Raw genomic sequence first — 70,311 nt, forward strand, 5'->3', positions numbered from 1 at the left:
CAGTTCAGAAGGATATAGAAGGCCAGATTCCAGCTTGCAGCCAGTTCCTTAGATGTGATCTACATCATCTCCTCGTGTTTTTAGTTCTTTTATCTATGAAATTTCGGTAAGAGAACAAAATTCACAACATAAGCAGCACAAAGGAAAACAAATAACTAGTTGTAAGAACATGTAACTCCATAATTGTGGAACAACAGCACAGAACAGGTAAAACCCACACCCGTTATATTAAAATCCTAAATCACTCACAGGTTTTAATTAATTTCCCGAATGTAAAGCTAACTAAATCTAGCTTTGAGATCGTTATATTGGGAGGCAAACTAGAAAAATTTTACTAAATTCAACCTGACTCTAGTAACTCAGCTTTATTGCAATCTCTACTGATTTCCTGACAGATTATCATGTGGTCTCCAGACATTTCTGCTTTATAAATCAAATGGGCATAAAAAGTTCTAATTCACGCATCAATAGTTTTGGAAAAGTGTAATTTAGCAATCTGCTTTTTTATTGGTATAAAGTAAACACACACATTTTGCATCTTGTTAGGTTATTTTAAAAATAATCTGAAATTCATGTAGTATAACTGTTGACATAACATCAGTGCCAAGAGAGATAAGTCAAACTTCACAGCATAGTGTGTGCCTGAGTAGTGTTTTTAGAAAAGCAATTAGGCTGTATGCTATATCAGCAGTTATAAAACATTGAAAAACGTATAATACGTTTTGTTTGACCAAACTGCTCTGTACATACTGTACGAATCCACGACAGAAGATATATATTAAAATCTGAAAAAAAAAAATGTACTTGCTGCTATGTTATAAATAGAATATTAACAATTGCTTAAACAGTACATGAAATGCAACTCAAAGTTGCAACTCTGTCATAAACACAGAAGAAAAAAAAAAGGAAAAAATAATGAATTCACTAAACTTGACCAAGGAAAAGAAATAATATCAGACAGGAATGTAAATTAACATCCAAATGTTAAAATCAGCTGAGTAAACCTTTTTAAATACAATTCTAAAGATGTGATTTCCACTGTCACAATAACTTCTCAGTTTATAACAGGAAGATAGAGAGATGTTTTACCTAAGAATCAAGGAAATCCTCAGCCTGCCAGCTTTCCATTTATCCTATTTGCAGATTTGTAGTTTTTATAAGTTCTACTCTCTCCCTAGTTCTGAGAAACTGCTGGAGGTGGTTTGAGTCCCACCCAGTTGCTAAGCAACAAATGATCTCTATTGTGTGAACCTTATGTCTCCTCCTGCTAAGACTGAACACGAAATTTGGGCAGAAGTTCTTTACAGGGGTAAAATGTGACTAAAACCAAGGCAACTCACTAAAGCTTTTATATAAAGATTCATTCTCTGGGAAACTCTTAAAATTTCTTGCATGCTAACTTTTAGTAAAACACAATCTTTTAGTTTTAAGTTATCCACAAGTGAGTAGAAGGACTAAAGAGAGAGAGATTCTGCTTTCTGTTCTCAGTTACCGACATGCCTGGATTCTGCGGGGCAACTCCCCCGCAAGTCAGTCACCGCCGAGCTGCTGTTCCCCGGACCGCTCCGTGCGCCGTGCAGCTCCCGGGGATGCCCGCAGAAGTCTGGCTGGCTCTGCAGAAGTAGCTGTCGGCGTTGCCTCTGTCGCTGAGGTGCCTCTGCCGCCGAGGTGCCCCTGCCGCCTTTTGCCGTGGCTGCCAGCGCCGCCTCCCCCACGGCCGAGCCGGCGCAGCGGCAGCCCCAGCGCGCAGCCCCCAGCCCTGGAGCGCGGCCCCAGCACCCGCACGCCGGACTCTGGTTTGAGTAATCCTAAAGAGAATTTTTATGCTTTTATGTGTACCCGAGACACTCTAACGGGAGGAAATTCTCCCGGACTCTCACCTCTGGCTTTTAACAGTTACTAACAAACGTATGGCCGCTTCTCCACACACACACAAGCACGGTACCGTTAACAATACAGTGAGCTCACAACAACGTTGGACACACAACACAATTAACACGAGAGTTAACAAAAATACGGAAAGGCAGTTCTCTAGCCTGCCTCTCCTGTCAACGAGAAGTGGCACTTTTTCGGTGTTGCTCGTTGTGCTAATATAGCATCTTCTAATGCAAGGCACAATAGCTGCTACTTTCTTTCATATGTACCGTACCTGGTTCTGCTTTTTATTTTTTTTTTTTTCCGAAAACAGCGTCTGTTGCCATGGCAGCGATCCACAGTGGCTTTCTTCCGGGTTGCATGGTGGCTTCAGGCGCCAGCGATGCAGCGCCATCTAGGGACGCGGAGGCTCCCAGCAGTGTCGGTCCAGTTGACACATGCGCAGTAGCAGGCACAGTGAGGAGCGACAGTGCCGACTGCGCAGCCGCAAGAGAGAGCGGTGCCGCGGGCTCGGCTCCAGCTTCATTCTCTGCCGCTAGTGATGTTCCTGCAGCCCCTACACATCCTGCTGCTGCATGCACGGCGCTAAACGGAGGTGATCCCGCTGCTCCTAAGGGTCCTAGCATTCGCAACTTCCACGTGGGGAGCCAGATGCTAAGCAGTCCCGAAAGCCCTCGTTTTCTAGACAGGAGCTCAACTCCAACAGATCACAGCACAGACCTAAAGCGCCTTTGACCCCGAGCGGACAGAACCCTGTTCTTCTTGTCCGCACTTGTCTTCCCATGGAATGGAGAGCCGAAAAAAACCTCTCCAGGGCAGGGCCAGAACTGACAGGTTTACGGCAGAGGCGCAGAAATTGCCCTGTCATTGCCTCCGGGATGATATGCTTGCTCCAGGATCCTTCCATCAGGGAGCTTTTGTCGGATTGTTTGGTCAATTTTAGGTCAATTTCTATGGCTTTCAGCAATGTCAGCTTCCAGTGGTGAGAAGTCATGAGAGTAGTCCCCAGAATCAGGTGATGCCCCTTGGTAACAAGACTTTGTGTTTAAGTGGCAAATGTTTTTATTCACCTCCTGGCTTCTGCAGAAGTCTCCTGTTTTTCAAGACTCCTAGACTCCTAGAGCAGTTGGTGTTGGAAGGAAGGGACCTGAAAGCTCATCTGCTTCCAACCACCCCTCTGCCACGGGCAGGGACACCTTCCGCTAGACCAGCTTGCTCCAAGCCGCGTCCAACCTGGCCCTGAACACTTGCAGGGATGGGGCAGCCACAGCTTCTCTGGACAACCTGTGCCAGGGCCCCACCACTCTCCCCGGGAAGGCTTTCTTTCCCATATGCCATCTAAGCCTGCCCTCTGCCAGCGCCAAGCCATTGCCCCTTGGTCTGTCGCTCCAGTCCCTTGTAAACAGTCTCTCTTAGCCAAAGCCTTCTTGGTCCTCCCTGTTGTGTTGCAAAATTTGCAAGCTGATGTTGTGCCAGGTGGCACCAGCCAAGCCCTGAGCCAGGTGCAGGACCTTGCACTTGAGGTCTGAGGTCACTGGGGCTGTTGAGCCTGGAGAAGAGGAGACTGAGGTCAGATCTCCTGGGGGGCTGCAGCTTCCTGCCAAGGGGCAGCGGCCATTTCTGCTCTGTGGGACCAGGGACAGGACCCGAGGGAACGGCCGGAGCTGTGTCAGCGGAGGCTTAGGTTGGACATTAGGAAAAGGTGCTTTCCCCGGAGGGTGGTCGGGCACTGGAACGGGCTGCCCAGGGCAGTGGTCACGGCCCCAAGGCTGCCAGAGCTCAAGGAGCGTTTGGACAACGCTCTCAGGCATACTGAATCCGAAAAATCGGTCCAAGAAACTGCTCAGAGAATTTTTATCTTTAAGCAGCAAGGTATTTGTTTATTCAACGTTGGGAGCAAGCCAGCTCGCGCTGGACAAACTTGCTCAAAGGCTTCACACAAAATCAGCATTTTTATACAATCTTCAGATGTGATTAAATGCATATTCAAGTGATTACAACATCTATCAATACATATTAAAAATAGGTGGAGTATAGGCGGAGCTTGGGGCGGTGCTTCTCTTGGCTCCCCATTTCGGAGGGTAGTTCCCATCTTCCTCCATGGGGCAGGGGGCTTCAGCTCATCTTCCTCTGCTTGACCCTTCTTCTTTTCCATTGTTCTTGACCCGCTCACTGAAGCTTGGACAAAACCCTGGCTCCAGGCCTATTTCTCCTATTTAAATGTCTACCTGATCCTGTTGTATTTCTAATTTATCACCTCTAGGCCTATTACCTGTTCCTGTACTGTTCTCTTAAGCTTTGGCCCAGTAAGTAGAACAGAACGAGCACAGATCGTCTTGGATGTTGGTAGCTTGTTAGCAGGCCCAAATCTCTTAGTTAACTCTTTTGGGCCTAGCTTCCTATATCATTCCCCCCCTTTTGTTTAGAATTTACGAATTCCTTCGTCAAGTTCTAATGGATTTTGATAGGTATTCATCACAGCCCACATTATCTGCATCCTTCTAACCATGATGCTTGATTTGCACCATAGCCAAACAATTAGGACCAGTAGTAGAATAATGCCAGCTCCTAATACCAATATTGGATGTATCAAATAGTGAAACACTTGTGATGCTGTAGGGGAGTATCCTGTAAAGATATCCCAGCAATGATGTTCTCCCGCTTTTTCCACTTTGGTTAGAACAGTTTTTATGCTCTCAGTGTCATGTTCTACTTGCCAGAGCATTCGTCTAGTCGTTCTGTTTACTTCCTGGACCAGTTTTTCTAAATCAGGATGTTTAAGCATTGCTTTAAAAAGATTAATGTTCATTCCTCTCTGCAATTTTGGCACATCATGATACATTGTATAATCAGCTTCAATCAGTTGTCTAGTAGTCACTAGAATGATATAATCAAAGTCACAGCCTATTATTTTAGCAAAACAAAAAAATTAATACCACTCACTACTTCATGACAAATACCTATGGTAAAATTAACACAAAAGATTCTAACACATGCACAACCATTTCCTACATAATAGACTTGTGATTGGGTTTTAGTATGGGGAAGCATTTCAAAGGTACACACACTATTGTCAGCATCTAAGCATAAATCTTCATTTTCTACTCCAGCATTTTCACAGATATATCCTAATTGTCCTTTAGGAATACATGCCTCAGTACTGACTGGCTGCCACTTTTTCTTGGTGTGATCCTAACTTGCCCAAACATTATGGTCTATGGGTCTGACAATTACATTTTGGTGTATGGCTCTTAATGTCAGGCTAGGAAAGATGGTCTTTTCTTTAGCTGCACTGATAGTGAGCACATAAGCTTCAATTTGTTCATGTTGAGGATTGTAAGTGAAGTTTCCTAACTGCCACCACGCTTGGTAATTTTTCTCAAAGTGTGTAGTAGAACTGTTTCTAGCTATTATTTCTCTTACTTCCTGTGGTAATATTCCTGAAGTTCCTTCTCTTAATATTCCTGCAGCTACAGACTGCACCCACTGTTGAGTTTGGAGACATTGTATTGCAAGTGCAAATCTTTTATGGATGACACCAGCATAGTCAATAATCTTGGTGAAATCTTTTGCAGTGGTTAGCTACTAATGTTAACAATTTAACTGCCAATGATTGTGTTTCTGCCAAAGTGAGCAAAGATGATCTTAAAGGGACTTTTGAATTTTCCTAGATCAGATGTGACAGCACTTAGTTTATTCACTAATACTTCTTGATCTATGGTGTTTAATACACTTAATCCTGTGCCAAACCATCCCGTTACATCTCTTTGAATTCTGGTACAAGGGGATCTGGCCATCATCTATACATGCCAGTCTTTAAGGCTTTGTTGAATACAGGGCTGACAATCTTTTTGTATGTTTGATATGTTTACTTAAAGGTGTATTGGAACCCTTTTCAGTGAATATATGGGATCTAACAACAGCTTCTGCTCATTTGAGTGCTTAATTACATATGGTCCAGCATAAGTTAAATTGTGGACACTCTCACAGGCTAAAGAAGGAGTTGTAGAACTGGTGGTGGTCTTAGTCAATGGGGTGGTAGGAGATTTGCTGGTTGGTAATCTCATTGTTATATTTCCTTCCCTGAATGTCCACTGACACATCACAGAAACTGATTTATCTAGAGTGAAGGTGTGCCAACATTGATCAGCCACTAATTACATTTCACAGTAACGTCAGTTCTGGGTGACCATCTAATCCGTGCCTATTAAAACACTTGCATTGTATGGGGTACCAGGATTTTACCAATTATTCAGTACCCTTGTTCCTTGGAGGACTATAACAGATGGATTGTATTGGTTCAGTTCAGATGAATTCAGAATATCTGTATTTATAGCAAATCATAGACTAGAATTCCCATTATAGGCCTGAGACCATAATAATTTTGGGGCAAGAGTTTGATTTAACACTAATGTACTTATCAGTCCAAGGATCAGCATTGAGGAGGCTTGATAGTAGATGATTCCTCTCCCGAGGTCCATGCTTCCTCTGGAACTCTCTTGGCTCGAGAGTAGTGGATCCACGTGGGTTTCTCTTTCACCCGGATCGTGTGGAGGTGGTCATCAGCACCTGCTGGGGTCCATCCCACTTCTCCCGTAGTGGATCTCCTGAAAGATTCTTAACATATACCTGATCACCAGGGTTGGATGGATGTAGCTTACAATCAGGCTGCTTGGGTTGGTGTTCTAACACCACTGTAGCATTTTTCTGCAATTGTTTTCCTACAACCATAACATGATCGTACACATATTGATTACTGGTTTGATCTACAGCTTCACTATTCACAGTTTGCATCATGTAGGGTCTGCCCAAGAGAATTTCAAATGGACTCAGTTTCCCTTTGGATCTTGGCTTGACCCTTAGCTTGATTAAAGCAATAGGTAAAGCTTGATACCAATGAAAATTTGTTTCTTGACATATTTTAGATTCATCTTTTCTACTTGCCCATTTGCTTGGAGTCTGTAGGGCATATGCAGTTGCCAGTTGATTTTTAGTGCTTTACTTATTGCTTGTACAATTCATGCACAAAAGTGTGAACCTCTATCTGAAGAGATGCTCTTAGGCATTCCAAACCATGGTATAATCTCATTCAACAAGACTTTAACCACTCCTTTTGATTCATTTTTTTTCTACATGGGAAAGCTTCAGGCCATCCAGAAAATGTCAGTCAAAACTAAGAGATAACAGGACCCCCCCTTTTCTTGGGAGCTCAGAGAAATTAATTTGCCAGATTTCACCTGGGAAATGCCCTTTACTTATTGCCCTTTACTTATTGCCCTTTGGTGTATTTTTGTTCCAGTATTTCAGACGAAGTTCCCATTGGGTTGTGACTTGCTCTATTGTGGTAAATAAATTTGGTCCTGCTACTCTAGTCCTTAAATGCTAATAGAGTGAGTCTAAGCCCCAATAGTTTTATCATGTTTTACTTTTACAAATTGCCACACTAATTTTTCTAACAGTATTAACTGACCTGTTTTTAGTTAACCTCATCTATTGTCTAACACCTTACCTTCATTTTCATGTATCCACTTATAATCTGTTTCTTGATATTCTACCTGTTGATCTGTGTCTAGTTCTTCTAGCACTAAAGCTGCTACTGATAGTTCTTTACTTCTTGCAGCAGCTAATTCAGCTTCTGCAGCAGCTTTTCTGTTTCTTATTTCCAGGACAGTGTTACCTTTCAGGTGTCCTTGGCAGTGCATAATTGCCACCTGAGAGGGGAGTTGTACAGCTTCTAATAATCATAGAGTTTCTTCAGCATACTTCACAACTTTTCCTTGAAGAGTTAAAAGTCTTCTTTCTTTCCAAATTGCTCCATGAGCGTGAACTATGCCAAAGGCATATTTGGAGTCAGTCCAGGTGTTAATTTGTTTTCCTTCTGCCAATCCTAAAGCTCGAATGAGAGCTATCAGTTCTGCTTTCTGGACTGAGGTTCCTGCAGGCAAAGGATTTGATTTGATTACCTCAGTAGTGGTGGTCGCAGCATACCCAGCCATCTTCACACCTTGTCTTAGGAAACTGCTGCCATCGGTAAACCAGTCTTCTGCATCCAGGGGTGGTTCTTCTTTAAGGTCCAGGCAGCTGGAGTGCACTGCTTCAATGGTTTCCAGGCAGTCCTGCATGACAGGTGCAGCCGAGATTCTTCCTTCTAGGAATGAAGCTGGGTTAACAATGTTAGTCACCCGAACGGTTATGTCATCAGCCAGGATTACCCGATATTTCAGAAATTGGGAGGGTGACAGCCAATGATTTCCTTTCTGTTCCAGTACTGTAGATGCTGTGTGGGACACTAACACAGTCATTTTCTGTCCCATTGTACATTTCCTGGCTTCTTCTATATTTATGATCATTGTTGCTACTGCCCTTAGGCAGGTGGGCCATCATTTGCTTACTTCAGCCAATTGCTTGGAGAAGTAGGCCACTGTTCTTTTGTATGGCCCTTGTTGCTGAGCCAGGACCCCCAGAGCCATTCCTTGTCGTTCATGCGAGAACAAACAAAAGGGCTTCGTTACGTCAGGCAAACCCAGCGCCGGAGTCCTTATGAGTTCTCATCTCAGTTGTTTGAAGGCTCCACTTGCTTTGGGTGTTGCCCGTAATCCAAAAGAAACACAAACCAACAGAGTGCCGGTTTATGCGGTGCTTTATTCGGGGCCCCGGGAACCTGCGGGCTAACGCCCCAAGTCAGGATTCCGAAGACCCTCCCTCTTCATCCAGCTTTTATACACAAACAAGTTTATGTGCAGTTTCCACGGCAAAACGGTTACAGTTTCCACAGCAAACCAGGTGCAGCACAGCAAACCAGGTGCAGCACAGCAAACCAGGTGCAGTTACAAACAAGCTCATACTTCATACTGATAACAATTAATAATCCCTAGAAACTGTTTATCAGACCTTAACCACATCCTAGGTAACAAATCGTTATTTACAGGCTTGACTAGATCCTTTGATTATGGTTTCTATTTCACACACAAACAGGGTTGCTACTTTGGAGTGTTGCTTTCTAGGCCTACTCTTCTACTAAGCCTTAGCCATTCTACTACTAATTTAAACTGCTTTGCAACAGTCCCCCCTTTTGAGCATTCTTCAGGCTTTGCTTGCAAGGATGCTCAAATACAGCAATCTTCAGGCTGCAGTTTCTTGATAGGTGGGAGGTGATCCATTTTGCGGTGAGATTACTTCTTTTCTTGTTATAGCTTTCATGATGCGTCTCGTATGTTGACCTTCTTTTACAATTATTCCTAAAAGACACTTGTAAACAGTTATGGCTATGACGATAATTATTACAATCAATATTCCATACTGGATAACAGAAGATATCCATCCTGACACATGAAGACCTAGGGAGCTGAATAATTGTCTTATCTAATTGTGTTCTGCTTCTTTTTGCAGTTCATGAACATTCTCGTCAATTTGTTCTAATTGACTAATATCTTTCTCTACTTCCTGAGTGACATTTGGGATGTGTACACAACAATGCTCGTCCTTTGCATGCAGGTAGCCGCAAACTCCATGTTCTTTAAGTAATATTAGGTCTAATGCCATGCGGTTTTGTATGGTCATTCTAGAGGTGGCTTGTAATTGTAAATTTAGATCTTTAAATCCCTTCTTAGTGACTGCTGCTAACCTTTCAGTTTGTCCCATCAATTTAAACAACATTTCTCTGTTCCGATATGTTGAGATTGGTGCAAACAGAGACTCTAATGCCCATCCAAATTTAACTCTTGCTGATGGTTCATGCCAATCTCCCAACCCCAGGTCATCAATATCTCTACTAATTTCTCTTTTCCTTCATGGTTGTATTTCTACTGATGTTAACTTATCCTGCTTCTAGAATGGACAGAGAGTAGGTATGCCTAGTGCGACAGATACAACCGGACCATCTATGGGCATGTGGGTGGTCTACTGACCATGTCCCATTACTTACACCAAATTTCCTGGACTCCTAACTGTGGTGGTACGGCAATCAATGTTTTTCACAGATCTTTTAATCGTATGATTATATCCCCGACATTCACATCCTAACTGCAAGAGTGTTTTGACTGGCATTAAGCCTATTTCATCGTCTGGGGTATCACATGTATATACTCGAGTACAATTCCAATTCTCTTTTGCACGTGTTTCTGTCCTCCAATTATAATTTCCTCTATTTCCTGTAGAATAAGTTTGATTCTTTTTCCCCTTCCAGTGAATGCACCACTGTACTTTTCCAATATAACTATAAGTCTCTAGTAGGCTGGGTCCCCAAATTGTTTGCCACTCTTCCATGGTTGTAGAGCTAGTAATATTTTGACATACTTGTTCTTGCTTTTCCCGTTTTATTTGAGCCGGAACTTTAGAGCATGGGTAGAGTGCTGAATCTGAAACTAAACAATCTCCTTCTATTTTGTCAATGTTTTCTTTTGTTACCCATGTTCCAACTACTACCCATCGGAAATATCTAGACATCTGTTCACATTCTTTTTTTGGTCATTTTGTCTCTTAATAAACATACATCTATCATTTCATTCCATGTTTTAGTTACAAATCTGCAGTTCCATGTAGTATTCTTAAACACTTTAGGAATTTCTGGCACTGGAATTATTCCCCATGGGATTGGGTCTCCTGCAGCATGAGGCATAGGGAGACATGCAGTAATTTTTGTGACATTTTGTACTTTCCCAAAATCACGAATTAGGCCTACAACTAGGTTTTCTTGTTCTACTTCTCTATCTGGAATTTGTAGATTACTTACTTGTCGGGTTATTCTTTCAGTCCTCACGTGGACGGCAGTAATTCTAGTATCCCACCAGTCATCTCTACTTATCCAGCAAGTATATTGGCCTTCATCTTCTTCTCTCTGTATTTCCTTGATTTTCAGAACTATTGTATCTGCTCTCTTTTCAATCTGATGTCTCTTTCCAACTTTCAAGTTTTGTCCCTTAAACCACCACCCATATTCAAAATACTGTCCTTCTGGAATTTTGCAGCTTAGAATCAGATCTCTTTCTTCCTGGGCCGGATAAACACTATGTTCTGGCTTAACTCTTACTCCTTGATGTGGTATAGCTGCTACTGTCCTTATCCCGTGATCTTTTTCTTCCCCACATGAGACTACACAAAGAAATATACCTTCTGTCTTTCCTATTCTGGGATTAGAAATATTCAGCCACCTTTTACCTCCTTTACTATTTGACCACCAGTTAACTCCTTGACTTTGTGATTCCCAAGATTGATTTGCCATATTCAATTTCCACCACTTTACTTTAACTGATTTTTGACAATCATCAAATTGGAAGGTACAATTGATTTTTAAGGGAGGACCATCTCACATGTCTGATTGTTTCCTAGGGGGTAAAACTCGCACTTTAGTCACCGTCTTCCGAGTCGTGTTTATTGTCTGTATTTCTATATGTCCATAATCAAAACTTTCCCAAATCCAAACTACACACATATATGTCCTTTCCATAGCTTTGGACACTTCGGGTACCTGCAGAACGGTGTAACCCTTTTGTTGTGTAGCATCTCAAACTGTTGTCACTCCTTCTGTTATGGTTTGATCTTGATCTCTCCGTCTCCACTTGACGTGGACATCTCTTAATTCAGCTCCCTGGTCATCAGAAAACAAACAGGTTAAATTCACATCAGTATGCTCTGGTACAAATAAATAAGGATCCGGGGTCTCAATTCTCACGGTGGTCCTTGCTAAACTTATCAACCCCAGGAACACCACGATTCTCAATTGCTGGCTCGAAATACCATCCTTGTGGGTGAGAGAGGTTCTACCGACCACGAGACTGGAACCTTCTTAACCCGAGTATAATGGATCCAGCTGTCGATTCCTTTGACTTTTACTGCCGTGTAGGTCGTCATTATCACCTGGCGAGGACCGTCCCATGTTTCCTTCAGTGGCTCTACCGACCAGTTTCTCACGTAGACATGATCTCCCGGAGAAATGTCATGCACTGGATTCTCCAGGGGCAAAGGTCGATTCCACTGCAACGCTCCTCTGAGGGCTGTGAGAGTCTTATTTAAAGATAACACATAATTAAACACTGCTTGATCACCCACTATATGAGGATCCCCTTGGTAGGTAGCTGCATGATAGGGTTTGCCATACAATATCTCGTATGGACTTACTCCTATTCTCTCCCTTGGTTTAGAGCAGGGCACATATAGTATGAGTAAGGGTTTCTACATGGCTCTACAACAACTAAATCACACAAATATATGTAAAAGGTGGGGTTTCTCGTCCCTGTAAAAGTAACAAGCACTTTTTGATTTTCTTCTCTAATTAAACTCTATTTGAATGGTTCATGCGGGTTTCTTGCATGTATTGGTGCTGCCAATAGTACAATAGGGATAGCAATCATGTAAACAGTGCCTAGAGAAAAACCTGTTTTGTTTGTTGGGTTTTTTTTGTTTTGTTTTTGTTTTGTTTTTTTTTGTTGTTTTGTTTCGTTGTTTTTTTTTTTTTTTTTTTTTTTTTTTAAATAATTCTGATTCTTTTATTAATTTGGATATTACCAGTCCTTTTATCTTCACCAGTCCTGGGGGAGTTCAGCCATCGCGGCTTTCGTGTCCCACAACTTAGGCTCTTCCATTTTTTGGCATTTCCTCCTCTGCCTCGCCTGTCGGCTCGGTTGCTTCGAGTCACAGGGTGTTTCATCTTCTCGGCAGCAGGACTCCCAAGTAGGAATATGCCTCTTTTTAGTGAGACGTGTTGTATATGCGGGCCACGAGGCAGCTTTTACCATAGGTCCGTTACACGACACGGCACTAACATCCCGTCGGCACTGGACTTTTACTATTTCTACTACGAAAGGATCTCCTACATAATATAAATAACAGAAATTTTGAGGGTTTACTCCATAAGTGTCACAATTCCAATATTCGGGGGAATCCCACGGAACTCCCTTCCTTTTTAACTGTTTTAATGCCCAATCAGTGAATTCTGGTTCTGATTGATAGCACTGATCACAGACTCCTCTAGGAGGATATCCGTCTCTACAGTGCGTCCACCATTTCTCTTGGCACCTTTTACATTTAAAACAAACAAATGGATAACATTTACAACCTGGTGTATTACACCACACTCTTATATCTCGTGTATCAATTTCTTCTGGGTCTGCATGTTCTCGATATGTTATGTTAAAACCTATCTCAACGTATTTTAACAGATTTTTGTGCCCCAATTGGTAATATTTTAACACATTTTCATGCCCCAAATATTCCATAATACACAAACAAAGATAGAATGAATGCCACAATAAATGCTATTAGACACTTAATTCTTAAAAGTAAAGTAGTAAAAAAAATTGTTTAATGTCTTTATTATAACTTTTCTTCTTAAGACTACCTTGGTGTCTTCCAAGAGTGTCGACTACTTGCCAGCGTGAGGGATTCACTAGTCTTTTTCAATGCAACTGACATGTGTCCATCCACGTTTTTGCAGCTCGAATTGGTGTTTCTACATTTTCACAGCCCTGTTAAAAACATGCACTCACAGTGTATTTATTTAATGAGCAACATACCAACATTTTGGGTATAAGAGTCATCTTTGTCAGTATACTATATAACAGCATTAAATGTAGCAGCATTAAATATAGCAGCAGTAAAATCCCCATTCACTCTTCTTGCTTCTGACTCTCTTCCTCTCTCCTTCTATACACTGTCTGGGCTTCTCTCAGCAACTCATCCAGTCCCTTATCTTGCCAATTTGTTAATTTCTGAATTTTCTTTCTAATGTCTTCCCATGATTTTGCCACAAATTGTGTCTTAAGGAATTCTTGTCCTACTGGTTCATCAAGGTTGACATCTAAATACAGCTGGAGAGCTTTCTTTAATCTTTCTAGCCATTTAGTAGGACTCTCATCTTTCTTTTGCATCTTATTAAATACCTTGTATCTCTGGTTCTTTTCTTCACTTAATGGATATGCTGGAGGAAACCTCCATGACTCCGAATCTTTAACAGAGTTCATTTGGCTCTTTCTTTCTCTTAAAGAAAACAAGTAAATATCTTCACTGGCTTCTAACCATATAGCGGCATAAAAAAAAAACTCTCCTCTGGGCAAAAGGGTTTTTTTTTTTTTATCGCTGACATACCAATTTAAAAGTTCACAGTCCCAATTCTTAAAAGTACCATATATGGGTCAGTAGGTATTATTTCCTATTTTTCTACCTCCCCACACTTCAATACAATACTTAATCATTTTCTCCTTTGATCTTCTATAAGTGCCGGAATAACAACCCCAGTTTTCTAAGAGGTTCCCCAAGGGACTCTCAAGGGGAATCTTCAGCGTCCTGGCTTCAAAATCACCTTTTACTAATCTTCTTCTCAGAGGGCTATTTGTAATCTCTCTCTGAGGTTCCTTTTTTTTTTTTTTTTTTTTTTTGAGATTTAACTTTTATTTTTCTGTTGATAAAACCAAAGATCCCTCACAGCAGCAACAGATGCAGAAGTTACTTCCAGAAATGATATCTCTTCTTAATCTGTTTGCACACCCAAGTATGCCAAGTGTGTAGGGACTGCATTTAACAGCTCTAGCTGCACTAGAGTAAGTATTTCATTAGAGTAACAAAACACACCTCTTTGTTCAGTAACACAAGGGATACAGGTTGTAAAATGCACATTTCTATCTTGTATCCATACCTTTCTATATTATATATATATTTATATATGGCTCTAAAACAAACCTCTACTAATTTACAATTAAATTAAAACATATCCACAATTGATCTAACTAATGATTTTGGTCTCAATACTTTAAACATCAGTTGTTCCATAAAAATATACAATTCAACATCATGGTTGTATCAGTAACATGAGGCCTTTTGAAAGAGGCCTATGACACATAACAAACCATGCAATTCAGTGCTCAATGTCATCTAGCTGATAAATATTTATACTGAATTTTCAAATTACCAGTATCTTCAAAATTTCTTTTTGCAGGCTTACCATGCTTTACAAACATGCAGGAGGCAATCACATTTCTCACTTGCCCGTAGCAATCACATTTTTTTTTTTTTTTATTTTCGAATAGTTCACCTGACAAAGCACAAGCTTCATGCTGCCATTTTCAGATCACTAGCTGTTTCCTTTTTCCTTTCACATACTGCCCCATGTGAAATCAGACTAGGGATTAGCCACACAGCAAGAACTGCACTTTTCAGTTTAAGCCTCTAAAAACCAAATTACTAAGAGGAAGGACTCAGAGCTGCCATACAAGTGAACAGACACCCAGTAGACAATGAAGTTAATCCTAGATATATACCAAAAGGTGAAGCTCAAAAAAAAACCCAAACCAAAACAAATCCAAACCCCAAACCTAAACTACACAAGTACAGCATCAAACCTGGCAGATTCCAAAAAGTGAATCTCTGTCTAGAAATCTTCTCCAAGAGGGCACACAAAACCCATGCCATCACCAAGCATGCACGAGATAAGACATCAATTGCTTACAGATGGAGATGTCCTTACTTAGCAGTGGTGATGTAGTACTTCTGTAGCACAAACAAGAATCCTCCAAGTCAGAAGCAGTCAGTAATAAAACCCCAGACAAGTTCACATGTCACAGTAACCTGGCATTTAAGACTCAGAACATTTTACTCTTATAAATATAACAATCAGTAATTTAGGTACTAACTATTGCAGGACCAACACATTCAGCGTGTAGATAAGACTACAATAGAAGATATGAAAAAGATAAGAGAGGTATGACAGTAAAGATGAATAATTCTTTTAAACAGCAGAAAGTCAGGGAAACATCTGGAATTCTTTTGCACTGCGTTAATATACCTTCTGTTTCTCAATATAAAATGCATCTAGAGAGTCAATCCAGAATTGTATCTAACAATACCTGTAAACCATTCCGGTCCGGATTTTGAGTTTTTCTAACCATTTTTTATAATACAAGTCACCTGCTCTGGATTTTCTCTATAAGACCCAGCTGACCGTTTCCAAATTAACATCTCATTAGGTAAAAAAAAAACTTTCATCATGACTTTTCCTCCGTCTGCTCCAACTGCTTCCCTCGAAGGGGCCATTAATCTCGGGGGTGAAAGCGAAACTTCCCTCAACTCTCCCCCCCCCCGCCGTCTTTCTCTACTCCTTCCTCGTTCTCTTCGCGCTCTCCGCGTTCGTTCAGCTAAAGGAGTTCTATCAAAATCACATTCTCCCCTTCTCTTTTCCTCCTCATCCGAGGACGATTCTAACGGGGACATGGAGGGTGACCGTGCCCTCTCACGTGAAGGGAGACTATCTCCCGGGGGCGCACTTGGAGTTATGCTGGGGGAGACTAACAAAGACACATCCTCCTCTGGTTCTGAAAACCGTATTTTCCGCTCATGTTTATCATCCAATCCTTTCAATATCATTATACTCCGCTCTTGACATTTTTACATTTATCATCCTCCAGTTTCAGTTCTTTCAACACTAAGATACCACATTCCTTTTGCCACTCAGTGTTATGTTCTAAATAATAAAACAAATCCAGATATGGTATTTCATCCCACTTTTCATTCTCTCGTAAAAATCGCATCAAAGGGGTTATAATTTCCAAAGTCAATGAACCATTTCTAGGCCACTGCATTCCTCCAGTCTCATATTGAGGCCATACATTATTACAATAATCAATCAATTGTTTCTTGCTTAACTCTTGTCCGAAATTTCCTTCCTTCTAATGTTTTAACAAGCAACCAAGCGGAGAATCGCTAGGGATATCATTTTCTGCACAAAATAGTGCCTTAAAGGTTTTAAATGGCATCATACTGACTCACACACACACACACCACAATCCGGATTCAAAATCAAATTCACAATAACACAACAATATAAACCAATTACTTATACCAAAACCAAAACCAACTCGCCAATTCTCCCTCTGAGTGGCGAGTGCTGGTACAGCGCGGCTTTCGCTACGTCTTACGACCAGCGCCTAGGCTTCCCAACCGAGGTACCTTTAGCCCAACCCAGCGGGACACTCACTATCCTGTCTTATAGGCAGGCTCCCAACCAACAAACCTAAAAGAATAAAGCACCTCCGGGCTTACCTAGAGGGTGGTCCGGCGGGTGCAGGGTCGGGCACGGGTCGATGTCTCCCCAGAAATCACCTGGTTGCCGGCATGGAGTGGATCAGCTCGTGAGCCGCCCAGCTACCCCCGGAGTCCCAATCTGGTGTCGCCAGAAAACTGTTGCCCGTAATCCAAAAGAAACACAAACCAACAGAGTGCCGGTTTATGCGGTGCTTTATTCGGGGCCCCGGGAACCTGCGGGCTAACGCCCCAAGTCAGGATTCCGAAGACCCTCCCTCTTCATCCAGCTTTTATACACAAACAAGTTTATGTGCAGTTTCCACGGCAAAACGGTTACAGTTTCCACAGCAAACTAGGTGCAGCACAGCAAACCAGGTGCAGCACAGCAAACCAGGTGCAGTTACAAACAAGCTCATACTTCATACTGATAACAATTAATAATCCCTAGAAACTGTTTATCAGACCTTAACCACATCCTAGGTAACAAATCGTTATTTACAGGCTTGACTAGATCCTTTGATTATGGTTTCTATTTCACACACAAACAGGGTTGCTACTTTGGAGTGTTGCTTTCTAGACCTACTCTTCTACTAAGCCTTAGCCATTCTACTACTAATTTAAACTGCTTTGCAACATGGGGGTCCAGATGAGGTTGCCCTTAGTCATTTTCAGCAGGTCATATAAAGGCTTTGCAATTAGCCCATACTGATATATCTATAAACAACACCAACCTGTCATTCCTAGAAAGGCTTGAAGGTTTCTCACCATCTGTGGTTTCAGTGTCTGGCAGTTTCCTTTCTTGTTGTCCCCAGTGATCATTGTCCTTCAGATACTTTGTAATCCAGGTACACCACTTGTTTCTGCACTGGAAGTGCTTTCTGTTGAGAGACTCGATACTCATTTAAGTCCATAAAGTTTAAGAGGTTTACTGTCCATTGGGCACATTCTTCTTGTTTTTCAGTAACAATCAATAGATCATTCACATATTATAAAAGTACACCCTTTCCCGGTGGTGACTGCCATTGTTCTAATTCTTTTGCTAATTAATTCCCAAAATTGTGGGAATATTTTTGAACCCTTAAGGTAACACTGTCCAAATGAGCTGAGTTTTCCTTCCTGTGGTGGGATTTTCCCACTTGAAGGCAAATATCCTTTGACTTTGCTGTGTTTAGGGAAGGCAGAAAAAGGCATCTCTTAAGTCTAATACTGTGAACCAAATTACACTTTCTTTTAATATTGTTAATAAGGTATATAGGTTTGCAACAGCTGCATGTATGTTTTAGCTATTTTATTTACTGCTCTTAAATCCTGAGCCAACCTATGTGTTCCATTTGTCTTTTTGACTGGTAAAATTGGGGTGTTGCAATCTGATTCACACTCTACAAAACCTTAATTTCAAAAAGTTGTCTATTATTGGCTCAATTCCTCTTCTATCTTCCAGCCTCAGTGCATATTGCTTCCTAACTACTGGGTTTGCTCCTGGCCATAATTCTATTTCAATGGGAGCTGCCCTTTTTGGCTTTCCTGGTGTTTCAATAGCTCAAACTCCGGGGTATACCTGATCTAAAATTTGATTGACATTTGAATTACCCTGGCTTGGCTCCACATAGCTCATTGCTAAACTCAGAGCTGCTATTAATTGTTCTTCCTTTACCTTAAGTTCAATTTTACCTTGTTTGAATTCTATTACAGCTCCCAGATTTTCTAGTAAGTCTCTGCCCAATACGAGTTTGGATAAATTTGGTAAATACAAAACCTGATGCACACCCATTTGTTTTCCAATTTTGAACTTTAGGGGTTTCGGAAGAAAGCTTTTCTGATTGGCCAGTGGCACCCACAACTTAAACATATTTATCACTTTTAGGTATTAATTCAAAACAGAAAATGTAGCCCCGGTATCAATTAGAAAATCTAATTCTTCTTTTTCTTCCCCTAGCTTGATTTTTACCAGCAGGTCCCCTAGCACTGGCCTGCTGGGCCCCCCCTTCACTCAATACTCTGTAAGCAACAACAGCCTCTCCTGTGCCTGTATTTCCACCTGTTAATTCAGGGCATTCTTGCTTCCAGTGTCCCTCTTTTCTGCAATATGCATACTGGTTCTACCCAACCTTGTCTGTCGGGGAGGCAAACCTTACATCTGTTACACAAGGCTCATACATATAACTAACAGTTGCAAAATTGACAAATCTTAATTCTAGGTCTTATCCAAAGTGATGTGCTTATAGTTAATTCTTCAGCACTACCTCTCATATAGCAACTCTTAGCATGATAATACCTTTAACTATGTGCTCCTGGATGTTTCAAGGTAAGCAAGATATATCAGGTACACAATAACAATACTTGGCCAAATACAAACAAAACCAGACCAGAAGACCAGACCAGACCAGAGGGGATATTCCCCTGGGAGAGCGTCCTCTCCCGTGTCCCCTGCGAGACGGCGTCCTGCCTCGACTTACAGGTATCCAGAAACCAGATACAAATACCTTTTATCAATAGGCAGTGTTCTTGTCCAGCCCCCGCAAGAAGCCACCGAAGAAGGGAGCCCCTTCGGGTAAAAAGACTTACCCGAGGGCGCCCAAGGGGGTCCCGTCCTCCAGGGGATTCCGCAGCCGGGTGGAGAAGGTGTCCTGCCGCGGTCGCCAAATGAATCCGAAAAATCGGTCCAAGAAACTGTTCAGAGATTTTTTATCTTTAAGCAGCAAGGTATTTGTTTATTCAACGTTGGGAGCAAGCCAGCTCGCGCTGGACAAACTTGCTCAAAGGCTTCACACAAAATCAGCATTTTTATACAATCTTCAGATGTGATTAAATGCATATTCAAGTGATTACAACATCTATCAATATATATTAAAAATAGGTGGAGTATAGGCGGAGCTTGGGGAGGTGCTTCTCTTGGCTCCCCATTTCGGAGGGTAGTTCCCATCTTCCTCCATGGGGCAGGGGGCTTCAACTCATCTTCCTCAGCTTGACCCTTCTTCTTTTCCACTGTTCTTGACCCGCTCACTAAAGCTTGGAAAAAACCCTGGCTCCAGGCCTATTTCTCCTATTTAAATGTCTACCTGATCTTTGGGCTTGTGTTGTATGAAGGTTTTGTTTGTTTTGCTTTCTCAAGGCTCTTGCAGTGACTGTGTATAAAGAGTTATGTGTTTCTGCAGTTGAAATTGTAACTGGTTGTTTGTTTGCTACTTGTTTAAGTTTGGCTTTCCATGTTGTGTATGGCATATTGTCTAACAGCATTTTAAAATAGTGAGAAGTAAATACTTGATTTGGGGCCCCTCTTATTATTATTCTTACCCTCTGTAACACAAAAGAACTTTTTATAATAGCAGATCATCTGTCAATTAGTAAAGTTGCCCTTCTGTGACTTAGAAAATTAAACATGGTAGTTGATAGCTGTATGTCTGCTGGGTTTTGCAATGCTACCTCTAGGTTGTTGGTTCTGTCAGGAGGTGGATGGTGTTGTCCCAGCTGAAATTCTCGCAGTACAAAACCAACCACTGTCATTGCCAGCAACGCCGTCAGTACACGTGCTGTCCACTTCAACGTTGGTAGCTTTGACTTTGCTGATGGTCTGGGCTTGGGTAGGCAGATGTTCTGTGTGCTTTCCCAGTCTACATCTTCTTCCTCGAGCTGAAGTAGTAGCCGTAGCCATGTTTGCTGTTCTTCCTCTTTTGCAGGATTCAAAACTGCTTGTCCTTTTTCTGGTTCTCTTGTCTCACTGAATTCAGTTTGCCACAGCTCAGCTAAGCTTTCTAGGGAGTCAATATCTCTTCTTCCTCCTCCATCAGGCCATCTTCGGCATAGAAGCTGTTCTGAGGCTGGTGAGGGCTGTGGGTTGGTTTCTGGGTAGGAGAGCCACAGTGATGCTTTAACTGTTGTGCATTTGTTGTGAGTTGGTTGAACTGGTGGTGACGGAAGAGGCACTTTCACTTCCGCCTCACGGCCGGAGTAAGCTTGCTGCATCCATGTTGCTGCGTGGTTGTTCTGCAGCGGTCTCATGGCCGCTGCGCAGCCAAAGGGTGTTAGTGGAGCGCCCTGGCTAAAGGGAGCTAGCAGATTCTCTTCTGTGTCCTCTATAGACTCGCTGTCTATTTGTCCGTCACAGTCATCCTCCCCCCTTCCCGGCAAAATGCCTGAACCTGGGGGTGGCGGCTTCACTTCCGGCACACGGCAGGGGCAACATGGCGGTGCCTCCGGTGCCACTCTCCTTCTGCACATTGACTGTGCAACCACCGTGTCACGGTCGCCCCGTAACGGTCCAGGGGTCGGCGCTGCTCTGTAATGGTCCTCGGCTCCAGCAGCACTGCTTGCTGCTCTGTATGGCATGGTCTCAGCTGCAGCCATGGGCGCTGGCATAAAGCCAGCATCCCCCCCGGCTGCCATGCTCATGCTGCCAGCCCCCAAGCCATGCTCCTTCACACCACACGCTGCCACTGCACTGTTCCCCCCAAGGGCTCCCCCTCCCCCTCATCCCCCCTGACCAACGTGCATTCCCCCCCTGCCCCACTCGGTCGGTGGGGGGGCTGGGGTTGAAGGGGGGGGGTTGAGGGGAAAGGAGTGAAGGGGGGGGAAGTCCACTCTCCCGGGTGCATTTGCCTTTCTGTAGTGCTTATTCAAGGCTATCATAATGTCTTTCCATGTAGCCAAATTCTTGAGGGCGTCTGTTTTTCCCTCACTGGCTTTTTCAATAATTTTGTTCCCTATTTTCCTCCAAGATGACACTTGACAAGGTCCAGTCAGAGGGAATGCAGGTTCAGGCAACGAAATCCAATATAACAAGTCCCATAACTTACTTTCTTCTATGGTTGTTCTTGTAAAAGTTGAGAGACAGCTTCTGCTGTTTGTTTGATTTTTGGAGTAATTCCCTCCTGACGGGTAAACCACCCTCCCATATTCGCCAATTTTTGGTTACCTCTGTGCGGAAGCTCTGTTGTCCTTTCTTCTGGTCCTTTTTTCTTCCTTTTTTGTTCCTTTTTGCAGAGGTAACCCAGCGCGCTGAATTCTTTCTTTTCTTCCTTTTGGTTTTGGCGATATGGACACCCCCGGACAGGTTCCCCAGAGCTTCTGCTCCTGGTTGCCGGTAACCTGCTGAAGACCCTGTTCGGGCTCCATTTGAGGTGCTGTTCAAGGCACGAACCCCACTCTGACACGAACAAGTGCCAGAGCAGAAATACCATTTATTCAAACTGCCTAGGTTTAAATACCACGCCTGAACATGTCACGTGACCCTCTAACCAATGACAATCAAATATTGTCTGAGAACCCGGGAGACCACAACTCCCATGGTTCATTGCTACATTCTTCCTGCCACACTTCCCTTCTTCTGCCCCACCCCCAACAGCTTTGCCAGCTCTTCCTGGCCAGAGGAAGGCTTAACCAAAGAGCTCGAATCACATAACATCCTGCCTTGGAAGGGACCCACAAGGGTCGCCCAGTCCAACTCCTGGCCCTGTGCAGGACAGCACAGCCATCCCACCGTGTGCCTGAGAGCGTTGTCCAAACGCTCCTTGAGCTCTGGCAGCCTTGGGGCCGTGACCACTGCCCTGGGCAGCCCGTTCCAGTGCCCGACCACCCTCCGGGGAAAGCACCAGGGCAGTTGAAGTCTCCACGAGAAGCAGGGACTGTGACCTGGAGGCTGCTTCAAGCTGCCTGTAGAGGTCTCCTCCCCATCTTGCTCCTGCTCAGGAGGCCTGGAGCAAACCCCCACAGCAGTGTGCCCATTCCCAGCCTGCCCGCCCTTTGATCCTGACCCATCAACTCCTGAGTGGCTCGCCATCCCCCCCAAGACAGAGGTCGAGACCTTCCGAGTGTCACCTCCCCGAGATCTACGGATGTCGTCTCCCTGGGCTCCTGTGAGGCCCCGCATGTGGTTGCCAGCGCATTCTTCCCTCTCCCTTATGGGCCCTGTCCAATGCAGCCCCAGGGCAGCCCGGAGGAGCCCTGTCTGGGGCTGCGCTGGGGTGACCGGGGACACGGTGGGCTCACTGGGAGCAGCCTTCCAAAGCCCCAGAGCGGCAGGATGGTGCCCAGGCTCTGCTCAGGGCTGCTTTGGGCGTGGGGCCGTCTGCGCGAGTCCTGCACGGGACCCATGTGTCCTGGCTGCCACGCCAAAGGGCTGCTTCCCCAGGCGAAGGGGACAGGGGAGTGACCCTGCGTGAGAGCCTGCACCTCTGGCAGTGACTCAGGCCCGGGGTGCCCTTTGGGTGCCCTTGGTGCCCTTTGGGCCTTGCTGGATCTGCTTGCTGCCATTTGCTGGGGCCACCCTGCACTCCCTCCCCATTCCAGGCAGACACAGGCAGGTGTTGGAATAAAATCTTTTCTTCCGTAACCAGAAGAAAACTGTTAACTATATCTACGGAACGGCGGAGGGGGTCAGACAGAAATGCACACAAATCAACAGGATTGGCAAAAATGTCCGCTTTATTAGAGGACAGACAGCTCATATGCTGCCTGCGACACACAGACATGTGGTTCTTCCCCAGGTTACATTGGATACATAAGGCAAACATACTGTCGTGTACAGTACTAATTGGATATCAGCAGGTGTCCATAAGCCTTGTTTTCCTGCCAGAACAACTCCTCCTTCACCTTGGCACAAGGCCTGCGCCATAGAAGTGGCGCAGTATTTTTTACTCTCTGCACCCAGCCATGCCAAGGGGAAGGTCTCAGAAATGCAGCTGAAATTGTTCACACAATTTCTGTCCACCGACATCTACGTCTACATCTATCTCTACATCTTCCCTACATCTCTATCTACATCTTCCCCACATAAACACCCTCCCTCCCTCCCGCTGGGATAGATCCCCAAACGATCTATCCCTCCAACTGGCATAGATCCCCAAACGATCTATGCCTCAACCTGGGATAGGTCCCCAAACGACCTATCCCTCAAACAGGGATAGGTCCCCAAACGACCTATCCCTTTAACAGGCCTAAACCAATCTTCCTGCCCCAGCCCCGGCTGCGGGAGCCTTGATCTTGATGGCAGGCCCTGGCTCAGAGCCCCCCTTCCTCTTCGCCCTGCGCCTTTCCAGCTTGGTGTCTCCGCGGTCCGTGGGCGCGGGGACGCTGCTGCCACCATCCTGGCTGGTCCCTGCAGCCCCCGGGGAGGAAGCCAAGTGCCCCTGAGTCCCCTGCGGCAGGACCTTCCCACTCAGCAGAGCGCGGCTGGTTGGAGTCACCCCAGGCTCCCTGGTGGCTTGGAGCTGGGGTGCGGCTGAGGGGCTGGCGGTGGTGTGCCTGGGCGGGGAGGTGTCCTCCTCCATGGAGACGTCGCTGGCCAGTGAGAGGTCGCAGCCTCGGGGGGCGTCCTCCTCCATGGGGACGTCGCTGGCCAGCGAGAGGTCGCAGCCGCGGGGGGCGTCCTCCTCCATGGAGACGTCACTGGCCAGGCTGATGTTAAGTGCCGGGGTGACGTCCACATCCATGGGGGTGCTCCCGTCTGGGGGGCTGCCACTGCCCAGGGGTGTCCCGGAGGGGTTGGCTGAACTGGCAGGGCTGCGCTGGCTGTGCCGCGCTGCTGGGACCGGGGCCACTGCTCTCCCCTGATGGTGGTAGGGCTGCAGTTGACCCTGGGGGGCACGTTGGTCTGCCCCAGCCAGGGGCTTCCCACTGCCCTGGGGCCCCCCCCGGGCAGTGTTGGATGGAACAGCAACGCCAGGGCTGCTTGCCAGTGGGGCTGGTGGAGGCAGGTTGGCTGAGCCTGTGAGAAAGAGCAAAGCCTGGAAGTCACATCCCGAGCTGGGGCCGTCAGGCGCTTGGAGGACTGAGGAGGAGGAGGAGGAGGAGGGCGAGGTGCAGGGGAGGAAGGGCTGTGAATGTCCCCACCGTGCACTGCGGGGCTTTCGGGGTCAGGCTCTGTCCTCACCTTTGGTGCCGGAGCTTTGGGGGGAGCGGAAGAGCTGCACGAGCCGGGTCAGGGCTGATCTCCAGCTCACAGAGCGGCGCCACAGAGCTGACAGGGCCATGGTCAGTCACGCTCGGTGGCCGGTCGCTTCTGTTGACTGGACACAGGTCTGGATGCTCCTCTTGGAGCGTCTCCAGGGATGGAATGTCGGGCCTCCCATTGTGTCATAGAGACAGCAGTAATGCTGGGGCTTCCCTGAGGTGCTGTTCAAGGCACGAACCCCACTCTGACACGAACAAGTGCCAGAGCAGAATTACCGTTTATTCAAACTGCCCAGGTTTAAATACCACGCCTGAACATGTCACGTGACCCTCTAACCAATGACAATCAAATATTGTCTGAGAACCCGGGAGACCACAACTCCCATGGTTCATTGCTACATTCTTCCTGCCACATCTCCCTCCTCTTTTTATTAACAAGTTGAGAAACACTATGTTTTTAACATTCTTATTAGAACCAATCTTATTTCAACTAATTATAAAAAACAGGGCCTATCGTCACAAGGCCTTTATTGAACTGTTGACAACTTTATTGGTTCGTGCAATATTCAAGCAATCTCAAATTACCCAGGGTTTGTAGGTGTGGATAACCTTTTATCTGAGGGTGACTTTGTGTAATGGCATCATCTTTATTTAAAAGGGAAATGTGTTGGGTTGTAGATGTTGTGTCTGAGGTGGTGTTGTCTGAAGTAGTGTTTAAGATGTCTTGCTATAAAGTGTACTTGCTTTCACACACACATACATGCTTCCACTCAACTTTCTCATTCATACTCCGGTGGCCACCGTTTCATTCTCTCCTTACACATGCACTCTTAAACCCTTTATTGTGTTTGACTCATGGAGTTTTGGTTCTGTATTGGTTACTGTTTATGTGTTTCTTTTGGTTCTGCCTTGGTTACTGTTTATATGTTTCTTTTGGTTCTGTTGTATCATTTACTGCTTCTTTGTGATTCTCCCTGTTTTAAGGAAATGTTAATGTAGATTTACACACATAGGGAACAGACCCATATCTCTTTTCCCCCTTTTTTTTTTTTTTCTTTTTTCTCCCCACTGTGTGATGTGTTTACTATTGTTGGTCGTGTTTCTTCTAATCCAAATCCTTCACTTATTTCTTCTGGTGGTTGCTCCTGTTGTGGTGGAGGGCTAATATAAGGCCTGACACATCTAGAAGGGACCCATTGTAATTTGGTACCCTTGGATACACAGGCATATCCCCTTCCCCATGTTATGAGATCTACTGGTCCTGACCATTGCCCAGATATTAGATCTTTGATCATAACTGGTGGTTTGGAAGATGAAAGTATTTGAGTTTTCTGTTGGCGTTCATACCTGCTATGGTCTGTATCATCACAGTTTAAGAAATTTAGAACATATGACGCTTTCCGTAAGCGTTCCTGGGGGCTATATACCGACTCCCCTCTTTTTTGTCTTTGAAGCATTTCTTTTAGTGTACGGTGAGCTCTTTCTACAATCGCTTGTCCTGTGGGTGAATGCGGTATACCTATGGAATGGAGTATTCCCCAATCTGTGAGAAATGTTTTGATTTTTTCAGAACAATAAGCAGGGCCATTGTCGGTTTTTATGGTTTTTGGAATTCCTAGGATTGCGAAACAACTGAACCAGTGTCTGATAACGTCTTTGGCTTTTTCTCCCGTGTGTGCTGTTGCATTAATGTATCTGGAATACATGTCTACTGTAACATGGACATATTTTAGTTTACCGAATTCAGCTATATGTGTAAGGTCTGTCTGCCAGATTTCATTGGCTGTTATGCCCCTGGGATTAACCCCTTCCTTAGCTGGCATGGGGGTAATTCGCTGGCAGTCAGAGCATGACATAATTATGTCTCTGGTCTGGTTTATTGTAATTTGGAATTGTCTCTTTAATGAACGTGCATTTTGGTGGAAGAACTGGTGTGAGACTTTAGCCTGTTCCAGAATTTTGGGAACTGTAGTTGCCATAGCAGTTGCATCAGCTTTTTGATTGCCCTCTGCTATGGGTCCTGGAAGTTCTGTGTGTGACCGAGTGTGCATTATGTAAAAATCAAATTTTCTGTGGTTGATAAGAAACCATATGGTACGAATTTCTGTAAATAAGTGAGGATTAGTGACATCTCGAAGGAAGGAGGCTTCGAGACGTGAGACCAACCCTGCTGCATAGTGAGAATCTGTGACAACATTCATAGGTTGATCATGGAACAATTCAAATGCCATGCGGATAGCTGCTAGTTCTAAAACCTGTACAGAACCTTGGTCCAAGGTTTGTACCTTATTGTCCCATTGTCCTGTGGCAGGGTTCTTCCATGTCACGATGGCTTTTTTCGATCGTCCAGATGCATCAGTGAAGACTGTGACTCCATTTACTGGTCGTAGTTTGCAGCGACGCGTGGCCATCAGGGGTAGATTTCCTATTTCCGCCCAGAGTTTATGTTTCGGGAAGTGAATGGAAATATTACCGTGGAAGTCCGCTAATGCAGTCTGAAACCCAGCGTCCTCTGCAAGAAGCCAGTCTAAGTTGTCTTTTGTGGCTGGAATGTAGATCGTCTCAGGATCCCTTCCATCCATCTCCTGCAGATGTCCTCTACCTTTCATAATGAGCTTAGCAAGCATGTCATTAACGGTCCAAACAGTCTTAGGTGGAGAGTGGGGAAGAAATAACCATTCTAGAATTCTCAAAGGGTCAGATTCTGCCTGATCCCATTGGAAAAGGACAGCAAAAGGTTGGAACTTGCTGGATATGATGGCGAGGCGAATGTGCAGGTCAGGGGGTTGTCGTCTGCTTTGCCTGTTTTCGACAGCTTGGGAGCATACTTCCAGAGCTTGTTTTGCTTCTGGGGTTAGGGATCGAATAGATGTGAGAGTTGGGTCACCTTTAAGTAGCTCGAAGAGGGGGTGCAATTCCTCTGTTGTGATCCCCAAGACAGGCCTCAGCCAGTTAATGGCTCCTAAAAGCCCTTGCAAATCATTCAGGGTCATAGTGTCCGTTACTTTGAAAGTCACTGGTTGTGGCATGATTTCCTGTTGAGTGATCCTCCATCCGAGGTAGGTCCAAGGTTGGGTGCGTTGAATTTTTTCTGGGGCAAGCTGCAGACCTGCTTTTTGGATGGCGTCAGTTAAGGCAGTCAAGGTGGATTGTAGTTCAGTCCCGTGTTTTGCTGCTATCAGGATGTTTGATATTCCTGTCTTTGCCTCCCATTCTAATTGTTCAATTTGGGTATAGGTCAATTTATGCATGTTTGTGTTTTGAGTAGATCTAGAGGTGTGTATTGCTGTATGTTGCAACTTTGTGGAGCATCTTTGGGCTTGTGTTGTATGAAGGTTTTGTTTGTTTTGCTTTCTCAAGGCTCTTGCAGTGACTGTGTATAAAGAGTTATGTGTTTCTGCAGTTGAAATTGTAACTGGTTGTTTGTTTGCTACTTGTTTAAGTTTGGCTTTCCATGTTGTGTATGGCATCTTGTCTAACAGCATTTTAAAATAGTGAGAAGTAAATACTTGATTTGGGGCCCCTCTTATTATTATTCTTACCCTCTGTAACACAAAAGAACTTTTTATAATAGCAGATCATCTGTCAATTAGTAAAGTTGCCCTTCTGTGACTTAGAAAATTAAACATGGTAGTTGATAGCTGTATGTCTGCTGTGTTTTGCAATGCTACCTCTAGGTTGTTGGTTCTGTCAGGAGGTGGATGGTGTTGTCCCAGCTGAAATTCTCGCAGTACAAAACCAACCACTGTCATTGCCAGCAACGCCGTCAGTACACGTGCTGTCCACTTCAACGTTGGTAGCTTTGACTTTGCTGATGGTCTGGGCTTGGGTAGGCAGATGTTCTGTGTGCTTTCCCAGTCTACATCTTCTTCCTCGAGCTGAAGTAGTAGCTGTAGCCATGTTTGCTGTTCTTCCTCTTTTGCAGGATTCAAAACTGCTTGTCCTTTTTCTGGTTCTCTTGTCTCACTGAATTCAGTTTGCCACAGCTCAGCTAAGCTTTCTAGGGAGTCAATATCTCTTCTTCCTCCTCCATCAGGCCATCTTCGGCATAGAAGCTGTTCTGAGGCTGGTGAGGGCTGTGGGTTGGTTTCTGGGTAGGAGAGCCACAGTGATGCTTTAACTGTTGTGCATTTGTTGTGAGTTGGTTGAACTGGTGGTGACGGAAGAGGCACTTTCACTTCCGCCTCACGGTCGGAGTAAGCTTGCTGCGTCCATGTTGCTGCGTGGTTGTTCTGCAGCGGTCTCATGGCCGCTGCGCAGCCAAAGGGTGTTAGTGGAGCGCCCTGGCTAAAGGGAGCTAGCAGATTCTCTTCTGTGTCCTCTATAGACTCGCTGTCTATTTGTCCGTCACAGTCATCCTCCCCCCTTCCCGGCGAAATGCCTGAACCTGGGGGTGGCGGCTTCACTTCCGGCACACGGCAGGGGCAACATGGCGGTGCCTCCGGTGCCACTCTCCTTCAAGGGGGTGCCAGTGCCCAGCCTGCCCGGGCCCTTTGCTGTGCCCTGCCAGCAGCAGCCTCCCCGTGCTGTGCCCAGGCTGCTCCTTTCAGCTGCGGGCACAGACAGGGCCCAGCTGTGCCTGCTGCTGTCCCATCCTGCGCTCAGCACGAGGGACGGGGCAGCCCAAAGAGAAGCCCCGTTGCTGGAGGGAGCCCAGGCCCTCAGGCACAGGGGATCTCCCAGGGCCTGTGCCAGCCAGGGGCCTTGTGCTGGGCTGTCACAGGCCAGGGCAGGGGCAGCTGGAGAGCCCCTGGCCCAGCCCTGAGTCACGGGCTGAGCCATCAGCTCCTGCAGAGAGAAGGGACCTCACAGGCCCTTCCCCAGCTTGAGGGCAGAAATGTTCCTCACAGGAACTGCTGTGTTTATCCTGCTGCATTTGACAGCTGCACTTCTGCCTCTCTCTCACTTGGGCCTTCAAAGAGCTCTCCAAGGAAAAGCTTCATTGAGTCCCAGAATACCAGAGGCTGGCAGAGCCCCCTGAGCAGCCCTGCCCTGGCTGTGGCTGGGCTGCAGTTCCCTTTGCCCAGAGCAGCCCCTGTCCTGCTGGGTTGGTGCTCGTGGCTGCAGCGCTGTTGGTCCCAACCCAAGGTTTTGGCTGTCCCTGGGCAGTGCTGGCCCCGCAGGAAGCGTCTCTGCAACCACCCCCACCCAATGGGCTCTGCTGGGCAAGTGTTTCACAGGGGACATGGCTGGGACGGCTGGGCTGGACTGACCCAAGGGATATTCCATTCCATGGGATGGCATGATCAGCAATAAACTGAGAGAAAGGAAGGCAGAAAGGAAGGTGGGCAGGGGGCAGACGGGGATGTCCTTCATTAATACATTTGTCTTCCAAAGAAACCTCTCCATGGACTGAATTCTTGCCTCCCAGGGGTTTTCTTGGTTTCTGCATGTGGCCTTTGCTTTTTGCTTTCCTCTCTCCAGTTAATCTCCCTTTCTGTTGACCAAGGATTTCTTCACCTGCTTTTCTCCTCTTGTCTGACTGAGGAGGGGAAGGGAGAGAGCAACTTGGCTGTCCCTGGATGGCCAGACAGGTTTAACCACAGTCACCTTGCCCAAAGCTTCTCTTCTAGGCACCCCCAGAAATGTCAGGTGTCCACACCTGAGCTTGGTTATGCCCTGCTCACCCCCTCCCCCAGGGCGGTCAAGTGCAGAACCCACGTGGATCTCTGCAGTGACAGGGGGATGCCAGGAATTATCAGGGTTGGAGGCTGAAGGGAGTTGAACAGGGGACAATTGGGAAAAGCCCCCCATGGGGACTGGCCCAGAGCATGCGCAGTCCCTCAGCACCTTCCCGGCCACAGCTCCTCATTGGCTGCCCGTCCGCTCGGGGTCCCATTGGCTGGCTATTGGCGACACTTGGCTCCATCGCACTCTCCCATTGGCTGGCCCTTCGCGCCACCACGCAGCTTCCCCATTGGCTGCCTCTGGGCAGCTCCCCATTGGCTGCTCCCCGGCAACAGGGCTGCTCTCTTAGCAACAGCACCGACCCTTCAACCTGCACTTTAATTCAACTGGACCAGTTCCAGGGCAACTCCACATCCTCCCCATCCACCGCAGCTTCACATTTTCCCTTAGCAATAGCAGTGGAACATTGGCCCAACAGCAACTTCACCTTTTCCCTTAGCAGAGTTCCAAAGCCTTGGTGCCACAGCCGGGCTGCTGCAGGAGCCGAGCTCCTTGCAAAAGCTCCAGGAGGCACCCATCAAGCCAGCAGAGGCAGGCAGAGGAGCAAACAAGAGAAAAACTTGTTACAATCAAAAAATGGGAGAAGGTGTACCAGGCGGATCTCGCTTGGAGACCGGGGAACCAGCCAAGGGACACTCGGGGCCCATCTCGGTGCCAGGAGACCTTTGCTTGGATCCTGGTGAACGGGCCAGGAGGCATCCAGGGGTCCCACAGCGAGGGGATTTAAGGCCGTGCCCGGGGACTGTGGGGAGCTGTTGCAGGACTGCTGTGGGAGCTGCTGCCACCCCCTTCCCCTGCGGGTTGGGTTCGTTCCTCGGAGGCTACAAGGCGACCAGGGCAGAAGCCCAGCAGAGATCTACCAGCTTGCAAGGCAGCGGCACTTCCTGGTGCTGCTAACTCCTGTCCTGTGCTTTTAACAGTTCCCCTTAGCTTGTCCCACTGCCCTATCTCCCTTCTTTCTCTCTGCTCTTTTGTGTTCCAAAACAAAGTGGAATTCTCGTTTTGGGATCCAGCATCTGGCCTCGTTTGTGCCTTAACCTGGCTTATGGGAGTGTTTTAGAACCTGGTTCCCCTCTGCATCGAAGCGGATCGGAACAGCTGGGGTCCCCAAATGGAGAAGGAGGGGGGTGGGACCCACAAAACTGAGAGAAAGGGGGAGGTAGGACTCCCAGATTTAGTGGGAGCAACTGGGGCAGCTGGAGTTTGGGGGTCTGATGGGAAAGGGGTGGGAGAGGGGGGAAAAGGGACGAGCTTTGCATCGTCAAAGTGAGTGAGAAGGGGCTGAGACCTTGAACTGAGCAGGGGGGGGGAGGGGGCCACCCCCAAACCGAGCTGTGGGGGGAGCAGGGGATTGCAGGGAGGGTGGGAAACAGGTGGGACAGTGAGGGAAAGGGTGAGAAAGGGCGAGAAAGGGCATAGGGGGTCCCATGGGGGTCCTGTAGCAGGATGCTCTGCCTGGAACGGGGTAAAACAACTCCAACAAGGCCCTGTTTGCAAAACCCCCGGCAGGAAATGAAGAAGGGGAGTCACGCTGCTTTTGGGTTGAATAATGCTGAAACCAGCCTGACTCCTCAATTCCAAAGGGAAACATCCTGAGAGAGAGGGGAAGATGTGGCAGAGCTGGGAAAATCCCTGGGCAAAGGAACAAACAGGTGACACCCCTGAGAACTTCTCCAAGGCTGCTGGGCTGGCACAGCCTGGACACACCTGACTGACAGTCCAGCACTTTATACGAGAAAAGCCCCACATTTTAAGGGCAGGGTCTTGTGACGTGTCCCATCAGACCCCCAGGGATGGACAGGGACTCCCCCAGTGTGGATCCAACCCCCCTGAGCTCCAGGGAATCCCTCCAAGCCTCATGTGATGGGGGACACAAAGGGACCCCTCGACCTTCTGTCCCACCTCCCTCTTCCCCCCTCTCCCTCCTCTTTCCCAACGTCCCCCCAATCTCCAGACCCTCCGTGCTCAACCGGGGGCTCCCAACCCCTCCCACTTAGGCTGGGGGTCGCAACCCCCCTCACACTCAGTTTTGGGGATCCCACCCCTTTTCCCTTCTCTCCCACCCCTTTCTGATCATCCCGTCAAACCACAGTTTCCCCGTGCTCTGCTCTGGGGGTCCCACCCCCTCAACCGCTCAGCTGAAGGGGTCTCACCCCCTTTTCCCACCTTTTCTCCCCTTTCCCCTCCCTTTTCCCTGTCACCCCCTGTTGCCGGTGGCAGTGGAAGGCTTAGACAAAGTTCATTAAAGAAGTCCTGCCCTTGAGTCCCAAGGTGCAGAAAGGACTCCCTGGCTTTCTAAACTCCTGCTCAGAGAGGAGCCTGGGGGCAGCTGGATCCAATCTCAGCCCCGGATTATGCCAAGGGTTGGAATTTAAGGAATTACAGAGCTGTGATTGAACCACTTTTGTCCTGCAGGTTTTAATGATGGAAAATCAGATATACTGATATAAAATGAACTATTCATTATCACAGATGAACAGACAAAAGATTTTAATCAGAATTATTTACTACACAATCTAAACACTAAAACTACCAGTAGTACAGGATAAGTACAACATAATTGAAGGAATTATACTAAAGCTGGCAAAAAATGAATAACTATTAAGTTGACATTTGATGTAACTCCCCCAGACCAAGGCTCCTGGGGAGATCTCTTTTGCTCACCCTCGAGGACTGACCTTGGGGGGGGTTCCCCAGCCAAGGGGGGAATCTCCAACCATACACCCCAAGAAGGGTTATGTTGGAAGAACCTGCCCCTGGGAAAGGGGACTGGAACTTTACAGTATAAAGTGATGGACTGACAGCCCTTGGACTCCAGGGGTTGCCTCACCATCAGGATGTTAATTCAGGGTTGAACCCAGACTGGTTCCAACATCTCCTGGCCTGGCCTGGGCCCCTCTCAGCCCAGCACTGATACATTTGCAAATAGGGCATTGTCTTGGTCCCATTCCAGGGGGGAATGTCCTGCCACAGTGTCCCAGTGTGCCTGTAATTCCATCAGGCCCTGCAGTGTCACAATGGTCCCTTGATTCCACAACTTCCCAAATGTTTCCAGGTTCCTTTGGTTCCATGAGGCCCCCATGTCACAAAGGCCCCTGGATTCCAGGAGTTTCCACAGTGTCTCAGGGTCCCTTTTTTCCAGGAGGCCCTGCAGGCTCCCAATTGTCCCTTGATTGCAGGAGGTTCCCAAATGTCTCAGGGTTCTTTGGTTCCAGGAGGCCCTGCAGTGTCACCTTGGCCCCTTCATTCCATGCAGGCCCAGGCAGAGGAACCCCAGCACGGAGCCCCCGACCCCCGTCAGCATCTTGGGGGGCGGCGTCCGACGGCAGCTCAGGGTGGGGGGGCAGCTGGGGGCAACTGGGATATACTGGGAGAGACCAGGGCTGACTGGGCTCATCCTGGGACTGACTGGGATCATCCTGGGACTGACTGGGATCATCCTGGGACTGACTGGGCCCTGTGGAACACCCTGAAAGTTCTGGAGGGGCTGTTTTAAGTGAGCTCTGGAAAACTGTCCTGGCTGTGCAGGGCAGGAAATGCTGATGTTCTGCAGGCCCCCAGCTCTGCTCTCTGGCTCCTGGTTTCCCTCGTGCTGGGCAGTTGGAGCCCAGGCAGGGGCAGCCCTACAGGAGGTTGTGGTGCTGCAGGGCCCAGGGGCTGCGCCCCGAGGAGCTCCTGCCCCAGGGGCTCAGGGACCTGGCAGTCTGTGCTGCTGGGGGCAGGATCGTGCCCCGGGCTGTGGCTCCTGGGTGCAGAGGAGGAAGGAGAAGCACAGCTTTGGTCCCCACTCTTGTGGCCGGAGGTGCAATAGGCTGGGCTGGGGGTGGTGGCCTGGCTGGTCTCTCTTTGGCCTCGGTTGTGGGGTCTGCAGGGCCAAGTTTTGCCCTGCCCTGTTTGCAGCCTGGTGCTGACCCACTGCTGGGGCCCCCGGGCAGGTGGGTGTTTCTGCCCTGGGCTGTTCTCACTCACACCACATGTATGTGAGGGGGCACTAAGGTGTGTTCTCCTGCCCTGGGACAAATAGCTCTCATTAAAATTTCGGAGATGGCCAAATAAGTGAAACAAAGAACTTTATTAACAGCGTTGGGTGCACCCAACTCGTGACCAGGTTCCAGCACCCCCAGGATGGGAGGGACGAGCCCTTTTAAGAGCCTTCGATTTGCAGAACCACTCCCTCGCTCCTCCCATGCCAGGCCTCGCTCTTTTCTTCCTTCACAGGCCATCTTTGCTTTCTGCTGCAGTCCCTTGGTTGTCCCCATCCCCCTGTCAGGTTGTTTCCCTGCCCCGGCCGCACGGTCCCTTGGCAGTGAGCCCAGGCTGCTCCCACCACCTCACGTTCTTCCCGGCTCACCTTGGCACTGCAGCAGTGAGGAAGCAGAACTGTCAGGAGCAGTAGGCAACAATGAGCAGCAATGGGCAACCCCAACAGAGCTGTGTGGAGCAGCAGGTAGGCAGGACTGTAAGCAGCAGCAATCAGGAACTTTAAGCAGAACCACAAGCAGCCCACCAGTCCCTGACCACAAAATGGCTCCTCAGCTTTCCAAACAAAATGGCCCCCAGGTGTCTGCGCATGAGGCAGCCCTGGAAACCCCTGCTTGTGATAAAACCTCCTCCCTGGAGCACAAACTGGGCCATTTGCAGTGGGACCTGCTGGGGGACCTGCCCTGGTCCCCGTGGCTCTGCTCTCTGGGGACAGGGAGCCTTTGGGGACTCCCTCACAAGCCACCCCCACTCATGTCCCGCTGGTCACCCAGGTGGCCCTGGCAGTGCTTGGGAACATGACTGGGATGGGGGGTGTGCCCACCCGTGCCAGCAGGGAAGGGCACAAGTTCCAGGGGGGATGTCCAGGGAGACAGGACACTGCAGAGGAAGGGCCTGGGGGGTGCAGAGTGACAATAGAGAGGGGAGGGCGGATCTTTGGCATCCCCTCCTCTGCTTGCTTCAGGCTTCAAGAAGACACCACAAGGAGAAATCCCATGGAGAAATATTTATTGATCAAAGACTATTAAAAGCCTCAGAAACAGGGGGGAAAACGTCCTTCCTGGGGGACACCAGTCCAAGGAAACTCCTGGTCTCTGTCCAGGCAGGAGCAGGCGCCCGTGGGCTCCAGGGGGTCAATGCAGATAAAATCACTGGGGGGGCTCCTTCAGCAGCAGCATTTAATGCATTTGGACAGGCCAGGGACCATCTCCATGTCCTGCACAGAAGGGCTTCACCCTCCTCAGGATCCCTGAGTGACACAATGACACCAAAACCCAGGAATGACAGAGCAGCTGCACCCACTAACTTGGATTTTCCCTTCTTCAAATGTCATTTAACTCACTAAATACATCTCTTGCCTAGGAATGGTACAGCACAGTCAGGCACATAAAGAAATTGAAGGGCCAACACCCATTTACCAATTCCAAATTTTAATGGTTGAAAGAAAGGCCCATTTTCCTTTTGCCCTGTGCCACCAACAACAGGAATCGTTTCTGACTAAATTGTCCTTTCCTCTTATTTCAAACCCAACACGCCACTCCAGGATCTCCCAAGAAATCCATGTTCTCCCTCCCCAGTGTCCATGGAGCAGAGGTTCAGCTGGGGATGACACCTCTGGGCCCCCACACACCTTCCAAGGGCAGGAGCCTTCCTGCCTGGCCGGGAGCCCTGGGGGGAGTCCAGGCTGTGGCAGCTCCTGTTTGTCCCTTCCCCACGCACATTCCAAATCCCTGCTCTCACACTAAACCCTCCAAAGCTTTCCAAACCCAAATCCTTTCTTCTGCTCCTCTCTCACTGGGACCATTTCTGCCTCCTTCCCCTGCAGCTGGAGGAACCTCCCCAGCTGCTGCTGCTCCCTGGCATCAAACCACACCTTCCCAAACCCTGACTATTGCTCAGTTCAAAGAACAAATCTAGAGATTTCAGTTCACTTCTCTTTTCTCTGACAAAACAACAGCAACTGAAAAACCGTATTATAATCCACAAACTGAATCTCTAATTCACTAATCACTAATTGAATATTGGCACAATTAACACAAATCCAACCCCTGCAAACACTAAAGCTGACACTAAAGAATGCTCTGAACACACAATCCCAGCTTAACAGCTGCTGTGGCAATTTACCTTCCTTCAAATATTTAATGTGCACCAAATGCTTTAAAATGCACCCAAGAACAAACTACTGCATTTAACACTCTACAACAAGTGAATTTTTTCTTTTTTATATCTATTATGGGCATCCCCGAGTCAGACAGGATTCTAATACTATAACACACACTCCCAGTAACACACACTCCCCAAACACTTCACTTTCTCCAGCACTGACCATTGGCTTTGACAAACACAGTTCCCTGAGCAAAGCCCTCCCCAAAGCAGCTCTATGGGCAAGAGCTCTGTGTGTGACTGATCTGTGGGCAAAGCACACCTGGGGCCTGGAACCCACCCCCTGACCCACACCTGGGGCCTGGAACCCACCCCCTGACCCACACCTGGGGCCTGGAACCCACCCCCTGAACCACACCTGGGGCCTGGAACCCACCCCCTGACCCACACCTGGGGCCTGGAACCCACCCCCTGAACCACACCTGGGGCCTGGAACCCACCCCCTGACCCACACCTGGGGCCTGGAACCCACCCCCTGACCAACACCTGGGGCCTGGAAGCCACCCCCTGAACCACACCTGGGGCCTGGAACCCACCCCCTGAACCACACCTGGGCCTGGAAGCCACCCCCTGAACCACACCTGGGGCCTGGAAGCCACCCCCTGAACCACACCTGGGGCCTGGAACCCACCCACTGAACCACACCTGGGGCCTGGAACCCACCCCCTGAACCACACCTGGAGCCTGGAACCCACCCCTTTCACTCAGTCAGTAGGGATTTCTTCTCATAAGCCAAATATCACACTCCTCCTTTTACAGCTCTATCATCACTTTCACAACCCAATTCTATTCTATTCTCTTCTAGAGCTCCATTTCTAGGATGCTTAGGTATACCTTTTCTATGCTCAGCAATGCCTTAATAAAATTCCAGGGATCTTGCTTTGAACTCACCAGATCCAGGGACTGAGATCTCCCAGAAGAATATTTTCACTGCTTGCTGGAGTCCTCAGGGTCCCGGAATCCCTGGAGGGTCGACAGCATTGTCCCACCTGGCTCACCAAGAATTGTCCCTGAAAAGCGTTGGGAAGAAATGAAACCCTCCAACGCCCCTGGGAAGTGTTGGTGAGCCAGGCACTGCTTTGTTCTGGCTCCCAGAGACAGGGAGCCAATCATTCCAGCCCCACCTGTCCCTTTCCAGACTTTTCACATATTTCTACATTTGAACAAACAAACAAATTCATGTTCATTGCTTCTAATTTACCCCAATTAATGAACTAATGAATTCTCTTCATTAATTAAGACTCTAATTAGTAGTCTATCCTTAACTGGCTAATTTGGTCCACGTTCTTTGGTCCTGTTAGCACTCCTCCTCAGACACAGAGTCAGCTTTGGAGTCCTTCCAGCTCCAAATGTCTTCCCCTGCAAAGAACCCCCTTTCCTGCAGCCCCACCCCCAAAGCAGTGCTCAGCCAATCCGAGCGCGCAGCGCTGATGACTCATCAGTTGCCAGCCAGACCCGCAGCGCCCAGCGCTCCCCGGACCCCCCCAGGGTCCCCCCTCGGCCCCAGCGCCCCCCGGGACGGGAATTTGGGCAAAGGGGAGGTGGGGGGTGCCCAGGCCGGGCCCCCCCGCGCCGTCCCGGCCGTGGCGGCTGCGGTGGGGGCCGAGTGCGGGCGGGAGCGGCCAAGAGCCCAGCGCTGCCCCATCCCGACCTGCCCCAGCTCCCACGGGAATGAGAGGAGTGGGAATAGGAGGGGAGGAGAAAGAGAAGGAGGGAGAGGAGGAGGGAGAGGGGGAGGAGGGGAAGGAGGAGGAGGAGAAAGAACGCACGTGGATGCACGGCCCGCTGTATCCGCAGCCCCCGCGTCCCGGGAGCATCGCCCCCCGCATCCCGCAGGTGACCGGGGAGGGGGAGCTCGCCCCAAATATCTTGAGGCACTCTGGCATTTTTTTTTGGGGGGGCGGGGGGATGTTTGGATCTTGCAGGACCCCAAAGCTGAGCCGCAAATGCCCCTTGGGGGGATATTGGGGATCCCCGGGAGGTGTTTTTTGGGGGTCCCGGGGTGGGTTCCTGGCACAGCCCCGACGATTAGCAGGGGGATGTTGGGTCCCCGGAGCCACGTGGCGATCGCCGGATACCGGCGGGGAGTGGGGGGGACACGGGACAAACACACCGGCTTTGGGGACCCCTGAAACAGGCGGGGGTTGGAATCTGAAACGGGGGCCCGGAGAGGGGGAGCTCCCGGCAGTCTGGAGAGGAGGGGGGAGCAGCGAGGGCTGTAGGGGGAGCCGGGACCCCCGGCAGCCTGGAGAGAGGGCTGGACACCTTGGGATCGCCAGCACCCCGAAGGCGAGAGTCAGGGGAGAAGGGACCCTGGGACCCCGAAAGCCCCCGACCACCCTAAAAGGGACCCCGGAGAGGGGAGCCCCCGGGACCCCCGGGACCCCCAGCAGCCCAGAGAAGGGGGATCCCCAGAATGGCAAAGTGAGGAGCCCATAAAGGAAGGACCCCTGGGATTCCCGGGATCTCCGGCAGCCCAGAGAGGGCGGGAACCCTGGAGAGGGGGTTCCCCAATACATGTGAGACCTCCAGCAGCCCACACAGCAGGGACCCCAGAACCCCAAAGTGGATGGACCAGCGAGGGGGAACTCCACTGCTGAGAGGGTTGTTTTGGGCTGAATCTTGGTGGTTTGGAGGTGATTCCTGGTGATTCCAGGTGACTTCTAGAGACGGAGCTGGGCAGGAGGGTGTCAGAGACTGGAATAGTTAAGGATTTCTGCATTCTAAGAGACTTCTGCAGGCTTTTGACTTTCTGATGGGCAACTGGGCCCATCCTCCCTCCTCCAGTGCAGAAGATGTCAAGCCCCGAAAAGAAAAGGTGGGAAGAGACCACGAACTCCGCGCCAAAAAGGGAGACAGCACCCTATGGAAACAACTCCCCGCCTTGGGGGAGCTGCAAAGGATATAGATACTGACTGGTGACTTTGGGGGTTTTGGCGGGGTTTTTCTTCTTCTTCTCCCCCACCGCCTGCGGATCAAGACGTCGCTGGATCCAGTGGGTGGTGATTATACCACTCTCACCTTTCCTTTTTTTTCTCTTGCTCTCCCTTACTCTTACCCTGTCTTTCTCTCCCCTATGCATTTGTTTTCCTCCTCCCCTGAAAGGTTATGACAGCACCCAAAATGTTAACATCCCTATTGATACAAAATTGTGAAAATAAATCTTGTCAATATATGTTTTCAGACACCGATTATTTAGTGTCGTTTTGCTTTAATCCACCCCAAAGGAATTATTGATAAAACCTGGGTTACCCCCCCTCTTTTCCTGGGGTGGGTTGTAACAGAGGGACCGCCAACCCAATGCACCCACACCTTGTTTTCCCTCCTAAACCAGGAAAAATTCATCCCTTTGGGAAGTCTGTCTCTAAACTCCATGGCATGAGCCTGTAAGTCTGATATATGTGTATTAGTTTGAGTTACTCTGGGCAGAAGGGAATGAGTTTATATAGAATAATTCCTTCCCAAAGCTTGGCCAGATGGAGGAGGAGGCTGCGAGGAAGAGGAAGATGCCCCAGGACCCCCAGGCAGGTGAGGAGGAAGTCAGTGCCCCTTTGCCCTGTCTTGTCCTGTATCTCCCAGCTGAGCATCGCCCCCAGCTGCAGGACAACCCCGCTGCCGCCACCGTCCTGCCGGGGCCGGAGTTGGGGGGATGTCCTTGGCCTTCCCTCTGGGCCGGAGGCAAATCCCCTCCCTGTCCTTCTTCCCTCCTGCCCCAGGCCCCGAGCTGAGGACGGAGAGCCCGGAGGACAAATCCCCCCGGCAGAGCCTGGTGGGAGAGGCAGTTTTGAAGGGCTCCACGGCGCAGGAAGGCAGCGGGGAGGGAAAGCCACGAAGGTACCCCAGGAGGAGGGTCTCCAAAGGCAGCCCAGAGTGCTCTGAGGAGGAAAGACCCACCCTGCGCCAGGAAGGCGACGAGGGCTTGAGCCAGAGCCCTGACCTGGATGTCCATGAGCAGCCTCACACCAGGAAAAAGCCCTTCAAGTGCTTGGACTGTTGGAAGAGCTTCAGCCAGAGCTCCCACCTGATCTGCCACCAGCGCACCCACACTGGGGAACAGCCCTACATGTGTGGGGAATGTGGGAAGAGCTTCATCTGCAGCTCCAACCTGATCTGCCACCAGCGCACCCACACTGGAGAACGGCCCTACAAGTGCTTGGAATGCAAGAAGAGGTTTCAGACCAGCGGGAATCTCCTCCTGCATGAAAGGACACACACAGGGGAGAGGCCCTTCCTCTGCACCCACTGTGGGAAGGGCTTCATCCAGAACTCCCACCTCGTCAGCCACCGGCACATCCACAGCGGGGAGAGGCCCTACAAGTGTGGGGAGTGTGGGAAGAGCTTCAGCCAGAGCTCTGCCTTGACCTCACACCAACGGACCCACCAGTAAGGGAAGCCCTAAAGGTGCCTTGACTGTGGGAAGAGCTTTGTCTGCTGCTCCAACTCCATCACCCACTGGAGGAGTGATGTCTTCCCACATTGGGAAGACACCTGGCTGGTGGTCTCCACATCCTCCTGGTTCCCCTCAGGCACCTGGGTGAACACAGTGGGAGAAACATCCATGGGGTCACAAACTGACCTGGGAAATTCAGTGGGAAGAGCTGATTTGTTGAATTTAAAACAAAGACATTCAACAAAGACATCTAAAGCCCCACCATTTTACTGGCATTTGGGGTCATTTGGAGATCCAGGGGAATATTTGGGAGGATTTGGAGTTTCTGGTGGGATGTGGGGGAGATTACCCCAAAAATGGGGGTTCCCAGGCCGGGCAAACAGGGCCACATTGTCGTAGTTGTGCCAGCAGTTCATGTCCCCTGATCCTGTCTGTTCTCCAGGAACTCCCCTTGGCTGTTCCAGGGCCTGGCCTGGGTCTCCCCACACGGGGTGTCCCCCTCAGGTGCCCAAATCTCTGCTGAAGTACCTGAGCTGCTCCCAGTTGGAGATGTACCCGGGCAGGAACCTCTCCCGGTCGGGGCCGTTCACTCGGCTTTTCCCAGGACCTGGAACAGCCCTGGGTGTGCAGGGACACAGGTCAGGGGGTGCCCCCCCAGCAGCCCTCAGCCCCCCCAGCAGGTTGGGAGCTCAGGGGGCCACCCCGGAGCCCCCTTTCCCACCCCCCTCTGCCCCACAGCTGCTGCAGCACCAGTTACTGGGTGGGGGAGTCCCCCCATCAGCCCCCCAGGGACGGACAGGGGGCTTGGGCACCTGTGGGCAATCGTCACCAGAGCAAGCACACAAAGGGTTACAGATGCAGTGGACATTCCCAGGGCGGATCTGCCCCCTCCCAGAGCCCCAGGGAACCGCTCCAGGGCTCAAGTGATGGGGGGCAGGGGAGACCCATGTGGGAACCCCCTGCCCTCTGTCCCCCTGCCCACTGTCCAACACCCCTTTTCTCCCCTCTCTCACCCCTTTCCCACCATCCCCACCGTCCCCAGCTCCCCCCCAGCTCGGTTTGGGGGTGTTTCTTCCCCCTGCCCTGCTCGGTTTCACAGTCTCAGCCCCCTCCTCGCTCACTTTGGAGGTCCCAGCCCCCCTTTTCTCCCGTTCTCCCCCCTTTTTCCCATTGTCCCCTGAAAGGCAGCTGTTAAATATTGGGTGCTGAAAAAGCTGCTCCATCGTGTCCATTCCAAATTAAGCCTGCATTTCTTAGGAGGGACTGGCATCCAAACGGCAGCAAGAAGGGTCTTCTAATTCTCTTCTGCTTGATCCTCTCTGCAGCCGCCGATTTTCCCTCAAACCAGGCGGGAAAACAGGACCAGCCCTGGTGTGGTCGGGGAGCAGCGCTGACCCCAAAGGGCTGCATTTCCCCTGCCGATCGTCCTGCTCTGCCCTCCCCCGGGGCTGGCTCTGCCTGGCGCTGGCCGGACGTGCCGGGGCTCCTCACTGAGCAAAGCCCTTGCCAAAGTTGAGGGGCAAGTGCCGAGCCCGGCTGGCCTGGGAGGAAGCGACAGCAGCGCGGGCCGAGCGGGCGAGATGGGGTCCGAGCAGCGGCGGGAAGTTGCAAACTTGGCAGCCAAGAAGTTGAACTAAAGTGAAGCAGCTCCAAAAGGCCGTGGTCTTGGCGTGGGGGCGGGAGGAAGGGGAGCTCCGTGACTGCGGCCGGGGCTGGTTGGGAGCGGAGCGGCCGGGGCCGCCCCCGGGGCTCGCGGGGGCCAACGGGGAACGGACAAACGGACCAACGGACCAACGGCCCCTGCGCTTCGGCAGCAGCAGCGGCAGCAGCAGCGACTGTAGCGACGCGTTCTCGCTCTGACTCTTGTTCGGGCTCTCCTTGCTCGAGCTCTTCGTCCTCCTCTCCCTCTCCCGGTGTCCCGCTGTCCCAGTGTCCCTGTGCCGGTGTCCCATTGCCGGTGTCCCTGTGCCAGTGTCCCACTCCCGCTGTCCCTGTCCCGTTCCCGGTCCCCCCTCCCCTTGCCGGCCCGGGCCATGGCCCCGGCCGTTCCCCTGTGCCGGGCGGGGCCGCCCCGTCCCCGGCCCTGGGCGGCCCGGCGCGGTCTCGCCCTCGCCCGGCTCCCGGCGCGCCGGCTGTGGCGCTGCTGGGCGCTCCTGTGGGGCTGGCTGTGGGACGGGCTCGGCCTCGCCGCCCCTTGGCTCCGCCTGGCTCGAGCCCGGCGCCTGCCGGGGCCGGCGGGGGCCACGGGCGCCGCGGCCGCTGCCGCCTCCTCGGCGGCTTCCCCGGCCAGAGCTCCGCCGCTCGCCAGCCCGGCCGCCAGCAGCGAGCCGCCGCTGCCCGCTGCGGCTGGGGAAGCCCGGCCCGGGCCGCTTGAGGGGCGCTCGGGGGCCGTGCCGGGCCCCGGCCCCAACGCTGACGGCCACGTCTCGCCCGCACCGAAGGCCAAGGAGCCGCTGCACGAGCGCTACCGGCTGCATTCGCTGCTGGGCAGCGGCGGCTTCGGCCGCGTCTACGCGGGGACCTGCCTGGCGGACGGAGCCCCGGTGAGTGCAGCAGGAGGAGGAGGAGGAGGAGGAGGAGGAGGGCGGGACGGGCGGCGAGCTCAACCCGCCCTTCCCCTCGGCTTGCAGGTGGCCATCAAAGCCGTGTCCCGGGATGGCATCCGGCGCTGGGGCGAGCTGGTGAGCGAGCGGGGCCAGCGGCAGAAAGCGGGGCGGGACGGGCGGGGACGAGCCGAGGCCCGGCAGGGTGGAAGCCGCCGGGACACCTGGAGGGAGAGTGGCCGTGGGCTCGGTGGGGGACGGGGAGCATCCAGGGCTGGCCGAGGGGGAGCAGGCAGACAGGCACGGCATCAGCCCCACTGACGACCCCGTGGTCCCCCCGCAGCCTGACGGCACCCGGGCCCCCCTGGAGATCGTGCTGCTGGACAAGGTGTCCAATGGCTTCCCTGGTGTCATCCAGCTCCTGGAGTGGTTCGAGCTCCCCAACGGGTTCCTGTTGGTGATGGAGCATCCGGAGCCGTCTCAGGACCTCTCTCGCTTACTGAGGGCGTGGGGGTTCCTGCCGGAGGAGATGGCGTGGGGGCTGTTCCGCCAGGTGCTGCAGGCCGTGCGGCACTGCACCAGCTGCGGCGTCCTGCACCGGGACATCAAGCCCCAGAACATCCTCCTCCACCTGGCCAGCGGCGAGGCCAAGCTCCTCGACTTTGGATGTGGCACCTTCCTTAAGGACACGGTCTACACCCAGTTTGCAGGTGAGCCCACAGCCGGGGGATGCTCCTGGTGCCGGGCATCGCATGGCCATGCCCGGGTGTGGCAGTGGAGATTGCCCCTTTGGCCGAGGGGGAACAGGATTAGTTCTTCAGCCAAGTTGCTTTTGGATGGGGCTGGGGGTTACTGTGAGACAGGCCCCGGCCTTGCCGACAGCCTGTGCCACCCACCCTGTCCCGGGCTGGGTCTGGGGCAGGGGGGAGCCAGCCTGACCAAAACCCCCGTGAGGGTAGCAGAGAAGGGGGTCAGAACTGTGCACCAGCTGGCTTGGTGTGCAGGCGAGGAAGGGCTTGGGCTGCTCCGCTCGCCTTGTTTGCCTTGGCTTATGATGAATTGTTGGGGGCAGTGCAGTGGGGCGGGGAGAAGGCACGGCTTTTCCCCACCACTGGGTGGGTTTTTCCCTTGCATGAAATGGTTGGGCCTTGCCAGGGCTTCCGCTGCCCTCTTGGACACCAGCGGCTTCTTCTCCAACCCAGAGTTTGTAACCAAGAGTCAGGGGCCGGCGAGAAGGCAGTGGGTCACAGCGTGTGCCACTGGGGCAGGCCCCACATTGCCAGGGATGCTGGGGTGAGGCTCTGGGAGCAGGCAGCATCCACCTGCTGAACTGCGTCTGTATTCCGTAGGAACACTGTCATACAGCCCGCCAGAGTGGATCTACCTCAAGCGCTACCACGGCAAGGAGGCGACCATCTGGTCCCTGGGCATCCTGCTCTACCAGATGGTCTGCGGGAAGCACCCTTTCCGCAAAGGCCCCAACACCATCTGGGCCCAGCTCCCGTTCCCAGCACGGGTCTCTCCAGGTGGATACCAATCTTTGTGGCACGGGGGGAATAACGGTGTTGGGAGAGGGCAGCGGGCTCACGAGGACGCCGCTCTTGAAGCTGTTTGTGTCCCATGGGTGGCTGGAGGAGGTGGCCTGTGTCCTGCCATCCTGCTCTCCTCCAAAAGGGAGAATCGATGGAGAAGTTTGGGCACAGCTCTGAGCACAGCCAGCACAGCCTGGGCACGTGGACAGTGGGACAGAGGGGACAGGATCCTTCTCCAACTGACTGGCCATTTTCCCCCCAGGCTGCCAGCATCTTATCAGGTGGTGTTTGTCCATCCGCCCCTCGGACAGGCCAGCACTGGAAGACCTGTTGTGCCATCCTTGGGTGCAGGACATTCCCCTGCCCTAGAAGACGGGAGAGATCCACGTGCTCCCTTTGATCCAGGGGCCTGGCAGGTAACACCTCCACACATCTCTTGGCAATAAGAACCAAAGGAAATCAGACTTTTTTGTCAGCCTGTAGCACTGAGGGGGGGTCATCCCACGGGAACACGCCCCTCTTTGTGCTGGAGCTGGGCTGCAGACCCGGTCTCCCAAGTGCTGGTGGCCACCATCCAACCTGGTTTTGCTCGTCCCGCTTCACAGACAGCTGGGCCCTTGGCAGAACGCTGACAGCCTGGTCTGGCCCCCAGGGAAGGAGAAGGGGCCTCTGCAGAAGCTGTGCCGGGTGGGCCTGCTGCTGGAGACATCGAGGACGACGTCGAGGATGACAAGCTCTCAGCTGACCTGGACGCCGGCGAGCTGAAGAGGATGGCCTTTGATTCTGGCCCCTTCCTCCAAGCCGTGCTCCACACGCCGTTTGCAGATGAGTCCACACCCAGGGGGTGCTCCCGGACACGGGCATTGCTCAGCCTGGCTGGGCACCGAAGGTTCCCCCTTTGCTGATGGGGAACCTGAGGAATTCTTCAGCCGGCTGCCAAGCTGCTTCTTGGCAGGAGGGCGGGCGGGTGCTCTGGGCTGGGTGTGAAATGGGAGCCCGGCTCTGCCCCCAGCCTCTGCCACTGCCCCTTTGCTGGGCGGGGCTGGGGCAGGGGCAGCCAGCCTGCCAAAAACAAACCCCCGTGGGGGGAGCAAAGGCGGGGCTGCAGAACACCAGCTGCTTTGGGCTGCAGGCCAGGAAAGGCTTGGGCTGCCTTGGCTTAGGAGCCTTTCTTTGGGCCAGTGCAGCAGGGCAGGGAGAAGGCCTGGGTTTTCCTCAGCTGGAGGAGGGGGGGTTTTCCTTTGGCCTGCAGGGCTTGGGCCTTCCTCAGAACCCTGACAGAAGGTTAACATTTTACCTTTTTTTCTTGTTTCCACTTTTGGTTTGTAATCTCTGTTCATGAATTTGTTGTTTGTTTTCCAGGGAAGAGTTGGAGCTGGTGCCCAGTCCGGGTTGGGAAGGGCTGGGACCATCCCTGGAGAGGATCTGACGTCCCCTCTGAGAAGGCTGAGGACATCCTTTGGGACACGCTCTTCTTGCGGCAGCAGATCTTGGGAGGTAGATGCTCCTCTTGCCCATCTTGTCAGCAGCAGTGGGATAATGGCTTTGGGGAGATGGCAGCAGGCACATGAACATCCCGCTCTTGCAGCTGCTGAGGAGGTTGATCTCCTGGGCTTGGCTGGAGGAGGTGGCACCTGTGTTGAGTAATTGCTGAAATCCAATCGATCTGGGATGACCCCAAATGACAGTTTAGTTTTCAGCTTGCTCGAGCTGTATCTCAGCAGCTTTTGGGTATCATTTTTGGCCCCCAGACAGGACACCTCTGCCTGATCTCCCGCGGATCCGAGGGATCTCTGGATCTTCACGCCAGCACCAGGACTTTGCTGCAGAAGAGCACAGATCCCCAGCCCAGTCTGGGACACAGGTAAGATCCCAGTGGATAACAAGGCATTCTTTTGGGGAATCCTGCCCATGTCAAACGTATGGATCTTTCAGTGCACTGGGGGTTCTTTGGTATTTTGGGAATCCTGCTCATCTGAGACCTGTGGATCTTCCAGCCCTTTGGGTGGGTTCTTTGGAATTCTGGAATTTGGTCTTTGGCTTTGTTTTATCAATCACTATTGTTCTGTACTTGTAAATTCTCCCAGGGAGAATTTAATGGAGTGTTGGAATCAATGGGTGGCTGTTCTGGAACACTGAATTAGAATCCATTGTTGCAGTTGATGCTGTTTGAGAAGGGGAACAGAAGTGGAAGGAGGTTATGTCTGGTGCTGTGTTTTTCCCTTTGCAGAACGTGTGAAAGGGCAGAAAGATTGTGGTGTGAATGCAGCGCCCTCAGAGCCCTTGGTGTGAGCCCGGAAAGGAAAATCAAGCTGAGGGACAAGATCAGTCTAATTTGGGGACATTGTTGGAGGTTGGAGTTGCAGTTCTGGAAGAAATCCCTGAGGAAATGGTGCCCCGGGGAGAGGAAGAGGATGAGAGCGTGGGCAGCCTGCTTCAAACATCCCCCCAGGAGACTTGGGATCAGTCCCTGTGCATCCTGTAAGAAAGATGGACACTGGAAATGGGATTGTCCGCAACTGAAACTTCAGAACCCTCCGAACCCTCTCGTGGCATCACTGAAGACGACTGAGGGGGCACCAGAGGATTCTTCCCCATCAGAACATCTGGTTCCAGCCAAGCTAAGCACAATTGTTTGTGGCTGTGGGAACTTGTTCCTCTGTGTTAAATCCAGGGAAATGAAACTCAAGGGACAATTCTAGAACAATTGTCTGGTGTGCCAGGGAATTGGGAAACTGGGCCATTTTTAATGCTGTGGCTTTGAAATTGGGAAAACAGTGGTTGGCTCCCCAGTTTTTGTATTTCCCCAATTCCCCAAAGCCTCTGCTTGGGAGAGATCTCTTGGCAAAATGAAATGCCACAATCCAATTGAAAAATGGTCCAATATAGGTTATTATTGCAGAGCCTAATTCTGTGGAAGTTTCTAGTTTTGCATGAGAGTCTCCCAAAGCAGAAGTAATCCATCTGCCACCATCACTTGGGGATGCAGTGGTTCCAACAGGATGGGCTGGAGAGGTGCCTCCATGATCCAAGAGAGCAGAACCCGTGAGAATTCCAGAGAAACCTGGAGTGGGGTTGGTGAGGCCAAAGCAATGTCCTTTGCAAATAGAAAGTTGTAAGGGATTCTCACCCTTTGTAGAACAATTGATGAAATTTTGCTTGTGAAAAGAATGTGAATCTAAATGGAATGCTCCAGTTTTGCCAGTCAAGCAGGCAAATGGAAGGCTATGCCAGTTAGTCCAAGACCTTAGAGCTGTAAAGAACAGAGTAGAAGATATACAAGCAGTCATAGTGAATCCTTACACTTTGCTAACTCCCCTAAATGAGGGTTTAATATGTTTCACAGCATTAGGTTTGAAAGCTGCCTTTTTGTGTCTCCCTTTGAGTTGGGAAAGTCAAGAGCTTTTTGCTTTCCAATGGGAAAATGCAAAGCTGGGGAGGAAAACCCATCTGACTTTGGTGGTCCTCTTGCAGGGGTTTAAAAATAGCCCCCCAATATCTGGAACTCAATTGGCAAAGGGACTGGAGGAATGGAGAAGTCCAAACCCACCCTCTTGGAGCCTTATTGCAGTGTGGGGATGATCTTTTGATGCCACTGATGCTGAGCAGCAACGTTGGGGTCAGACTGTGGCCCTGTGGAATTTCCTTGGGCTGAGTGGATATGGGGTATCCCAAACACAAAGTGCAAGTAGTCCAGAGCCCAGGAGCCTCCGTGGGCTTTGGAATTCTCCAAGGACAAGGGAGGCTGGGCCAGGAAGGAAAGAAGCAACCTGTCAACTGCCCCAGCCCCAGCAAAGGAAGCCCAGAGCGGGATTGCTTCCAGACTAGAGGAGAAGTGTATTGGCAGAGCTGACTTAGGAGACAGCCCCTTGGAAAGTCCTGGTTGGGAATTGTTTCCCAGTGGGGGCAGCTTTGTCCGGCATGGAAAACAATTCTCTGGATGCACAGAACTCCCCACCACCAGGGCAGAGATCCTGACAGAGATCCTTCTCCCAGTAGAAGAAAATGAGTCTAGTGCTAAGGATTGTCAACTCCTTGAAACCTTAGAGCAAACTTTGCTCCAGGAGGCTGGGCAGTTCCCCCAAGTGGGCAAATAATAGTCCCTGAGCCAATCTCCTGTGACCTGGTGGATGGGGAACATGAGGGGATTCCTTGGAGTGAAGCAAATTATTGAAACATTTGCCCAAGTGGGTTCTTGGTCCAAAACTGACCCCAGTTGTACAAGCAGTGAGTCAGCAGTGTGGTGTGTGGAAGAGAAATAATCCAAACCCTGCCACTGGAGTGGGAACAGGTGATGGAAAATGCAGAAATGCTGCAGGTGAATGTTGGCAGATGGATGTGACTGAATTGCCCAGAAAAGGGGGGTGTAAAGATCTCCTGGTCTTGGGGGATACCTTCTCTGGGTGGCCAGAGGCTGTTCCTTGTTGCACTAAGCAGGTTGGGAAAGAGACTGCAATCCTGTTCAGTGCAATCCTCCCTGTATTTGGGATGCCTTTGGGAATGTCATCAGACAGAGGTTCCCACTTGACTGCAGAAACAAAATGCTTCACTCTTGTTTTGCTCTTCTGACAACAGTTCAAACACTGTTGACGTGGGAGGAAAATTTACATGTCTTTTTAGTGCCAAAGGTGATCCAAGTGTTGCCCACAAGTGTCTGTATTAAGTAAGCAAGACTCTGTAAGGAATCTGGAAACTGTGTGTGTAATGTAAAGCCCTGTGTGGCTGTCACTGAAGTGCTGAGGCTGAACAACAGCCCCTGAGCCAAAGCTGAGCTCTAGATGAACCTTCCAACCTAATGGGCTGTGTCTCCATGTATCTGCTCCTGAGCTAAAACTGGGTCTATTTGTTGGTACAAATGTGGTGGGATGGGACTCCACCTGTGTATCTGCTCCTGAACCAAACAGGTGTGCTTCTTAGGAAGATCTGTTAGTCTGGGCTCATCAGTGAATCCTGTTTGTATCTGTTCCTTAACAAAAGATGTCTGATTGTGAGCAAAATCTGATCTTTCTCTTTCTGTATCTGGAGAGTGGTGGAGGCCATGGCAGTCGATGTCTGGCCTTGTTTGGCAGTGGCTGGTGCAGGGGGAGCCTTGGTTTGAGAGAAGTAGAACATTGCTCCCAAGATTCTGCTCTGGCCAAATAAGGAACAACAGAATCTTAGAGAAGTCCTGGAGAATTGGATCAGGGCTGGAACTCAAGCTCAAGCTCACAGGATGTGAGCTGAGCTCTGGGGACCCAGAGAAGATCAAACCAAACATGACGGTCTCTGTGGGGAAAAGCAGTGATGCTGAGAACCGAGGTCAAGAAGCAGACACCTGAACTTTGGGGGGCACCAGATGCCAAAAAACCCACCAGAGACCCCCAGAGAAGACCCCAAATGACCAAGTAGGGACTTGCAATAGGGGTGTGACTGTGTAAAGCACAGTAATGGACATGTGTTCAGTAAGGGGGAATATCCAATGCCTCTGGAATCAGTGGGTGTAATCCCAAGCCCTGCCTGTGTCCCTGAGCAGGCTGGATTAGAAGAACTCTCCTGCAGGCGTCCAGCACGCTGCCCTAAAGAATGCCTGCTTCTTAACACCTCCCAGCTGGGGTTAAGGACTTGCTTTCTGCTGCTTTGGGGCACCATTTCTGGCCCCAGATGGGACCCTCTGCCTGATCTCCCGTGGATCCGAGGGATCTCTGGATCTTCACGCCGACCCCAGGACTTTCCTGGAGAAGACCACAGATCCCCGGACTGGTCTGGGATGGGGGAAGATCCCACTGGCTAATAAGGCATTCTTTTGGGGAATCCTGTCCCTCTAAGACGTGTGGATCTTCCAGCTCTTTGAGTGGGTTATTTGGTGTTCCCCCATTTGGTCTCTGGCTTTGTTTTCTCCACTGATCCTTGTTTTGTGTTTGTATTTGTTTCTGCACTGTAACATTTGTCCAAGTGGGTTCTTGGTCCAAAACTGACCCCAGCTGTACAAGCAGTGAGTCAGCAGTGTGGTGTGTGGTAGAGAAATAATCCAAACCCTGCCACTGGAGTGGGAACAGGTGATGGAAAATGTAGAAATGCTGCAGGTGAATGTTGGCAGATGGATGTGACTGAATTGCCCAGAAAAGGAGGGTGTAAAGATCTCCTAGTCTTGGGGGATACCTTCTCTGGGTGGCCAGAGGCTGTTCCTTGTCACACCAACCGGGCTGGGGAAGTGAGTGGAATACTGTTGAATCCAAGAATCCCTGGATTCGAGGTACATTTGGGAATGTCATCAGACAGAGGTGCCCACTTGATTGTAGAAGTGGTACAACAAGTCAAATCAGGGATGCATTATTGCAGAATTCCAAAGGCCAGAGCCCCTTGGGTAATTGAGAGGTTGTCTGAGAAGAAACCAAATGCTTAAGTCTGCTTTGGCTCTCCTGACAATAGTTAATTGGGTCTTGACTTGGGAGCAAAATTTACATCTCCTTTCAGTCTCAAACGTGACCCAAGTGTTGCCTCCAAGGGATTGCTGGGTGTGCACTCCTTTACCTGAAAAGACAAGGAAGCCATTCACCATTTCTGCCTTCCCTGTTCTGGCAGAAATGATTCCTGGTCACTGGGTGAGCACTTGTGTTCCCCAAAAAGTAGACCCAGCAGTCAGTGTGCAAGTACCCCCCACCACCTCTGACAATCCTGCCTGTGTCCAAAGCTGTGACCCCCACTAAAGGAACAGGACAAGTGGATTGTGTTAATGAGAGGGGCCCGTTTGTGGGAAATCACCCCCAATGTCCTCAAACCCTTCCTGCTGGGGAAATGACTGATCCTTGGCCGGTCCCCAAAGGAACGGGGTGGGATTGGTGTGTGGAAATAACACCTGGGAAGGGTTGCCCCAAAGCTGGAAGGGCATTTGTATTTCAGCTTGCATCAGGATTCAGTGCTGTAGCTGTTCTAATGCCTTGAGCTGTAAAATGAAATAAAGCTCCTAAGACACTCTATCCCTTCAGGAGCTTAGTCTGAAAAAAGGGGGATTTGATGTGGGATATAGAAGACTGCTCCCAACATTTCTCTATGGCCAATCTTGGAGAGGTCCTGGAGAACTGGATCAGGGATGTAACTAAGCAAACAGGATGGAAGCTGAGCTCTGTGGGCCCAGAGAAGATCAAACCCAAACGTTCCAGTCTTTGTGGTGAAAGGTAATGACACTGTGTCTGCTCAGAACCGAGGGCAAGAAGTGGACACCTCAACTTTGGGGGGCACCAGATACCAAAAAACCCACCAGAGAGCCCTGAAGGAGACCCCAAAGGACCAACTAAGGACTTGCAATAGGGGGGCTGACTGTGTAAAGCAAAGTAACATCTATGTCTTAAGTAAGGGAGAATATCTAATGAATCTGGAAACTGTGTGTGTCATGTAAAGCCCTGTGTGGCTGTCACTGAAGTGCTGAGGCTGAACAACAGCCCCTGAGCCAAAGCTGAGCTCTAGATGAACCTTCCAACCTAACAGTCTGTTTATCCCTGTATTTGCTCCTTAGCTAAAACTGTGTATGTTTGTTGGTCAAAGATGCAGTGTGGAAAGACTCCCCGTGTACCTGCCCCTGAACAAAATAAATGTGCTTATTAGTGAGATCTGTGAGTCTCAGCTCATTAGTGAATGATATTTGAATGTGTTCCTTAATCAAATCTTATGTCTGATTGTGAGCAAAATGTGATCTTTATCTTCCTGTCTTTAGAGAGTGGTCAAGGCCCTGGCAGTGGATGTGTGGCCTTGTTTGGCAGCAGATGGGGCAGGTTGACTGCCTGGGTTTTCCCCTTAAGCCCTGGCCAGGCTGTGGGTGGAACCCAGGAGGAGAAGGGAGCCAGATGGTTTTGCACACTCGTAGCTCTGTGAGCTTGTTTCTGCAAGGCCAGAAAAGCTGGACCCCCTCCCAGCACAGATGGAGCCCTCCCCTACGAGTGGACGCCCTGGGTGGGATTTCCCGTGCCCGGGAGGGGTTCTCCAACCCTTGGCTGCGACCGGGGCTCCCCCGCTGCCGGGCGGGCCTGGCTGAGGGGAACAGATGAGGGCAACTGGGCAGGGAGCTTTTCTACTCACTCCAGGCACTCTTGGTAGGAACGATGAGGTGCGTTACTGAGCTCAGCCTTTTGTCATTCTTTGCTGCTTTGCACTGCAGGAAAATTACACACTTGTTCTCCAAAGTTGGTGTCGGTGTCTCTTGTGCTGACCCTCGTCGCGGGCAAAAGAGTTCCCTGGGGCCCTGCAGTGTCACAATGGTCCCCTGATTCCATGGGACAACATTCCTAATTCACTGTCTAGACTGGAGGAAAATCCCAGGAAGAGCCGTGGTTTGTTAGGACTTGCTTTATCTGAATGAGCCCCGGGGGGCTTTTGGTGCTGAGTCCTTGAACCTCAGGTACTGAGGGGAGATTGCACAAACCTGTCCAGAAGTGAAAGTCAGAAGGAGAACCCAAAGTATCTCAGAGCATTAATGGATCCCACTGAGGGCCATTCCCAAGACAGGCTCCTCATGGACTGGTTGGAGGAGAGGATTGGAGGCCATGATTGCACAAAGCTCTCAAAGGCTCAGTTTCCAAAGGAAATCCCAAAGCTCCTTAAAAACCCTGGAGGACCTACTGACAAAGCCTCTCCAGGGACTAATTAAAGCAGAGAATTGGAGACCATGATTGATCAAACCTCTCCTAGACTCAGAGTCAAAAGGAAAGGCAAAGGACCTGAATAAACCTTTAGTCCCTTCAAGCATTAACGAGCCCCATTGAGGGCCCTTCCTGACCAAGCCTCTTCAGGGACTCATTAGAGCAGAGAACTGGAGGTCAGGGTTGCACAAACTTCTGCGAGATTCCAAAGCAAAAGCCAAAGGCCTTGGAAAACCCTGCAGTCCCTTGAAGCCTTCAGGAGCCCCCCAAGGGCCATTCCTGACAAAGCCTCCCCAGGGACTCTCCAGCAGATCCTTGGGGGCCGTGAGTGCAGGGAGGCAAAGGCTCTGTGCAGGCAGCTGAGATGTTGAGCACAGCCTGGCTTGGTTGGAGGCAGCAGAAAGGCCCAGCCCTGACCCCCAGCCCGGGGAAGGCAGATCCTGTCCCTCCCGCCTGGCTCAGGGCTCTGCCGGGGGCACTGCCTTGGGGGGGTGACACTGAGGGAAGGACAAGGGGGTGCCAGTGCCCAGCCTGCCCGGGCCCTTTGCTGTGCCCTGCCAGCAGCAGCCTCCCCGTGCTGTGCCCAGGCTGCTCCTTTCAGCTGCGGGCACAGACAGGGCCCAGCTGTGCCTGCTGCTGTCCCATCCTGCGCTCAGCACGAGGGACGGGGCAGCCCAAAGAGAAGCCCCGTTGCTGGAGGGAGCCCAGGCCCTCAGGCACAGGGGATCTCCCAGGGCCTGTGCCAGCCAGGGGCCTTGTGCTGGGCTGTCACAGGCCAGGGCAGGGGCAGCTGGAGAGCCCCTGGCCCAGCCCTGAGTCACGGGCTGAGCCATCAGCTCCTGCAGAGAGAAGGGACCTCACAGGCCCTTGCCCAGCTTGAGGGCAGAAATGTTCCTCACAGGAACTGCTGTGTTTATCCTGCTGCATTTGACAGCTGCACTTCTGCCTCTCTCTCACTTGGGCCTTCAAAGAGCTCTCCAAGGAAAAGCTTCATTGAGTCCCAGAATACCAGAGGCTGGCAGAGCCCCCTGAGCAGCCCTGCCCTGGCTGTGGCTGGGCTGCAGTTCCCTTTGCCCAGAGCAGCCCCTGTCCTGCTGGGTTGGTGCTCGTGGCTGCAGCGCTGTTGGTCCCAGCCCAAGGCTTTGGCTGTCCCTGGGCAGTGCTGGCCCCGCAGGGAGCGTCTCTGCAACCACCCCCACCCAATGGGCTCTGCTGGGCAAGTGTTTCACAGGGGACATGGCTGGGACAGCTGGGCTGGACTGACCCAAGGGATATTCCATTCCATGGGATGGCATGATCAGCAATACACTGAGAGAAAGGAAGGCAGAAAGGAAGGTGGGCAGGGGGCAGACGGGGATGTCCTTCATTAATACATTTGTCTTCCAAAGAAACCTCTCCATGGACTGAATTCTTGCCTCCCAGGGGTTTTCTTGGTTTCTGCACGTGGCCTTTGCTTTTTGCTTTCCTCTCTCCAGTTAATCTCCCTTTCTGTTGACCAAGGATTTCTTCACCTGCTTTTCTCCTCTTGTCTGACTGAGGAGGGGAAGGGAGAGAGCAACTTGGCTGTCCCTGGATGGCCAGACAGGTTTAACCACAGTCACCTTGCCCAAAGCTTCTCTTCTAGGTACCCCCAGAAATGTCAGGTGTCCACACCTGAGCTTGGTTATGCCCTGCTCACCCCCTCCCCCAGGGCGGTCAAGTGCAGAACCCACGTGGATCTCTGCAGTGACAGGGGGATGCCAGGAATTATCAGGGTTGGAGGTTGAAGGGAGTTGAACAGGGGACAATTGGGAAAAGCCCCCCATGGGGACTGGCCCAGAGCATGCGCAGTCCCTCAGCACCTTCCCGGCCACAGCTCCTCATTGGCTGCCCGTCCGCTCGGGGTCCCATTGGCTGGCTATTGGCTACACTTGGCTCCATCGCACTCTCCCATTGGCTGGCCCTTCGCGCCACCACGCAGCTTCCCCATTGGCTGCCTCTGGGCAGCTCCCCATTGGCTGCTCCCCGGCAACAGGGCTGCTCTCTTAGCAACAGCACCGACCCTTCAACCTGCACTTTAATTCAACTGGGCCAGTTCCAGGGCAACTCCACATCCTCCCCATCCACCGCAGCTTCACATTTTCCCTTAGCAATAGCAGTGGAACATTGGCCCAACAGCAACTTCACCTTTTCCCTTAGCAGAGTTCCAAAGCCATGGTGCCACAGCCGGGCTGCTGCAGGAGCCGAGCTCCTTGCAAAAGCCCCAGGAGGCACCCAGCAGGCCAGCAGAGGCAGGCAGAGGAGCAAACAAGAGAAAAACTTGTGACAATCAAAAAATGGGAGAAGGTGTGCCCGGCGGATCTCGCTTGGAGACCGGGGAACCAGCCAAGGGACACTCGGGGCCCATCTCGGTGCCAGGAGACCTTTGCTTGGATCCTGGTGAACGGGCCAGGGGGAATCCAGGGGTCCCACGGCGAGGGGATTTAAGGCCGTGCCCGGGGACTGTGGGGAGCTGTTGCAGGACTGCTGCGGGAGCTGCTGCCACCCCCTTCCCCTGCGGGTTGGGTTCGTTCCTCGGAGGCTACAAGGCGACCAGGGCAGAAGCCCAGCAGAGATCTACCAGCTTGCAAGGCAGCGGCACTTCCTGGTGCTGCTAACTCCTGTCCTGTGCTTTTAACAGTTCCCCTTAGCTTGTCCCACTGCCCTATCTCCCTTCTTTCTCTCTGCTCTTTTGTGTTCCAAAACAAAGTTGAATTCTCGTTTTGGGATCCAGCATCTGGCCTTGTTTGTGCCTTAACCTGGCTTATGGGAGTGTTTTAGAACCTGGTTCCCCTCTGTATCGAAGCGGATCGGAACAGCTGGGGTCCCCAAATGGAGAAGGAGGGGGGTGGGACCCACAAAACTGAGAGAAAGGGGGAGATAGGACTCCCAGATTTAGTGGGAGCAACTGGGGCAGCTGGAGTTTGGGGGTCTGACGGGAAAGGGGTGGGAGAGGGGGGAAAAGGGACGCTTTGCATCGTCAAAGTGAGTGAGAAGGGGCTGAGACCTTGAACTGAGCAGGGGGGGGGAGGGGGCCACCCCGAAACCGAGCTGTGGGGGGAGCAGGGGATTGCAGGGAGGGTGAGAAACGGGTGGGACAGTGAGGGAAAGGGTGAGACAGGGCGTAGGGGGTCCCATGGGGGTCCTGTAGCAGGATGCTTTGCCTGGAATGGGGTAAAACAACTCCAACAAGGCCCTGTTTGCAAAACCCCCGGCAGGAAATGAAGAAGGGGAGTCACGCTGCTTTTGGGTTGAATAATGCTGAAACCAGCCTGACTCCTCAATTCCAAAGGGAAACATCCTGAGAGGGAGGGGAAGATGTGGCAGAGCTGGGAAAATCCCCGGGCAAAGGAACAAACAGGTGACACCCCTGAGAACTTCTCCAAGGCTGCTGGGCTGGCACAGCCTGGACACACCTGACTGACAGTCCAGCACTTTATACGAGAAAAGCCCCAGCTTTTAAGGGCAGGGTCTTGTGACGTGTCCCATCAGACCCCCAGGGATGGACAGGGACTCCCCCAGTGTGGATCCAACCCCCCTGAGCTCCAGGGAATCCCTCCAAGCCTCATGTGATGGGGGACACAAAGGGACCCCTCGACCTTCTGTCCCACCTCCCTCTTCCCCCCTCTCCCTCCTCTTTCCCAACGTCCCCCCAGTTTCCAGACCCCCTCCGTGCTCAGCCAGGGGCTCCCAACCCCTCACACTTAGGCTGGGGGTCGCAACCCCCCTCACACTCAGTTTTGGGGATCCCACCCCTTTTCCCTTCTCTCCCACCCCTTTCTGATCATCCCATCAAACCACAGCTTCCCCGTGCTCTGCTCTGGGGGTCCCACCCCCTCAACCGCTCAGCTGAAGGGGTCTCACCCCCTTTTCCCACCTTTTCTCCCCTTTCCCCTCCCTTTTCCCTGTCATCCCCTGTTGCCGGTGGCAGTGGAAGGCTTAGACAAAGTTCATTAAAGAAGTCCTGCCCTTGAGTCCCAAGGTGCAGAAAGGACTCCCTGGCTTTCTAAACTCCTGCTCAGAGAGGAGCCTGGGGGCGGCTGGATCCAATCTCAGTCCTGGATTATGCCAAGGGTTGGAATTTAAGGAATTACAGAGCTGTGATTGAACCACTTTTGTCCTGCAGGTTTTAATGATGGAAAATCAGATATATTGATATAAAATGAACTCATCATTATCACAGATGAACAGACAAAAAATTTTAATCAGAATTATTTACTACACAATAAAACACTAAAACAATCAGTAGTACAGGATAAGTACAATATAATTGAAGGAATTATACTAAAACTGGCAAAAAATTAATAACTATTAAGTAGACATTTGATAATTCCCGCAGGCCAAGGCTCCTGGGGAGATCTCTTTTGCTCACCCTCGAGGACTGACCTTGGGGGGGTTCCCCAGCCAAGGGGGGAATCTCCAACCATACACCCCAAGAGGGGTTATGTTGGAAGAACCTGCCCCTGGGAAAGGGGACTGGAACTTTACAGTATAAAGTGATGGACTGACAGCCCTTGGACTCCAGGGGTTGCCTCACCATCAGGATGTTAATTCAGGGTTGAACCCAGACTGGTTCCAACATCTCCTGGCCTGGCCTGGGCCCCTCTCAGCCCAGCACTGATACATTTGCAAATAGGGCATTGTCTTGGTCCCATTCCAGGGGGGAATGTCCTGCCACAGTGTCCCAGTGTGCCTGTAATTCCATCAGGCCCTGCAGTGTCACAATGGTCCCTTGATTCCACAACTTCCCAAATGTTTCCAGGTTCCTTTGGTTCCATGAGGCCCCCATGTCACAAAGGCCCCTGGATTCCAGGAGTTTCCACAGTGTCTCAGGGTCCCTTTTTTCCAGGAGGCCCTGCAGGCTCCCAATTGTCCCTTGATTGCAGGAGGTTCCCAAATGTCTCAGGGTTCTTTGGTTCCAGGAGGCCCTGCAGTGTCACCTTGGCCCCTTCATTCCATGCAGGCCCAGGCAGAGGAACCCCAGCACGGAGCCCCCGACCCCCGTCAGCATCTTGGGGGGCGGCGTCCGACGGCAGCTCGGGGTGGGGGGGCAGCTGGGGGCAACTGGGATATACTGGGAGAGACCAGGAGTGACTGGGATCATCCTGGGACTGACTGGGATCATCCTGGGACTGACTGGGAACAGGCTGGGACTGACTGGGCCCTGTGGAACACCCTGAAAGTTCCGGAGGGGCTGTTTTAAGTGAGCTCTGGAAAACTGTCCTGGCTGTGCAGGGCAGGGAATGCTGATGTTCTGCAGGCCCCCAGCTCTGCTCTCTGGCTCCTGGTTTCCCTCGTGCTGGGCAGTTGGAGCCCAGGCAGGGGCAGCCCTACAGGAGGTTGTGGTGCTGCAGGGCCCAGGGGCTGCACCCCGAGGAGCTCCTGCCCCAGGGGCTCAGGGACCTGGCAGTCTGTGCTGCTGGGGGCAGGATCATGCCCCGGGCTGTGGCTCCTGGGTGCAGAGGAGGAAGGAGAAGCACAGCTTTGGTCCCCACTCTTGTGGCCGGAGGTGCAACAGGCTGGGCTGGGGGTGGTGGCCTGGCTGGTCTCTCTTTGGCCTCGGTTGTGGGGTCTGCAGGGCCAAGTTTTGCCCTGCCCTGTTTGCAGCCTGGTGCTGACCCACTGCTGGGGCCCCCGGGCAGGTGGGTGTTTCTGCCCTGGGCTGTTCTCACTCACACCACATGTATGTGAGGGGGCACTAAGGTGTGTTCTCCTGCCCTGGGACAAATAGCTCTCATTAAAATTTCGGAGATGGCCAAATAAGTGAAACAAAGAACTTTATTAACAGCGTTGGGTGCACCCAACTCGTGACCAGGTTCCAGCACCCCCAGGATGGGAGGGACGAGCCCTTTTAAGAGCCTTCGATTTGCAGAACCACTCCCTCGCTCCTCCCATGCCAGGCCTCGCTCTTTTCTTCCTTCACAGGCCATCTTTGCTTGCTGCTGCAGTCCCTTGGTTGTCCCCATCCCCCTGTCAGGTTGTTTCCCTGCCCCGGCCGCACGGTCCCTTGGCAGTGAGCCCAGGCTGCTCCCACCACCTCACGTTCTTCCCGGCTCACCTTGGCACTGCAGCAGTGAGGAAGCAGAACTGTCAGGAGCAGTAGGCAACAATGAGCAGCAATGGGCAACCCCAACAGAGCTGTGTGGAGCAGCAGGTAGGCAGGACTGTAAGCAGCAGCAATCAGGAACTTTAAGCAGAACCACAAGCAGCCCACCAGTCCCTGACCACAAAATGGCTCCTCAGCTTTCCAAACAAAATGGCCCCCAAGTGTCTGCGCACGAGGCAGCCCTGGAAACCCCTGCTTGTGATAAAACCTCCTCCCTGGAGCACAAACCGGGCCATTTGCAGTGGGACCTGCTGGGGGACCTGCCCTGGTCCCCGTGGCTCTGCTCTCTGGGGACAGGGAGCCTTTGGGGACTCCCTCACAAGCCACCCCCACTCATGTCCTGCTGGTCACCCAGGTGGCCCTGGCAGTGCTTGGGAACATGACTGGGATGGGGGGTGTGCCCACCCGTGCCAGCAGGGAAGGGCACAAGTTCCAGGGGGGATGTCCAGGGAGACAGGACACTGCAGAGGAAGGGCCTGGGGGGTGCAGAGTGACAATAGAGAGGGGAGGGCGGATCTTTGGCATCCCCTCCTCTGCTTGCTTCAGGCTTCAAGAAGACACCACAAGGAGAAATCCCATGGAGAAATATTTATTGATCAAAGACTATTAAAAGCCTCAGAAACAGGGGGGAAAACATCCTTCCTGGGGGACACCAGTCCAAGGAAACTCCTGGTTTCTGTCCAGGCAGGAGCAGGTGCCCGTGGGCTCCAGGGGGTCAATGCAGATAAAATCACTGGGGGGGCTCCTTCAGCAGCAGCATTTAATGCATTTGAACAGGCCAGGGACCATCTCCATGTCCTGCACAGAAGGGCTTCACCCTCCTCAGGATCCCTGAGTGACACAATGACACCAAAACCCAGGAATGACAGAGCAGCTGCACCCACTAACTTGGATTTTCCCTTTTTCAAATGTCATTTAACTCACTAAATCCATCTCTTGCCTAGGAATGGTACAGCACAGTCAGGCACATAAAGAATTTGAAGGGCCAACACCCATTTACCAATTCCAAATTTTAATGGTTGAAAGAAAGGCCCATTTTCCTTTTGCCCTGTGCCACCAACAACAGGAATCGTTTCTGACTAAATTGTCCTTTCCTCTTATTTCAAACCCAACACGCCACTCCAGGATCTCCCAAGAAATCCATGTTCTCCCTCCCCAGTGTCCATGGAGCAGAGGTTCAGCTGGGGATGACACCTCTGGGCCCCCACACACCTTCCAAGGGCAGGAGCCTTCCTGCCTGGCCGGGAGCCCTGGGGGGAGTCCAGGCTGTGGCAGCTCCTGTTTGTCCCTTCCCCACGCACATTCCAAATCCCTGCTCTCACACTAAACTCTCCAAAGCTTTCCAAACCCAAATCCTTTCCTCTGCTCCTCTCTCACTGGGACCATTTCTGCCTCCTTCCCCTGCAGCTGGAGGAACCTCCCCAGCTGCTGCTGCTCCCTGGCATCAAACCACACCTTCCCAAACCCTGACTATTGCTCAGTTCAAAGAACAAATCTAGAGATTTCAGTTCACTTCTCTTTTCTCTGACAAAACAACAGCAACTGAAAAACCGTATTATAATCCACAAACTGAATCTCTAATTCACTAATCACTAATTGAATATTGGCACAATTAACACAAATCCAACCCCTGCAAACACTAAAGCTGACACTAAAGAATGCTCTGAACACACAATCCCAGCTTAACAGCTGCTGTGGCAATTTACCTTCCTTCAAATATTTAATGTGCATCAAATGCTTTAAAATGCACACAAGAACAAACTACTGCATTTAACACTTACAGCAAGTGAATTTTCCTTTTTTATATCTATTATGGGCATCCCCGAGTCAGACAGGATTCTAATACTATAACACACACTCCCAGTAACACACACTCCCCAAACACTTCACTTTCTCCAGCACTGACCATTGGGTTTGACAAACACAGTTCCCTGAGCAAAGCCCTCCCCAAAGCAGCTCTATGGGCAAGAGCTCTGTGTGTGACTGATCTGTGGGCAAAGCACACGGGGGGCCTGGAACCCACCCCCTGAACCACACCTGGAACCTGGAACCCACCCCCTGACCCACACCTGGGGCCTGGAACCCACCCCCTGAACCACACCTGGGGCCTGGAACCCACCCCCTGACCCACACCTGGGGCCTGGAACCCACCCCCTGAACCACACCTGGGGCCTGGAACCCACCCCCTGAACCACACCTGGGGCCTGGAACCCACCCCCTGACCCACACCTGGGGCCTGGAACCCACCCCTTTCACTCAGTCAGTAGGGATTTCTTCTCATAAGCCAAATATCACACTCCTTCTTTTACAGTTCTAGCATCACTTTCCCAACCCAATTCTATTCTATTCTGTTCTAGAGCTCCATTTCTAGGATGCTTAGGTATACCTTTTCTATGCTCAGCAATGCCTTAATAAAATTCCAGGGATCTTGCTTTGAACTCACCAGATCCAGGGACTGAGATCTCCCAGAAGAATATTTTCACTGCTCGCTGGAGTCCTCAGGGTCCTGGAATCCCTGGAGGGTCGACAGCATTGTCCCACCTGGCTCACCAAGAATTGTCCCTGAAAATCGTTGGGAAGAAATGAAACCCTCCAACGCCCCTGGGAAGTGTTGGTGAGCCAGGCACTGCTTTGTTCTGGCTCCCAGAGACAGGGAGCCAATCATTCCAGCCCCACCTGTCCCTTTCCAGACTTTTCACACATTTCTACATTTGAACAAACAAACAAATTCATGTTCATTGCTTCTAATTTACCCCAATTAATGAACTAATGAATTCTCTTCATTAATTAAGACTCTAATTAGTAGTCTATCCTTAACTGGCTAATTTGGTCCACCTTCTTTGGTCCTCTTAGCACTCCTCCTCAGACACAGAGTCTCCAACTCTCAGGCTGCAATGTCTTTGTTAATCCCCTTTGGACCTTCTGGTTCCTCCAACAGGTCCTTGAAGGACCAGGAATTTAAGATCCCAGATGTCCAATCTTCAGCTCCCTCGGGCTTTGTTTATGGAAGCTCATCAGAGCCAGTGCAGAGAAACTCCAAGTTTGGGTGCTTTAAAGATCAAAGCGACAAGAGCCCGTGAAAAGAAACCCGGTCAGCTGCTGCCACTGACGAAAATTTTGGGCAAGTTGGATCATTTCCAACAAGACCAACCCCCACCGCGGGGGGGACCCCGCATCCCCCCGCCCACCGCCGGGGCTCTGCCGGGAACCGCCACCGGGACACCCCCAAAACCAAATCACCTCCCGCGGACCCCCCCCGATCCCCCCCAGGGGCATTTGCGGCTCAGCTTTGGAGTCCTTCCAGCTCCAAATATCTTCCCCTGCAAAGAACCCCCTTTCCTGCAGCCCCACCCCCAAAGCAGTGCTCAGCCAATCCGAGCGCGCAGCGCTGATGACTCATCAGTTGCCAGCCAGACCCGCAGCGCCCAGTGCTCCCCCCGGACTCCCCCAAGGTCCCCCCTCGGCCCCAGCGCCCCCCGGGACGGGAATTTGGGCAAAGGGGAGGTGGGGGGTGCCCAGGCCGGGCCCCCCCGCGCCGTCCCGGCCGTGGCGGCTGCGGCGGGGGCCGAGTGCGGGCGGGAGCGGCCAAGAGCCCAGCGCTGCCCCATCCCGACCTGCTCCAGCTCCCACGGGAATGGGAGGAGTGGGAATAGGAGGGGAGGAGAAAGAGAAGGAGGGAGAGGAGGAGGGAGAGGGGGAGGAGGGGAAGGAGGAGGAGGAGAAAGAACGCACGTGGATGCACGGCCCGCTGTATCCGCAGCCCCCGCGTCCCGGGAGCATCGCCCCCCGCATCCCGCAGGTGACCGGGGAGGGGGAGCTCGCCCCAAATATCTTGAGGCACTCTGGCATTTTTTTTTGGGGGGGCGGGGGGATGTTTGGATCTTGCAGGACCCCAAAGCTGAGCCGCAAATGCCCCTTGGGGGGATATTAGGGATCCCCGGGAGGTGTTTTTTGGGGTCCCGGGGTGGGTTCCCGGCACAGCCCCGACGATGAGCAGGGGGATGTTGGGTCCCCGGAGCCACGTGGCGATCGCCGGATACCGGCGGGGAGTGGGGGGGACACGGGACAAACCCACCGGCTTTGGGGACCCCTGGGACAGGCGGGGGTTGGAATCTGAAACTGGGGCCCGGAGAGGGGGAGCTCCCGGCAGTCTGGAGAGGAGGGGGGAGCAGCGAGGGCTGTGGGGGGAGCCGGGACCCCCGGCAGCCTGGAGAGAGGGCTGGACACCTTGGGATCGCCAGCACCCCGAAGGCGAGAGTCAGGGGAGAAGGGACCCTGGGACCCCGAAACCCCCCGACCACCCTAAAAGGGACCCCGGAGAGGGGAGCCCCCGGGACCCCCGGGACCCCCAGCAGCCCAGAGAAGGGGGATCCCCAGAATGGCAAAGTGAGGAGCCCATAAAGGAAGGACCCCTGGGATTCCCGGGATCTCCGGCAGCCCAGAGAGGGCGGGAACCCTGGAGAGGGGGTTCCCCAATGCATGTGAGACCTCCAGCAGCCCACCCAGGAGGGACCCCAGAACCCCAAAGTGGATGGACCAGCGAGGGGGAACTCCACTGCTGAGAGGGTTGTTTTGGGCTGAATCTTGGTGGTTTGGAGGTTTTCTTGGCCAGAAGCCGCCCAGTAACATCTAGAGATGGCCTTGGGCAGGAGGAACCCCCAGCCAAAGCACTCATCCTTTGTTTTTCCCCACACAGCAGGATTTCTCCTTCCCAAAGCTTGGCCGAATAGAGGAGGAGGCTGCGAGGAAGAGGAAGATGCCCCAGGACCCCCAGGCAGTTGAGGAGGAAGTCAGTGCCCCTTTTCCCCCTGTCTTGTCCTGTATCTCCCAGCTGAGCATCGCCCCCGGCTGCAGGACAACCCCGCTGCCGCCACCGTCCTGCCGGGGCCGGAGTTGGGGGGATGTCCTTGGCCTTCCCTCTGGGCCGGAGGCAAATCCCCTCCCTGTCCTTCTTCCCTCCTGCCCCAGGCCCCGAGCTGAGGACGGAGAGCCCGGAGGAAAAATCCCCCCGGCAGAGCCTGGTGGGAGAGGCCGTTTTGAAGGGCTCCACGGCGCAGGAAGGCAGCGGGGAGGGAAAGCCACGAAGGTGCCCCAGGAGGAGGGTCTCCAAAGCCAGCCCAGGGTGCTCTGAGGAGGAAAGACCCACCCTGTGCCAGGAAGGCAACGAGAGCTTGAGCCAGAGCCCTGACCTGGATGTCCATGAGCAGCCTCACACCAGGAAAAAGCCCTTCAAGTGCTTGGACTGTTGGAAGAGCTTCAGCCAGAGCTCCCACCTGATCTGCCACCAGCGCACCCACACCGGGGAACGGCCCTACATGTGTGGGGAATGTGGGAAGAGCTTCATCTGCAGCTCCAACCTGATCTGCCACCAGCGCACCCACACTGGAGAACGGCCCTACAAGTGCTTGGAATGCAAGAAGAGGTTTCAGACCAGCGGGAATCTCCTCCTGCATGAAAGGACACACACAGGGGAGAGGCCCTTCCTCTGCACCCACTGTGGGAAGGGCTTCATCCAGAACTCCCACCTCGTCACCCACCGGCACATCCACAGCGGGGAGAGGCCCTACAAGTGTGGGGAGTGTGGGAAGAGCTTCAGCCAGAGCTCTGCCTTGACCTCACACCAACGGACCCACCAGTAAGGGAAGCCCTAAAGGTGCCTCGACTGTGGGAAGAGCTTTGTCTGCTGCTCCAACTCCATCACCCACTGGAGGAGTGATGTCTTCCCACATTGGGAAGACACCTGGCTGGTGGTCTCCACATCCTCCTGGTTCCCCACAGGCACCTGGGTGAACACAGTGGGAGAAACATCCATGGGGTCACAAACTGACCTGGAAAATTCAGTGGGAAGAGCTGATTTGTTGAATTTAAAACAAAGACATTCAACAAAGACATCTAAAGCCCCACCATTTTACTGGCATTTGGGGTCATTTGGAGATCCAGGGGAATATTTGGGAGGATGTGGAGTTTCTGGTGGGATGTGGGGGAGATTACCCCAAAAATGGGGGTTCCCAGGCCGGGCAAACAGGGCCACATTCTCGTAGTTGTGCCAGCAGTTCATGTCCCCTGATCCTGTCTGTTCTCCAGGAACTCCCCTTGGCTGTTCCAGTGCCTGGCCTGGGTCTCCCCACACGGGGTGTCCCCCCAGGTGCCCAAATCTCTGCTGAAGTGCCTGAGCTGCTCCCAGTTGGAGATGTACCCGGGCAGGAACCTCTCCCGGTCGGGGCCGTTCACTCAGCTTTTCCCAGGACCTGGAACAGCCCTGGGTGTGCAGGGACACAGGTCAGGGGGTGCCCCCCCAGCAGCCCTCAGCCCCCCCAGCAGGTTGGGAGCTCAGGGGGCCACCCTGGACCCCCCTTTCCCACCCCCCTCTGCCCCACAGCTGCTGCAGCACCAGTTACTGAGTGGGGGAGTCCCCCCATCAGCCCCCCAGGGACGGACAGGGGGCTTGGGCCTCTGTGGACAATTGTCACCAGAGCAAGCACACAAAGGGTTACAGAAGCAGTGGACATTCCCAGGGCGGATCTACCCCCTCCCAGAGCCCCAGGGAACCGCTCCAGGGCTCAAGTGATGGGGGGCAGGGGAGACCCATGTGGGAACTCCCTGCCCTCTGTCCCCCTGCCCACTGTCCAACACCCCTTTTCTCCCCTCTCCCACCCCTTTCCCATCATCCCCACCGTCCCCAGCTCCCCCCCAGCTCGGTTTGGGGGTGTTTCTTCCCCCTGCCCTGCTCAGTTTCACAGTCTCAGCCCCCTCCTCGCTCACTTTGGAGGTCCCAGTCCCCCTTTTCTCCCGTTCTCCCCCCTTTTCCCATTGTCCCCTGAAAGGCAGCTGTTAAGTATTGGGTGCTGAAAAAGCTGCTCCATCGTGTCCATTCCAAATTAAGCCTGCATTTCTTAGGAGGGACTGGCATCCAAAGGGCATCAAGAAGAGTCTTCTAATTCTCTTCTGCTTGATCCTCTCTGCAGCCGCCGATTTTCCCTCAAACCAGGCGGGAAAACAAGAAGAGCCCTGGTGTGGTCGGGGAGCAGCGCTGACCCCAAAGGGCTGCATTTCCCCTGCCGATCGTCCTGCTCTGCCCTCCCCTGGGGCTGGCTCTGCCTGGCCTGGCCGGACGTGCCGGGGCTCCTCACTGAGCAAAGCCCTTGCCAAAGTTGAGGGGCAAGTGCCGAGCCCGGCTGGCCTGGGAGGAAGCGACAGCAGCGCGGGCCGAGCGGGCAGGATGGGGTCCGAGCAGCGGCGGGAAGTTGCAAACTTGGCAGCCAAGAAGTTGAACTAAAGTGAAGCAGCTCCAAAAGGCCGTGGTCTTGGCGTGGGGGCGGGAGGAAGGGGAGCTCCGTGACTGCGGCCGGGGCTGGTTGGGAGCGGAGCGGCCGGGGCTGCCCCAGGGGCTCGCGGGGGCCAACGGGGAACGGACAAACGGACCAACGGACCAACGGACCAACGGCCCCTGCGCTTCGGCAGCAGCAGCGGCGGCAGCAGCGACTGTAGCGACGCGCTCTCGCTGTGACTCTTGTTCGTGCTCTCCTTGCTCGAGCTCTTCGTCCTCCTCTCCCTCTCCCGGTGTCCCGCTGTCCCAGTGTCCCTGTGCTGGTGTCCCTGTGCCGGTGTCCCTGTGCCAGTGTCCCACTCCCGCTGTCCCTGTCCCGTTCCCGGTCCCCCCTCCCCTTGCCGGCCCGGGCCATGGCCCCGGCCGTTCCCCTGTGCCGGGCGGGGCCGCCCCGTCCCCGGCCCTGGGCGGCCCGGCGCGGTCTCGCCCTCGCCCGGCTCCCGGCGCGCCGGCTGTGGCGCTGCTGGGCGCTCCTGTGGGGCTGGCTGTGGGACGGGCTCGGCCTCGCCGCCCCTTGGCTCCGCCTGGCTCGAGCCCGGCGCCTGCCGGGGCCGGCGGGGGCCGCGGGCGCCGCGGCCGCTGCCGCCTCCTCGGCGGCTTCCCCGGCCAGAGCTCCGCCGCTCGCCAGCCCGGCCGCCGGCAGCGAGCCGCCGCTGCCCGCTGCGGCTGGGGAAGCCCGGCCCGGGCCGCTTGAGGGGCGCTCGGGGGCCGTGCCGGGCCCCGGCCCCAACGCTGACGGCCACGTCTCGCCCGCACCGAAGGCCAAGGAGCCGCTGCACGAGCGCTACCGGCTGCATTCGCTGCTGGGCAGCGGCGGCTTCGGCCGCGTCTACGCGGGGACCTACCTGGCGGACGGAGCCCCGGTGAGTGCAGCAGGAGGAGGAGAAGGAGGAGGAGGAGGAGGGCGGGACGGGCGGCGAGCTCAACCCGCCCTTCCCCTTGGCTTGCAGGTGGCCATCAAAGCCGTGTCCCGGGATGGCATTTATTTTTTTAGAAAAATAAAAAAAAAAGGGGCAAAGGTGTGGGAACCCAAACCCAGCTTTCAGCAAAGGAAAACAAGGGCTGACAAAAACCTCGTGATCTGAAGGAGCTGGACCCTTCTCAGAAGACCTGTTAAAGTTCTACCTCATGGATCAAGCTTGGCTCCAGCAGAAATCAGAAAGGACGTTTCAGATGATTGTATCAAACCATGTCTAAACCCCTGTAATCCCTCTGTCCCCCATGTAATCCTACTAGAAGAAAAATTAACTATTTGGAAATTGCAGTAAAAATTTGTGTAACTCCCCAATTAACATAGGTTGTCCCCTTCATTAACATACAGCCCCAGATGCCTTTACAATAGTGTTCTCGTGTTCAATAAACTATTCCAGTTCCCCATACTGGGATTGTGTCTAGCTTTTATTTTTCAGACCGCCACTCAAAGGGGCTAAAAGGGGGCTGCGACCTCCACTGAGCTGAGCCACCTCACTGCGGTTTGTCCAGTGAAGTCTCCCTTTTATTGCAATAAAAGTTTATTTTTTTTCGTCGGCTCCTCGATCTCCTGGCTATTTCTGTGTTTCCCACTGGCTGGAATTTCAGACGACCACAATCCCATGGTCTCTACAGCCCCGGCTGTCCCGCACCTTCCCATCTCCAACAAGGTCTTTGCTGTGTGTTAGGAAGAGGTGGAGCAGCACAGCGTTCCTTTGGCTTGTCAGAGGCTCCAGCCCCCTGGGCCAGGAAGTTGTCGTCACCGCTTTCCGGGAACTTGCTGGACTCTTGGTGCTTGGCTGTGTTGCTTCTCCAGCTGCCGCCAGGGCAGTTGAAGTCTCCACGAGAAGCAGGGACTGTGACCTGGAGGCTGCTTCAAGCTGCCTGTAGAGGTCTCCTCCCCATCTTGCTCCTGCTCAGGAGGCCTGGAGCAAACCCCCACAGCAGTGTGCCCATTCCCAGCCTGCCCGCCCTTTGATCCTGACCCATCAACTCCTGAGTGGCTCGCCATCCCCCCCAAGACAGAGGTCGAGACCTTCCGAGTGTCACCTCCCCGAGATCTACGGATGTCGTCTCCCTGGGCTCCTGTGAGGCCCCGCATGTGGTTGCCAGCGCATTCTTCCCTCTCCCTTATGGGCCCTGTCCAATGCAGCCCCAGGGCAGCCCGGAGGAGCCCTGTCTGGGGCTGCGCTGGGGTGACCGGGGACACGGTGGGCTCACTGGGAGCAGCCTTCCAAAGCCCCAGAGCGGCAGGATGGTGCCCAGGCTCTGCTCAGGGCTGCTTTGGGCGTGGGGCCGTCTGCGCGAGTCCTGCACGGGACCCATGTGTCCTGGCTGCCACGCCAAAGGGCTGCTTCCCCAGGCGAAGGGGACAGGGGAGTGACCCTGCGTGAGAGCCTGCACCTCTGGCAGTGACTCAGGCCCGGGGTGCCCTTTGGGTGCCCTTGGTGCCCTTTGGGCCTTGCTGGATCTGCTTGCTGCCATTTGCTGGGGCCACCCTGCACTCCCTCCCCATTCCAGGCAGACACAGGCAGGTGTTGGAATAAAATCTTTTCTTCCGTAACCAGAAGAAAACTGTTAACTATATCTATGGAACGGCGGAGGGGGTCAGACAGAAATGCACACAAATCAACAGGATTGGCAAAAATGTCCGCTTTATTAGAGGACAGACAGCTCATATGCTGCCTGCGACACACAGACATGTGGTTCTTCCCCAGGTTACATTGGATACATAAGGCAAACATACTGTGGTGTACAGTACTAATTGGATATCAGTAGGTGTCCATAAGACTTGTTTTCCTGCCAGAACAACTCCTCCTTCACCTTGGCACAAGGCCTGCGCCATAGAAGTGGCGCAGTATTTTTTACTCTCTGCACCCAGCCATGTCAAGGGGAAGGTCTCAGAAATGCAACTGAAATTGTTCACACAATTTCTGTCCACCGACATCTACGTCTACATCTATCTCTACATCTTCCCTACATCTCTATCTACATCTTCCCCACATAAACACCCTCCCTCCCTCCCGCTGGGATAGATCCCCAAACGATCTATCCCTCCAACTGGCATAGATCCCCAAACGATCTATGCCTCAACCTGGGATAGGTCCCCAAACGACCTATCCCTCAAACAGGGATAGGTCCCCAAACGACCTATCCCTTTAACAGGCCTAAGCCAATCTTCCTGCCCCAGCCCCGGCTGCGGGAGCCTTG

At 51.9% G+C, this 70,311-nt stretch overlaps 1 protein-coding gene and 2 long non-coding RNA genes across 3 annotated transcripts in view; 2 read left to right on the forward strand and 1 right to left on the reverse strand.

The window, feature by feature from the left end:
• The window catches only part of LOC135404403 (uncharacterized), a 1,179-nt gene extending 46 nt beyond the window's left edge, over window positions 1-1,133 (reverse strand). The window contains exons 1-2 of the long non-coding RNA XR_010425662.1: window positions 1,090-1,133; window positions 1-93 (exon numbers count right to left, since the gene is read on the reverse strand). The exon at window positions 1-93 is cut by the window's left edge and continues 46 nt beyond it. This is a non-coding gene — a long non-coding RNA (uncharacterized LOC135404403). The remainder of the gene's footprint in view (window positions 94-1,089) is intronic.
• Window positions 1,134-38,274: 37,141 nt separating this feature from the next.
• On the forward strand, window positions 38,275-45,973 carry LOC135404900 (uncharacterized). The gene is made up of 5 exons (XM_064639629.1): window positions 38,275-38,439; window positions 42,835-43,674; window positions 43,880-44,540; window positions 44,886-45,039; window positions 45,721-45,973. Exons 1-5 carry the CDS (start codon window positions 38,275-38,277, stop codon window positions 45,971-45,973), a joined length of 2,073 nt encoding a protein of 690 aa, XP_064495699.1.
• A 613-nt stretch (window positions 45,974-46,586) lies between these two features.
• Window positions 46,587-50,065, forward strand: LOC135406461 (uncharacterized). Its single transcript, XR_010426266.1, has 2 exons — window positions 46,587-46,932; window positions 47,299-50,065. It is a non-coding gene; the product is annotated as an uncharacterized LOC135406461 (long non-coding RNA).
• The last annotated feature ends 20,246 nt before the right edge of the window (window positions 50,066-70,311 follow it).

Source organism: Pseudopipra pipra, chromosome W (genome assembly GCF_036250125.1).
Source record: "Pseudopipra pipra isolate bDixPip1 chromosome W, bDixPip1.hap1, whole genome shotgun sequence".
NCBI classification, from domain to species: domain Eukaryota; kingdom Metazoa; phylum Chordata; class Aves; order Passeriformes; family Pipridae; genus Pseudopipra; species Pseudopipra pipra.

What these genes read in the sequence shown, in the direction of transcription:
- LOC135404900 (XM_064639629.1), top strand. Translation starts at nt 38,275, where the DNA reads ATGAGAGGAGTGGGAATAGGAGGGGAGGAGAAAGAGAAGGAGGGAGAG. An exon ending in TCCGGCGCTGGGGCGAGCTG is followed by an intron (nt 43,675 to 43,879) that starts GTGAGCGAGCGG and finishes GTCCCCCCGCAG; the next exon opens with CCTGACGGCACCCGGGCCCC. An exon ending in ACCATCTGGGCCCAGCTCCC is followed by an intron (nt 45,040 to 45,720) that starts GTTCCCAGCACG and finishes TCTGGCCCCCAG; the next exon opens with GGAAGGAGAAGGGGCCTCTG.